The sequence below is a fragment of the Lissotriton vulgaris genome, chromosome 2_1 (genome assembly GCF_964263255.1).
Source record: "Lissotriton vulgaris chromosome 2_1, aLisVul1.2, whole genome shotgun sequence".
NCBI lineage: Eukaryota > Metazoa > Chordata > Amphibia > Caudata > Salamandridae > Lissotriton > Lissotriton vulgaris.
Genome location: NC_141687.1, coordinates 497,159,842 through 497,231,930, shown reverse-complemented (window position 1 = coordinate 497,231,930; position 72,089 = coordinate 497,159,842).

Below are 72,089 nucleotides of genomic sequence, written 5' to 3'. Positions count from 1 at the left end.
ATTGCAGGGCTAAAACCTTATCTCTGTATTAAAAGTATAGAAAAGCATACTTGTATTTTCTCTATGCTCCTGTTTTTGGCCATGTTAGTAAAGGTATCTAGAGCTTGCCAAATAAGTTGCAGCAACCTCCTTCTTTGCTATGCATGACACCCTTTGGTAAATATGAATGAGATGAGAGGTTGCTTGAAGTAGAAGTGGTGTGAGTGGCAACCAGTTATAGTTGCGATTGAGAATGAGATTTGAGGCCAATTGCTAAAAAGCAGAAATGCGGTCTTATGGTAGAAGCCTGTCAACTGTGGGGCGCTTCTGCTGCGATCAGTAGGAACATTCTAAAGTTTTCCATCTTTTGCGTTGCTACCAGCTTGACACACAGTGTATTGTGCAGCATGTACTGTTTGTGTTTTAACTTTAACCAGTCATGTGCTGATTAATTCCACAAGCGGAGCAGCAGAATGTATTAGTAATTCAGCTTTACAAGCGTAACGCGGAATTACTAAATTTCTCCAATTCCGCTGGCGAAATAAAAAAAGTTCTGCCCATCCCTAATTTTTGTCCAATTCTATCTGAACTACTGCAACTGAATTTATACGAAAGCATTTTAATTCCAATAATCCATCTATTGTAAACCATTTTTAGAATGCAACCAGCAACAGGAAAGTATAAGCAGCTTGAATTAGTATGCATGCTGAAAAGAAAAGTTGTTTTCTTTCCATTAGATGTCAACAAAAACATAACCACTCTTGGGATAAAACAGAAAATAAAGGAATCTCTACTGGTTTTAGGCAATGAAATATCTATAACAGACAAAAACTTGTGGCAACAATAAATAAGTATCAAGAACGTTCAAAAAGCTTTACATTAACTTAAAAAAACATATACTTTAAAGGTTTGGACATTGATAATTTCATCTCATCTACATACTTATCATTTGGAAAAGAAAATCCTACTGGAAAATTTGAGAAGATTAATCAGGAACAAGCTGAATACATATATGAACATTACAGTATACACCCACTACACTCAAGAGACACAATGGCTAATTCTTTAGAACTGTATAACATGAGTGAAGCTAGAGGAATGCCACTTATTGCCTGAGAAAAACACTCTAGAGGCAAGATTTTATCCTCATTTTTTTCCATACTGGGGAAGGGGGAATCTATGATTATTTACCAGCACAAATCTCTGCATTGAAGTACTGAGAAAAAAGAGTATATTCAGAGGATACATGTGTCTGTCAAGACATTCCTTACATTTTCACAAAGTGAACTTTCAGTCAATTCCTACCCTATTACACATTTGATTCAAACTTAAACTGCCTTTAATAATATACCGATTCAGAAAAGGGGGTGGTGATGAACAGAGTGTCTGAATTAAGCAGACCACTCTTACCCAGTCCAAAGATCAGGGCTTGATCCATCACCGTTATTTATCTCACTGCACCATCCCAGCTCAGAACCTGGCTATATGCAAATCAGTCTGTCCCTGGCCCAGTGCATCATGGGAACAGGGCAGACTAAACTACCAAGCCAATTCTTCACCAGAAAGGAGACAAGCTACCGGGGACCGGTTTCTGGCATTTCAGCCGTCTTCGGCCCGGCTTGCTTGAATCCTGATGGTGCAGTGAGAAAGGGAAAGGTTCTGAGCTGGGATTGTGCAGTGAGCTAAAAAACGGTGATGGATTAAGCCCTGATCTTTGGACTGGGTAGGAGTGGTCTGCTTAATTCAGACACTCTGTCCATCACCACCCCCTTTTCTGAATCGTTTTTGTCCACCATAAGCATGGAAGGGTATACTCAGATGAGAGTCCCTTGCTCACTGCACCATCAGGATTCAGGCAAGCCGGGCCGAAGACGGCTGTAATGCCAGAAACCGGTCCCCGGAAGCTTGTTTCCTTCCCAGTACAAGAATTAGCTTGGTAGTTTGGTCTGCCCTGTGCCCCTGATGCACTGGGCCAGGGACAGACTAATTTGCATGTAGCCAGGTTCTGAGCTGGGATTGTGCAGTGAGCTAAAAAACGGTGATGGATTAAGCCCTGATCTTTGGACTGGGTAGGAGTGGTCTGCTTAATTCAGACACTCTGTCCATCACCACCCCCTTTTCTGAATCGTTTTTGTCCACCATAAGCATGGAAGGGTATACTCAGATGAGAGTCCCTTGCTCACTGCACCATCAGGATTCAGGCAAGCCGGGCCGAAGACGGCTGTAATGCCAGAAACCGGTCCCCGGAAGCTTGTTTCCTTCCCAGTACAAGAATTAGCTTGGTAGTTTGGTCTGCCCTGTGCCCCTGATGCACTGGGCCAGGGACAGACTAATTTGCATGTAGCCAGGTTCTGAGCTGGGATTGTGCAGTGAGCTAAAAAACGGTGATGGATTAAGCCCTGATCTTTGGACTGGGTAGGAGTGGTCTGCTTAATTCAGACACTCTGTCCATCACCACCCCCTTTTCTGAATCGTTTTTGTCCACCATAAGCGTGGAAGGGTATACTCAGATGTGAGTCTCTTTCTCACTGCACCATCAGGATTCAGGCAAGCCGGGCCGAAGACGGCTGTAATGCCAGAAACCGGTCCTCGGAAGCTTGTTTCCTTCCCAGTACAAGAATTGGCTTGGTAGTTTGGTCTGCCCTGTTCCCCTGATGCACTGGGCCAGGGACAGACTAATTTGCATGTAGCCAGGTTCTGAGCTGGGATTGTGCAGGAACAAGCACTTTCAGCAAATGGTGAAGTCCTTTAGCCCTGTGACTTCAACAGGAGGCTGGCACTCTTCCAGCCCTTGGAGATTTCCTTGGCAAAGTTTTGAGAGTACACACTCAGTTCCTCTCTCCTGGTTCCTTGGCAAAAATAAAGAAGCGACTGCAGGATTCCCCCCAGCAAACAGCACTCTAGCAGAAGGGGTAGGCAAGTCCTTGGATCAGCAGGCTTCTTGTCTTTAGTTCAGGTTTCCTTGTCAGAATTGATCTAAATTCTTTGGTTCAGGGGTCCTTCTCTTATACCCCTTTTCTGCTTTGATCCCTTTGTCAATGCAGGGGAATTCCCCTCATCCTGGGTTTGTTTTGGGTGTAGCCAGGCCGAGGCACCTGGCCTATTCACTGTGCATGGCAGGGTCCTCAGACGCCCAGCAGGAGGTGGTGCCAGTATTGTCACTGGCAGGAGCAGAGCTATCAGTCGCCCGGCAGGGGGTGGAGCCAGCATTGTATCAGGCAGGGCAGGCTATCAGGAGCTACTCTTCCCCTACTCCCAATGCAAATGCCTCACTCACCCCACACTGACTCACCAAGAACTCTGGAGCCACCCAGCCCCTGTCACACACACACCAAACCAATAGAAACCAGTAATAGTTAGACAAGAAATTAGCCACTTTCTAAAAGTGCTATTTTCAAACCCAGAGTCCAAAAACCATCCACACAATTGGATGCGTTATTAAACCCTGAGTTCAGGGATACCAAACTCGACATTGTACCATGCTCCCCGAGCCAGCTAGGATTATAGCTTTTAATAACCATGGCAGCCCATTCTAACTTATGGAGAGCAGGTAACCTTACAATAGTGAAAAACGAATATGGCGGTAATTCACTTTTAGGGCATGCCAACTTCATCAGGCTTGTCCTATCTTATGCTTACAATGCATCCTGCCCTTGGGCCTACCATAGGGGTGACTAACATGAAGTTAAGGGAAGGTTTAGGGACTGGCAAGTAGGTGCACTTGCGCAGTCCGTGTGACAGTACCAGACTGCACGTAGGTCTAGCAATGGCAGACCTTTAAACATATTTTACCAGGCCGCTTCTGTGGGTGGCACAATACGTGCTGCAAACCCACTAGCAGCATTTGTATTTACAAGCCGTGGCTCTCCTGGTGCACTATACTAGGGACTGACAGTAAACCAATTAAGCCAAACACGGAATCCAATCAATATTAATTTAACATAGGGAGCACTTGCACTGTGGCACTGATCAGCAGTGACACAGTGCCTAAAGCAATATACCAGCAAAAACATCATAAACAGAGGAGGCAAACAGAAAAAATGGAGGAGAGACTCAGGCCCATGATGTCAGGTCTAACACTGACAAAAATATTCAAACTATTCAAAACATTACTCTAAATGTTGATTTTGATTTCCAAGACCAATTCTACAAAAAGGAAGAGGGAAAAATGTAAAGTATTCAGTTAGACATGCGGTTACTGGCAAATCACCAAATAATACTTACAATCTTAGAAGACTTCAATCATTCCAATTCATCAACAACTATAACCCTTTATTTCTATAAATGTTGGATGTTAACATGAATATACAATTTGTTGCAGGTAATTCAACATTGGATGCATTTTATGTTACTTTCTAAAGTACAAATGCTGAAAAAACTGATATTTGAAGTATGGAAAATATTTGCTGAGCAATCTTTAAGTACAAGATTATACTGATTTAGCCTCCAAATGCTATCTCACCAGGAAATCAGTAGCTATGAAGCATGTAACTTCTTGAGTTCTTCAAACTTATACGATAATACCCAGGCAATCATGTAGCTTAGCTTAGGTTTGTAATCCTTATAACGAAGAGTTCTCAAAAGCCTACCTGAAATAAAATACTTTGCACATTTTGAACCCACTAAAAATTACATTTTGCAACCCAATATGTTGGACACTTATTACCCACACAGACGTCCTTTGTTGGAAAACCTACAGCTTTACTAATGTGCTCTGTTCTGCAGAAGTTATGAGCACTGTAAAATTTCAGGTTCAAGGGACAGATGGATGTTTAATACGTCATTCGAAACCTACTCTTGTTTATCATCGAAAAACTGAGTTGTCACAAAGGAGAAAAGAAAGAATTCTACACTTCTATAGCTATGTAAACCATGGCGGAAAGCTGAAGGCATTATAGGCCCCTTTGAATCCTATTAAATACATTGCAGCGTCATGTTTGACCGCCCCTCAGGTCCCATTCCCAGTGGTATCATTGGTATTCAGTTGTCCTAGACCAAGAGGAAATCTCCCTTTCTCGTCGTTCCATTTGTTGTCTTTACAAGGTGAACCCACCTGTTCCCTAAAGATAGGAGAAAAATAGGCCAGCATCAAACTGTTCCCCCAGCGTTGTAATCAACCACGGCAAAGTCACCCAATACAGTATCCCCCTGGCCTTGATTCGGGATGGGTTGGATCATATCTGGACCTCCTAAGCCCTGCAAAATACCCCAGGACAGCCTACTGTAAGGCAACAGACACTAATAGCCCTTCCCTAGAGTTTGTGTATCCCTTCCCCAAATTGGGACATCATCTTAAGAACAATTCCCTCTTGGATTTTCGTGCACTTATACCTGATGCCAAGGTTGTCCAACTGTTTTATAGCCAAACACAACACCTCCTCTTCCACATACCCGGTTGGTTTAAAAACCAACCAAGGCTCCCCAATGTTCTTGTACACTGGGGTGCATGAAATGCTGCACGCCAAAGGCAACTAGGTTTTCCACAAAGATCTAAGTTCCGTGAGCCAACATGTGAACCCCATCCCTGTGGAACAGAGATTCTCCCTGAATGTAACTTTCAGGAATTTTCTTTAGGAGAACCAATTCAACAATCCCTTCATCCTCCTTTAAACACCTCGCTGACTCATTATGATTTTGGAGGAGTGACTGAACCTTCATACCCTCCTGGTGATGATGAGAGACCATGCAGTGACTGCTCTCAAGCATCTCTTGGCCAGTCAAAAGATTTCGACCAACAAGTTCTCAAGTAGAGTCCTCCTCCCTAAGGTCACTAATGAGGAAAATGATGAGCGGCAGCAGTGAAAAGCTCCTGGATATAGATTCACTCACCAGTTTCTGCAGACCATCCAAATGGAGACTGTCATCATCAGCCCAATGGAAACAAAGCGATGCCTCTGCTGTGCACAAACGGAAATGACCGGTGAAAACATCCCCTAAGCCAAATGCACAAAGTAATGACCAATGATGGCAAATGGAAAATGCTAACACTGACAAGAGAAAAGAAATGACATTACTTTGATGTGACACAAGTTTTCTGTTCCTACATCATATTGAGCCACACATAGCACTAGCAGCAATCCGATTTCCACCTGCCAAATCTCATAACAACCTCCAGGTTGAGCCCTGCTCCCATCTCAGATGTCGCTATTCTAAAGTAATGTCAGGTGAAGTTGGTCTGGATCCCTGTTGCCTGGTGGCCCTGCACATGATCTGAGTAATCTGGAATTGAGCCAGCAGCAGACCCCAGGTGTGAATGAACCTGGTGGTGGCGGTCTTCTGAGGGCACATCTGAAGGTAATTGAGCACTGTTGTCACCAGCAACCTGCAAGCCCCTCTACTGTCTTCAAAATGATCTGCTCACCCCTTTTCAATTAATCTGCCTTAGAGCAAGGTATGGTCACAGTCAGATCTTTCCACACCCAGGAACTGTGTTTGAGCTGGATCCCACCCTGAGTATCCTGGTTGGACCTTGCCACATTTTCGGATATCCTGAAGACACCGTACAATGCAAGGCAGAAGGCAGTGGTGAACAGCGCCACCTTGAAGGGGGAAATGCAAACCCCAGCAGGACCTTGATGATCCTTCCAAGGTTGACAATATATATGTATGGACACCTATGGTCACTTCTTAAACTATCCTGTTTTTCCCAACCCCTAAGGGCTTGCTTAATTTAAAAGAAGAAAACAAATGTGGAATCACACTGCTTCACCTCCTGGCGGGTTCGCCTCTAAGCATTATGGTGGATGCAGTTCATCAAGCATGTGTACTTGTACAAAAGTTCTTTCGAGTGTTTCACCAGGTTGGTGCAGATCAATGCTGGCCATCTCAAAACACGTATTTCTGGATTATTATCTGTCATCAGTAGAGATTAGGCATTACAATATTTGGGAATGCTGAGCAGGCTACCAAAGTCTTCTTGGGTCACAGCCTGCTCAGCAACCCAAAATATATGAAAGTGATCACAAATAAGTCTTAGTCAGTTGTTTTCTGCCTTAGTGGCTTTGAGTGCGATTGAGGAAAGGCGGACATTTTTTTTTTCAACTTGCAACGGAGGTTTGTGATTTAGCGTAAAAGAGTGAGGGCGTTCCTGCAATGATGCATTTTCCTTCTGAATTTGCTTGGTTAGGAGTTCTGGTTCTGTTGCTGCTCAGGGGTGCATGGAGCGCTACAGTGCCCTTCACAGCCTGCACGTACCTTACCTTGTCTCCAGTGTGTCGAAGCTGAGGCTCCTGCCTGCCCTCAGTAAAGCGCACCCAGGACGTGCATTAGCATTACAGCTGCAATGCTGCTGCTGACATTCACCCGTATGCCTTCTCACAGCCGCACTTCCACTTCCAGGGACAACCTGTATTACGCATGTGCTGAGGTCAAGTCAGGCAAAATAGAGTGCGAATGTACTCAACCAATCCTAGGAGAAAACAAGTATTTACAAATACAGTAGGACTCGTATTCATGTGAGACCTATTGCATTGTAAATAAAAGTGCGGGTGTCCAAAAAGGCATGAACGGGAGTGTGGGGGAGTTCTGGTGGGCAAAGAAGTCATGAACTGTGGAGGGAACAGGGGAGGCAGGGGAACAAAGGAGTTTTTAAAGTAAAGGGGCTGATAGCTATGGAAGGAGAAAAATGACATCAGGGGGCGGGACTAATTTGCCAAAAACCAATCACAATGCAGCATTTAAGATGTTGGCCAATTAAAAAGATAGGTAAAGCTAGGTGGAAAGTGGGCGGAGCTTCCCTGCTCTACTGTATACAGCATCTCTTGCAGAGACAGCGCATGTGCTGCCTAAGCAAGACCTAATGAGCCAAAACAAAGGAGGTGCGCAAAAAACCCAGGTATCCCGAGCAAGGATGGTATGAATAGGACTCTGTATGCTATGCCCTTTGAGACAAAAAAAAAGAGAAAGCTAGCTAAGGTAGTCAGCAAACCTATAGCTAATAAGTGTTGTGGGAGCACCACCTGCTAGCCTGACTCATGCGAAAAAAGAAACACCATACTCTTAAACAATAGCATGAGTAAACAAGAGCTGGTCATCCCCGCAGTTTAATGAGCTGTCTTAGGAATGCGCAGGTATGCCCAATACCAGAATAAAGCAGGGAAACACCGGAAAATCCCAAATTGACCTAAGCTGGGTTTGGATCTGCCCTCAAGGCAATGATTACACTACTAAAGGTACTGAGCTATCCAATTGCCTGTGCGCCAGGAATGTCACCAGCAAACTGACTTCCTGCACCGCCTCCCAGAAAACAAAAACAAAGAGGCATGCCAATATGTCCTACTACGCCACCTCACGTCCGGTTCCCAATTTCATCCCAGGAGACTCCGACAACGGTAGTCAGCAGTCTGTCCATGTCCCAAAAGGACACTTCCCAAGGTCCATGCCAACCACCATTGCAGACCCAGGAAGGAGGGACCCTTTTGTCCTGAAGGCCATACAAATAAATAAGAGGCCAGGAGCCGGAGGACACATTGACATCCAGAAAAAAACAGGGTGACCTGGCTGCCATCAATAGGGCGGATTGTGTCAGAATCTACCACGGGCATCTAGGGAGCAAGGTGACCACAGATAGAATTTCCTTGGTATTTAACACCCCTGTCCACCGGCCAGATGCCAAGATAACTGAGCCAGTCCACGGGCAACCAATGGCATTTACGGTTGAATCCGCAAAAAATTAAGCTGTGGCCGCAGGTGTGTGTCGGCCAAATCAATCAGCACTTCTCCCAAAGCCCTTAAGCGTGGGGATCGTTTTGTCAGTGTCTATATCTTTAAAGATACTCAAATGAGGGATATTTCTTGTTAATGGTGTGTAAGGCATGCATATCTCACAGCACATAAAAAACTCACTGATAAACTAATGGACTACAAAAGAGGTCTTGGTCGATAAGGCAACACATTTAGGGATTTGTAGTTCTGAGCCTCAAGAAAGTCCTTTGACCTCTTTTGGCAATCGATTATGGCTGAACTCTTAAGGTGATCTCTTTTGGGGATCTCTTATGGCAATCCTTGGATGTAGGAGCATATTGAATACTCTAAGGACATAAGTTTATGTTTTTTAACATGGCTGAGGGTACCCCAGATAAATAATCTTCAAGAAAGAGGAGACAGGCAGCCAATTTTAACATAGATACCGCACTAACATATCATAAAAGCTCTGCTACTGAAATTGTGCTGAGCCCACCCAGACACACTAGATGTCTTGGGTGAGGACCCAAGAATGAGACATGGCACTAGTGTTACTGGTGGAGTCAGTCGTTAGATTTCAAGTTAATATGTCTGTAGTTACATGGGTTGACTGAACAGTGTTAATTAAATGCCTCAGAAACCATCATAGCACTTGAGCATGTAGCTGTGACACAGTGGCAGATGAGAAATAGATCAAGATTGAAATCTACCATTTTGGACAAAAAGCACCTCTACATATTCCAGAAACACCTCTCCCTCTATCAAAGAAAATAGGCTAGTTTCTCATTGTATTAAAAGGACCAGATGATGGTTTCAGTAAATTGTCGCATCCTTGCTCTACATAGCCTTGAAAGAGCCTGGTTACTTTATTATTTCATTGATTCCAGCTTAGGCATCTTCTGTGTAGAGAGGCTGCTTGGACACCTTGGGGTAACCATGATATCTTATTTTTTCCTTGTGCCAAACAGAGTGTACTACCTATGTCAAATGCAAACATATGTGGCAGGGGTAGTTGTCCTGATGAAGACAATATGTTTGACTCATAAACGTATCACATTTTTGAGTAAGATTACATCTTTAGTACTTTTTGATATTCACAAACTGCACTTTTATAGTATCCTACACTTTTGCTATCAGTCCACCACTACACCTGGCCAAACTCTGATACTGCTACATCCTCCATAAAAAATAATGGACGTAGTGACTTAAAATAAAACCCGAGAGGAAATAATGGGAATTAACTTATTTAAAATCGTTAAAATATAAATAAATATAAATTAATGTTAGAAATATTTAAAAAAATAGGTTCCTGTTCATTTTATGGCTGCAACACTGTTTCTGCTGTGATCGCCCTGGGACTACAGCTTCCAGACCTCTACTGGGCCGCGCACGGCCGCAACGTCACGCTGCAGCGCCAGGGGCGCTTGAAACTGCCTGCACACTCCCGCAGAATGGGTTCCTTTTCTGGCTATAACACTGTTTCTGCTGTGATCGTCCTGGGACTACAGCTTCCAGACCTCTTCTCGGTCGTGCACGGCTGCAACGTCACTCTGCAGTGCCACCGGGTGCTTGAAAAATGCCCGCACACTCCTGCAACGCAGGACGTTCGTGCGGAAGAAGCCCGAACCAAGTGCGGGCCTGTCTGAGCCCGTCCGAGACAGGTAGAGGCAGTACTGGGCCACCCCTCTTATTTGTACAAGGCAAATTGGACATCTGCTGCCACATAAGGTTATTACGAAAGGTATTGTATATCATGTAATTAGGTTTGATTGCCTAGAAGTTTGTGCTATATATTGTCTCAGGCAAAGGCTATGACGAGCAAACTTAAGATCATAGGAGCCCAAGCAGGGGGTGGGCTCGTGGGCACTTTGGATGCGTTTTTGACAAGGGCAGAGTCAGTATTGACACATGAAATTCAGCTTACTGAAAAATGACTCACCTTGGACACATATTCAGGACAAAAAAGGTCATTGCTAGGAAGCATAATTATGGCCAAATCTCCCATGGACTTACAGTAAACTCCGAACCACTTAAGCTCTGATAAGTCATAAGTTTAGGTGGGAAGATAGCTGATCATTCAGTCTCCATATCGGGGGGACCAGAGTTGGCGATTGTGGGCCATTTAAGTAACCTAGACCTACCCCAAAAACCGGTAAGGAGTCAAGTCCAGGATTTGGTAGGTAATTTAACTTCGGAGACCATAGATCTCCCTGCTCCCCCGGGCCCGCCACTAACCCATACTATAACTACGACTTGTACAGTCCAAGGCGACCCTGTTACCAGATCCAAAAGAGCTGTAAGGGAAAGTACGGTATGCTCCTCTAAATCTTTGGTGGAAGTTAATGGTGAGCCACCAGAGAAAAGCCCATGGGGAAGTGCAGCTCAGAGGCATAAGCAAAAATCCGAACTTATGCATCAAAAGACAGGGCTATATGAGAATCAGTTCCCAGAAGCCAATGGTGGTATAGACCATCCTCCAAATATTGACCACCAAATTATGGCGAATTTTAGGAGTGACCCTGAATATTGGAAATGCTTAGAGACTTTAATAACTGTCCTGCTAGCACCTTTGTAATGCAAATTAGGGGGGATTGAGGAAAAACTGTTGCACCTCCAAAAGCTTAGTAATGTTTCAGTCAGTCAGGAGGCATGTGGGTGTCAATGTGCTGTGAGGGGGCAGCCGAGGCACTCATGGCCCCAGCAATACCGGTAGTGAATGGGTCTGTGGTTGGTAACAACAGGGAATTGGGCCACACAGCAGGTAAAGCTAGCATGAGTATTGGGGCCTCAGCAGGATTTTGATCATTACCTGTGGCATCTGGTCCCGTGGGGAATATCACAAACCTGGGCCCAGGAGGGTAGGGGACAGGCAGGATGGTCAATTCCTTCAATCCATCTGATCAGATACTGTCCCAGTTTGCAGGACCCCCAAGACTACTATCCATTGCCCGGGTCAACACCATTACTGGAGAAAGTAATAATCACAGGAGTTGCGCCAATGTGTTAAATTCCCTTAATGTAAAGTGCTCTGGAGATATATTATACTTATCCTCAGCTGCATGTCCTTATGCTCTGGTGCTGGCTGGTGTGCCTCCGCTTAGGCCAGATCAAACTGAATCATGGACCCAACTGCGTAATAAAATGGTAGATTGGTTATCCAAACACAAAGGGTTTAGGGTACCTATAATCAATAACATCATTATGGTTCTCAGAATTGGGTGGGTGGGACAATCTCCAAAGAATATTGATGGGGACTGTGTAGTCATCAATATTCGTAACCCATCTGTTGTTAAATCGATATTGACGGCCCAGGATTCCAGTTTTAAGAATCCTACCTCTATCTGGGCTTGCCACTGGGTTATTTTTTTAAGCCTTCTGTAAGGTTTTCCCCGTGGGTTGTTTCCTCTATTTCTCTGTGTAATAGGTTTCAGGCCTTCTCTAGTATGGATGCCCAAGACTGACTACCTCTCCCTGACATAGCATCTGTCATCTTAGATGGTTTTCCTCATATACTGTATGAGGAAATCCCTGTTCCCATGGTCAGGTCATTGAATTCCACTATTCCATGAGCTCTGAACCAACAATGCAGGTTATCCAAGCTAACTCAGTAAAATCTAGCTCTATCCCGATTATTACTGATGATTATATAATGAAAGTATTATCAGGGAATATAGCCGGTTTAAGGCCAAAAAAGAGTGATGTTTTGTGGGAATCTTTTCTCGCTATACACCACATCATAGCCCTACAAGAAACATGGGAGCCTAATGATCACTTCTACTTGGATGGGTTTATATCTTTTTTTAAATTTGCTACACCATCCAGCATTGGTAGCGCAAGGGGGAGCTATTATTAATGATCAGTCTTAAGCTTTCTTATAATGTAATGTTGATTGATTCTTGTTCTCCTCACATGCTAGCAGTAGAATTGCCAGAGCAGAACTTACCAACCCTCTAACTGGTTAATTTTTACAATTCTTTTACTAGAACTCAAGAGACAGAGCATCTCAGGGCTCGCATGGCCTTTTTGGAAAATTATGGAGATAGTTCAGAAACCTACTATGATATATTAGTTTTGGGAGATTTTAATATTCATACTTGACCCATTAACTGTTCTGCCATACTGGAGGAGGAATAAGGCCTTCAGGGGCTAAATCATTTTGAACATACCTCGTCAGGCATTTTTTTTACAAAGTCTTTTATCAGCCCATAACTTGACCTGTCTTGAACAATCGGACAGGATAGTCGCCATACCTATGTATGTGGGTCATGGATGTCATAGCATAATAAACCATATTCTGGTATCATTTCCATTGTTTCTGGTAATAGGTAGATTAAGTGTTACAAAAAACTGTGTTAGTGATCATAACCCACTGATATTGGACCTTAACCTTAATGCTTAATGATCATGAATCAAGTCACTAATGCTAGCATTCTCCCTAAAGATCAAGCACGGAGAGTAAGGTGGGAAAGGATAACCCCTGAAAGTTTAATTGATAGTCTGTTCATTAATGGGCCCAGGAGTTTAGGATCTTTTCAGACCAGGACTCCCTACCAAGATCCACTCTTAATGCTTTTGACCTAATTGTAAAGCAAGTTGTCTCTAATCTATCCATAGCCAGTAGACCAAGGTGCCCAAAATTTAAGAAATGTTTTGGCGAAACATGTATGACTACTCATAAGAACTCATGCAGGGACTTAATCAAAAACCTAGGGAGGCAACACGGGTCAAAAATGTAAGGAAGGCATACAAACTTGTAGTAGATAGTAGGAAAAGGCAATTAAGGGAGATGGCTTGGGAGGAGTTTAGCCAAGCCAGTGTGCTGGCCAATAGTTCTAGATTATGGTTTGTTGTAAACAGCCCCTTGTTTGATAATACATCAAATTCTAGTAAAGACTCTCTAGCTCCTGCTGAGAGGTGGGTGCAACACTTTGGAATATGTACAGTGATACAAATCCAGGGGTTGTCATAGAGTAATCTGCTCTTGGTCTAGTAGGCTCCCCTCTTGTTTTTACAACGGACATAGTTTATAAAGCGATTATTTTAACTTTCGAGGGGGAAAGCACCAGGTCCTGATGGACTACCGGCTGAACTTTATATGGCAGATCCTAAGGTTTGGGCTAATATTTTAACTCATGTTTTAAACGCAGCTTGTGTGTCTGGTTTTCCCCTGTCATGGGCAAAGGGGGTTATTATTCCAATCTTTAAAAAGGGGGCAAAGGATGTGCCGGCTTGTTATAGGCCCATTTTGCTTCTTGACTCTGCGGCCAAGATTATGGGGAAACATCCCTCGACGCAGACATATCACGGCCCCACCTGAGAGACCTGCACTGGCTCCCTGTCAACAAAAGTATCACCTTCCAGCTCCTCACCCATGCACACAAAGCACTCCACAACACCGGAGCAGCCAACCTGAACACCAGACTCAACTTCTACACCCCCGCCCACCAGCTCCACTCCGCCAATCTCGCCCTCGCCGCCATCCCACGCATACAACAAACCACCTCCAGCTGCAGATCCTTCTCCTTCCTCGTCACTAAGACCTGGAACACCCTCCCTACCCACCTGCAGCAGACCCAAGACCTGCTCACCTCTTCAGAAGGCTCCTCAAGACCTGGCTCTTCGAGCAGTAACAGCACCCCCCCCCCCCACAGCGCCTTGAGGCCCTCACGGGTAAGTATTGCACTTTACAAGTTCACTGATTGATTGATTGATTGATTATAGCGCCTAACAGAGTGGCTTGATCAAGAAAGCATAGCCTCTGATCTTCAATACGGTTTTAGGCAGGGGAAGGGCACTCTGGATCAACGCCTTAATCTCCATCTGGTGTTAGTGAAGTACACAGTTGCCAAGTGCGGGGATCTCCACCTGGCCTTTTTGGATCTAACCTTGGCCTTTGACCTAATAATTGGACAAAGCTGTGGTTGATCCTTCGATATATAGGGTTAGATGCTGACCTGATTTCCTTTCTGGCTTCCATCCACGAAAACACAACAGCTGCTGTACGATTTAACGAAGAAGGAAGCCTGACTGATTGTTCGGCAGTAAAAAGAGGGGTTTGGCAGGGGTGTATACTGGCCACTGCGCTATTCACACTTTAAATTATTAAACTAGGGGATTCTTTGGTTTGCTGTGGTAAAGATATACCTAGAGCCGGCACCAAAATGATTCCCGCGCTTCTGTATGCTGACGACGCAGTATTGGTGGCCAGAACTGCAAGGGGGCTGCAACTGCTTTTAAATTGCTTTATAGATTTTATGGAGTCGCTGGACCTAGTTACTAATCTTAAAAAATCGCTTGCCATGACCATAGGCTCTAGGAGGGCAGGTAAGGTTAAATTCTATTGCAAGGGAGTTGAGCTTGTAAAAGTAACCGCTTTTCCCTATTTAGGGATTCTTTTTGATGATCAATGCTCATGGTGCTCGCAGTGTTCACATAGACAGAACATGTTAGTAAGAGCATCAGGGGCTACTCTAGACTTTGCAAAAATAATAGGATCAAAACCGCTCCCTGCACTTATGAAGATTTATAATGCCAAGTGTGTCCTTATGGTGACCTATGGCAGTGACATTTGGGGTTACACAGATGTTAAATAAATTCAAGGCACCGAGAATTATTTTATGGGCAAACTGCTCTCGGTCCCCGCATCCACCCCAATTTTTAATATACATGAGGAATTGGGAGCAGGTTTTACTTGTGATCAGATTGCGGTTGCGCCTCTCCTACATTGGCTGAGATTTTGGGCCCAACCGTCCCCAACTCTAAATCAACTGATCATCCACGACTGTCTTACCTTAGAAAAGGTTTTAGAGATTCCCTGGGTGAAATACATTAGGGATCAGATAGCAATTCTTGGCTGCCCGACTTAATTTTGAGCCCTACAGCCCTTAGTAAATCGGCTATTAAGGCTGTTAAGCAGCAGTTCCTGGACAGAAGAAAATGTTTAAGGGAGGAGAATGAACTGAAAAAACCTAAGGTGAGAAGATTTGTCACATTGAGCTTGGGTTTGCAGATGCAACCTTATCTATCCTATATAAACAAACCTTATTTCGATTGAATATGGTTCCCTGGCTACAGGCCGTACTTAAAGGGTACTTTAAAGAGGACACATTAAATCCCTGCCTCTGTGACAACTTCTCGGATCAAGATACCCTTCAAGTAATGTTTTTCTGCGCTTATTACATTCTAATTTGCGGTAAGTTTATTCTCTCTTTGCTTAGAGGTTGCAACTTTGTAGAGGTCAGGCCGACGTTGGTCCATTTACAAACGCTAGTGTTACCTATGGTCTGCTTTGTGGTAGCCAGTTTCCCAATGGGGGCGATTAGACTTAGGAACAGACTGCCCTCGAGTCAGCCTGCAGATACTGCTTCTAATCATGTGATGTAATTTTTAAAAGATCATATCCTTATTTCTTGTATGTTGCAGTCTTGTTTACTATGAATGTTCTCTATTTTTTATCTGTAAACATGAACAAGTGTAGGTAGGGCAATTTTTATCTTTTACTCTCAGGTTAAATCATGTTATGGTTGGCTGAACTCTTATTTATGCGTACCTTTTTCCTGTCATGGTTTTCATGATGTGAGTTCTAATTTTGTATGATCTGCCACATTACACGATGGTGTGTATTTTATATTGTTGCCTTCCGTAAAGGGGACCGAATATTATGAATTTTGTGTTTAGCAGGATTTTATGGCGACTATTAACTGTTTCATGGTTTTATTGATTATTTATTTATTTTATATCTTTGTTCCATGTTGTTAAAACAGTGGGACTTTTACCTGTTTATAGATTGTATATCTATGCATTATAATGTTTTGCAGAATGTCCTGCTCTTGTTTTTTCTTCTTTCTTGTTGTACTTTTATGGCTTTAATTAGCCGAATAAAGTTAATTGTGACCTGACCTTTTGTAAAAAATAGTGCACATTAAATATTTAACTATAAAATATTTAATAACCTATCACTCAGGATGTGGAAGAACATTCTCGTATCTATCCTATACATTATTAAATAAGTGCATATTCAATATCTTGCTGTGCAGTAAGCACAAGATTCTGCTGTGCTTTTACTTCAGGAGGATCAGATGTTGCGGAAATTTGTTCCTGTTCGGCTTGCTGGGTGAATTTTTCCTGCCAGGACAATATCCAATTCAGACTCAGGTCTCAGCCATGACTGCAGTCACTGAAGCATGGAAAGACATTGAGGTCAATTTGACAAAGGTAAGTTTGCATTCGTAGCTCTACTGATGTGCACATCTACTCCTACATCTAGGTGTTAATGCCCATTTTTTTGGAATGCACAATTTCTGAGTGGAGATTTGCACCTGTGTGTAGATTTACGACTACCCAGAATCTCAATTCAAGGGGTGGAGACTGAATTTTGGAGTATAAATGTACTATAAGGAACTTTTCATCTGTTTTTGGAGATCTCCACCACCTCAGCAGGGATCTGAAAATAGGAATATATAAAGAACTATTTTTAAGGTATTAAAAACAATTTATTGAATGAAAAAGGAAATTTAAAATGGAAATGTAAAATAATTTTTAACAAAAAAATTTAACTAGGGATTGCAGAAAGACTACCTGCAAAAATGTACTCTCTATTTAATAGTAAAATAATGTAAAGCTACTTTATTTAAATATTTTTTATGAGCACTACTTTAAAAGTAAAGTCCCCCACCCTCACTTTTTTTTCCATTTGTAACAACTATGGCTGAAAGTTATGTTTATAATTTTTTTTGATCGTTTTTAGACTTGTTAAAGTAGTTAAAATGCAATTTAATCTATCTAAATGTAAACATATTACATTTCTCAAAAATTAGGTTTAGCATGGAATATAGTTAAATCTTTTTAACAGATGTATCACTGCCCTTTTATGGCAGTGTACATTTCCCACTCTTTATTTTCCCTGCCACTTGCTATCTGCAGCAGATAATAGTCCATACATATTGGTTTCTTTGGGTTCTGGTAATGGTGACAAAAGATGAATTTGTATCCCTTACTCAGGCATTATTAAATACACAGGCAAGGTATTCTGTTGGAACACTAGCCTTGTGACTTAGCAGATCCAGTGGCATAGATTCTGCCCTCCCTGTCCTTCTGAGTGTGTGACAGACAACAGGTGAGTACTGTTTTCCCAGGTATCACCAAAAAGGGAAATGGAAATTAGATGGGGGCACAAGAGAGCCGAATCACTATGGGGTTGTAAGCACCTCACAGTCCATCAACCCTCTTCTGACTTCAGCATCAGTGGTTATTGAGTATTTTCCATTTGTTTAATATGTTCTCTGGACTTGTCTTCAAATATTAGCTTTTTCTAAAATTCAGCTTGAACCTGTGATGTTCTGTTGTCTATGAGAAATACACATAGCACATTAAGATATAATTTACAATGTAGAATTTTCAGCTTTTACTTATCCATTCAACACTGTAAAGAATTTACCAGGATTTAGCTGGATACAATATACTGGATTTTTTTTTTACATTAAAAGAGAAATGAGGTATTTAGGATCAAGATAACCCGAGACATCCCTGAGTTACCCAAGGAAAATTTTGAAAAAACCAAGAGGAAAGTGTGTAACTTGATCGTGAATTTGTCACATCTCCCTTTAACCATATTTGGCCGAGTCAACTTGGTGAAAATGACTATTCTCCCAAAGTTTGCTTTTTTATTTGATTAAATCCCTCTAGAAGAAGGAGTTGTTTGGTAAGCTGCAAGGCAACATCAGTAGCTGTATCTGGTCCTCCAAAAGTCGCTGTATAGCTTGGAAGAAGCAGAAAAATGAAAACAGAGAAAGGGGATCTAGTGTTACCAGACTTACAATTTTATTCCTGGGTGTTCTTGTTGAAAAATGGGAAAATGCTGCTAGACAGAGCTGTGTGCTCAGAAATAGGCAGATTACTCGCCGAGATAATAATTTTAATTAAGAAATGTTTTGGATAAGAATCTAGGTTTTATATATAATTTGTGATGGTTCACTGATTCAATAGTTTCCTTAGTGTTTTTCCTTCCAAATGTTATTTCTGCCCTGACTTAGGAACACATCTTATTTTCAGGGGTACCACTTTTTTCTACAATTTTGTGAAGGACACCTGATAACATGGAGGATGTGCAGAAAAGGATAGCTAATAGGGTGTTGAGATTCACATTTTCCAAATCCAGAGTTGGTATCAATCCCCCAGTACAACGCTAGGGGGACCAAATTAATTTGAAGAGAGGCTGATGTCAGGCACACTCATGAAGAAAGAAATATCAGTCTGATATTGGATGATAATCGACATGACAGATGGGGAGTTTACGTTGTCGTTAGAGCTCTGGGCAAGCTGCTTGCCGGAGTCTTCGCTGGAGAACTTATGGCAAGTATCAATGACTATGCTTTATAAAGTATTAAAACCTGCCTATTTAAGAAGGAACCATCTGTTTTCAATCCATATGGCATATTGGACCCCATAAAGATTATCAAAATTTGGGAATGGAGGAGAAGTGGCATGCCCGAAATGCAGGCAATTAAAAGAGGATGATGTACACATGTTTATCCAATGCCCTAAGATTCACTCATTCTGGGAGGATGTAAGTAAAACTTTATCTGATATCCTGAAGATACAAATTCAGTTAAGCATATCTCTGTTTTTTTGTGGATGTTTGGATGTACAGTTAAAAGATAATAGAGGGTACTCAAAGCTGATATGTTATGCAATATTGTTGGCACACAGGGAATCCTGTAGAAAGTGGGCCGACCCAATCCCCCCCGTGTAAGGACTGGATATTATCGGTAAAGAATATTGCTAGATTGTATATGTCGGATCATAGGAAGAAAATATACAATTTGTGGCTACCACTTACACAGTGGTTAGACACAGGAAGTGGTAGGACAGGTGAGTGGTTCAATGATTAAGCCTGCTCTACCTCTGCTGGAACATACCCTATTGGGAGGAGTTTGCTTGGAGGAAATTGTGTTCAGAAGAAAGTCTTTATCAATCCTAGGGCAGTAATGATTGAATCTTCTTTCTTTTCCAGCAAAAGGGCAGGAAAACCCAGGAACGTACTATGAAATGGTGTTTCTGATGCGAATGAGGACATAAAATAAATAAATAAAATATATATATATACTGGTATCTTGTTACCTACTGTTGACCTCCCAGGGGACAAGTCATCGCTACAGAAATGTTTCTAGAAAAGCCTGGTAATATTTTTGGTATTAGTCCTGGACATCACGTTTTTATTCTCTCACATCAAAAGTACACTTGGTGGTTAAACAAGCATTCAGTTACTACTCACTGATAAATAAGTGCACATGCTTTAGTGAATCACTGAGGTTTTACCAACTTTGTCTTTGCTATTTTCTCTTTCCAGAATCTTGCCATGACCTAAGGAAAAATGCACTCAGTAAGAGAAATGGCACATAAAGAAGGATTATTCAATGGAAACAATCATCTAAATCAGGATCTCATTAGGCAAGCAATGAAAAAACTGGAAAATTACACCAAAAGTGAACTCTCTCAGCCAATCGTCCCCCGAACCGCATTGGCCTAGTACAGTTCCACGGATTGGACGTGGCTAAATAGCCTCCTGATTTATGATGGCTGCAGGGATTTCAAAGTCTTCGGCATAGGCTACAAGGCCTACAATTGCAGAATCTATGTTTTTGCCTCTGGTGGGCTAATCGGAACACCTATATTTTGCCCAGCAAATTGCCATGCATGGCTCTGTTCCCACCCGCACCTTCAAGGTTCTATGTGTTTTTCTTTAACACTCACATTGTAATGGATCACTGATCTGGCAGGGGTCTTTTGGGGTTTTCGCTAACTATATATGCACGCACCCACACCAGCCTTTGAGCCTCCCCAAATCTCAGTAGTTGGAAGTCCGGTCCTGGTAGATCATGATTTGTAGACTTTCCTGATTTCAGATTCTATATGCTGTGTTTTTTAGTGGGGGGAGGATCAGGGTATTATTTCCAATGTTTACTTTTTTTTAAACCAGTGTTCATCAATATTTATTCTTTTATGTTCTAAACATAATTGAAGGATTGGTGGTGTACAGTGTTTATAAAGAAATGTGGTTTAATTTCTATCCTTCCCTCATTCATTCCTACTGTCAATTATTCCACCATTCTTCACTCATCTTAATACCCTTAATTGTACTCTTTCATTGAATTTTCTCTTCAAGTAACTTTTCATTATCACCCTCACTTCCCTGCCTGCCTAATTCCCTAGTAATCAAATCCTTTTTTACAGCAGTCGATTCACACTCTCTACCATGGGTGTGCAGGAATTGAAATATGTTTGTGTTGTACATAAAGGAAGTCCAGAAGTCAGGAATATATTCAAGTTGCTTTATTCAAGATAGTTACAGGTCCAGATGTTAAGATAGTAACAAAGGACCCCACCCAACATTCTATGATGTCGCAAGGTATTCTCACAGTGACATCATGTGAGCAACAGGGAGACAAAGATCACATACAACAGTTTGCAACCCCAGTAATATTTTATTGTAGTAAATAAAGGCTGATGGTGGTCATTTAACACACCTTCCAGCTGGTCTATACTTTAGACACATTTTAAAGATTTGCTGATTGAATAATTTCAATTTAAGGCATGGAGCTTGAGCTAGTGGGATTCTGCGTGGTCAACTATTAGGAGCCGATATTACTCTGCCATGTTCTTTGCCTCTAGATATCAAGAAAGAACAGGGTCAATACTGTATTTTACTCTCTTGTCTGGAGGGATTTCTGCGCTGCTGATCTTGAATGAAAAGATTATTAAGGAATTATTATACGCATACTGTTAGCTAGCGACTTTGATTCAGGAAAACTGCCCTACTGTATGAAGAAACAGCTGTTGTTAAGATGCTTCATCACCTACAGATTGCCTAAGGTTACTGGTATGTGCAGTTTACAACAATAAAGAAGCTCATGTTATATTGTTGGGCCATGTCTGCACGGTTTTATTTACTTGAGACCCTTTCAGCATTGATTTTACCTAGCATGTGAATAGTTTGTTTTTTTAAAACATTGCAAGGACTGTGTTCCTGCCAGGAATTTGTGAAAGCTGCAGAAGGAACTATGGGGCATATTAATAAGATGTGCTTTAAAATATGCACATTGCACATTTCCATATCGCTGGCTATCGCTGGATTATTCTCGTCGTGATAGTGCGTAATTATCAACGCGCATCACGTAGGTGAAATGAAATCCGGGTATAGTCGGCGATATGGAACATTAGCGCATGAAAACAAGCGTTGTTTTCACGTGCTAATGTGTGCCTTGATAATATGGGTGGTAGATACAGCCTTATGATCCACACCCCCATGTTATCTATGCCTAACACCTGACCAAAGCAGGCGTTGGGAGACCTGCGATAAACTCGTTTATCGCAGGTCTCCTTCTCCCAACGCCTGCCTTGATAATAGGATGTTAACACCTCCAACCACGTAATACATGTGGTTGGACGTGGGAACGCCCACCCTGCATCCCATTAGCGTTATCTATTGCCCCCAGCGCGGGGCGATAGATAATGTCAAGAATACGTCTCTAACTCAGGTTAGAGACGTATTGGTAATAGTGCGATGTGAAAAAGAATGCGTTAGCAACTTTAAAAAGTTGCTAACGCATTTCTCGCGTGCTTGGTAATATGCCCCTTTATCTTTGTATTCAGTACAGTGTGCGCTGTTATAGTGAATTTTTCATGTTGGGGTAAAGAACATGCACAGATGATTTTCTTCAAATGTGCTCATGCCGTTTCGTTCAGGTGATGTTGCCAACTGTCACTCGGCATATAAATTCCAAGTTTCTTTTTGACATGGAAGCAAGTAGCAAGTAGGAATGAAGGTTGACCTTGGTGACTCAAGGGCTATATTAACAGCAGTGTGCGGCCTCAGATTTGGTCTATGCACCCGTTTTACTGAAACCGCATCATCTGCAGTATGTGATAGGAATTAACCAGCTGTACTGTTTAAAGCTTGTGCACTTAAAACAGTGCAATTTCACTAAAACCATCACATACATTTTGAGTGGTGCATTGGCATTGAACATGTCCATGATATGGCTCCTTTTCGTTCTGTATGAAAGAATGCAGCTCCTATAAGCATGCATTTTACATCGTCATACTGTAAATCCAAGAGGAATGTCGGTTGTGGTATTTTAGTGCATGAAATTGATTATAGAGGCCTCAATATGCACAGTGCTCTTTGTTGCCACAATCGTGATACCTGAGCTTTTTGATAGCAATGCTCTGTCCAGCTCTCTGTGAAGGAGGATGGAAGTATGAAGGTGCTCCTTACCCTGGCCCGAGTCACTTCAGATAATTCAGCTGCAGGTCTACTGCCCACTAGACGTCAACATGCAGTGAAGAGTTAGCTGAAGCCATATATTGTGAGCCTTGCTCCCAAAATAGGAGTGGAAGTAGATTCTAGAAGTTCTTCCAGGTGTTAACAGAGAATATTAAGTGGTCTAGCATGTCCCAAGTGGGTAATCTATCAGAAAGAAGTGCTTAGAGGTAGGGGTTGAATTTCTACTGTTTGACACCTGAGGTCGTCAAAGCCATACAAGTTCAGCAAAATCCAGTGTTTTACCATTTCTACTGAAAACTGCACACCCTAATGATGAGACACTGTCTGTCATCAGGGATGAAACACATATCATGCTTGAATTACTTTGATTCTGGATTCTAATTCTTCTTTTAAAATGCACTCTCGCACATTAAATCTCCTCCTGCTCCTTGATTTTCTGATGACCTTTGGTCTGCTGAAATATTATAAATCTCTTGCTTGGAGAAAGAACTATAACTCGCCATTCAAATTGGCCTATACCCCTAAAAAATCAAGAGCTAATTAGAAAGGCAAGATTTGATTTCATTCTCTTTGTATTGATAATACTAAGAACTATTAACTTGCTATTTTCTCCATTTTCAAGGAACTTTGAAAATCTGCGAGTCCTACGAACACTTTTTCTCATTCTCAGGAGCTCAATTCTGTTTTTCCATGATAAAATTGAGACCATCTACAAAATGTTTATTCCTTCACTGGGCACTCAGATCTGCCTCTTCTTCCTTGCCTCCATGCCCAGCCCACCTCTCACTCTTTTCTCAACCAGCTCCTGCAACTTTCTCTGGACACAACTGCTAGGTCCCTTACGGCCATGAAGTCAAGATCCCTGCCCCATCCACATATTGACCATAGACGCCGAACCCCATTGGTTCAGTGCATCTTGAACATGTACACCTCCCTAGCATCAGACATTACCCCTGAAGAGTGGATATATGCTCATATTATTCCTGTTTAAAAAATATATTGGTCAACATAGCTATATTAGGTAACCAGTGTTCCATCTCTCTCCTCCCCAATTAGGCATGGGCGGATTTTGCGGATCCACGATCCGCGGATTTTGCGGATTTGCGGATCCGCGGATTTGGGGCGGGGGCGGGGCTTCCATGCGAGTGCACATGCCTCTTGTGAGGCCGCTATCCAGCATCACAGCTTATTTTCCACGGTAGAGTTGGGAAGAAGGCACACCTGTCCAGCCTCGACGACGCTCACGATTGTTTTTGGGCTAATGAATGAGTCACTGAATTTGAGCATCAACTAGTTCGAGCGACCATGTGTGTGTTACTATGCAATCGCCCCGACGGGCGCAGGGGTCCCTTGAGTGAGCTGTCCATCATAGTGGGTGAATGGCGGGCAGACGGTGCAAACCGCGAGTGTGTGGGCGGGGCCAAACGGGCAGGGCTACCATGTGCGGTCAACATGCTTCTTGTGTGTATAAAAGGTCAGAGAAAGATCAGTTCAGCAGATGAAGAGAAAGAAACCCCTGGTCACAAGAACAACACGGGTATTGTGCTCGTGAAAGTCAAGGATGCAAAGGCCTCTATCCAGCATCACAGCTGATTTTCCACGGTAGAGTTGGGAAGAAGGCACACCTGTCCAGCCTCGACGACGCTCACGATTGTTTTTGGGCTAATGAATGAGTCACTGAATTTGAGCATCAACTAGTTCGCGTGACCATGTGTGTGTTACTATGCAATCGCCCCGACGGGCGCAGGGGTCCCTTGAGTGAGCTGTCCATCATAGTGGGTGAATGGCGGGCAGACGGTGCAAACCGCGAGTGTGTGGGCGGGGCCAAACGGGCAGGGCTACCATGCGCGTTCAACATGCTTCTTGTGTGTATAAAAGGTCAGAGAAAGATCAGTTCAGCAGATGAAGAGAAAGAAACCCCTGGTCACAAGAACAGCACGGGTATTGTGCTTGTGAAAGTCAAGGATGCAAAAGCCTCTATCCAGCATCACAGCTGATTTTCCACGGTTGATTTGTGAAGAAGGCACACCTGCCTCGACGACGCTACAGGAAGGGCATGTTATAACTATTTTAGGATGGCGCCGCCAAGCTGCCAGCGCCATCCTAAAATACTTACTAAATTAGCTTCAACAGGAAGCTCTAATAGATAAAATCGAGCACCTGCTCGATTTTATCTATTAGAGCTTCCTGTTGAAGCTAACTTAGTAACTATTTTAGGATGGCGCTGGCAGCTTGCCGGCGCCATCCTAAAATAGTTACAACAGGTTCAACTTTTGCCCCCGGAATAATCCGCCGCTCGCGGATTTGCGAATTCTCGGTAAATTTGCGGGAGTTCGCGGATCGCGAATTTACCGAAAATTCGCAAAATCCGGGAGCGGAACGGATTTTCCGCTCATACTTACTCCCCATTCCCATTAAAATTCATGAAAATAAATCAGTCACCAAACCTAATTATTCTTCAAAAGCAATGACCTGTTAGATATTGCTCAATTCAGTTTTTGACAATCTCACAGTGCTGAAGCTGGCCTCTGATGACAATAAAGTGGTTATATTTCAGGGTGGATTGCTGCAGGATTATCCACATCCACTCTTCAGCCTTTGACAAGGTTCCACACAGCTTCCTTATTGTCTGTGTCTCTGTTATGGATATTACAATTATGCCCGGCCTAGCCATGTGTAGGACAAACAGAATAGTATTAACCATTCCACTAATACTGTATTAAAAACTGTTGCTGTCAGGCTATTACATTTAGGTCTGAGCTATGGTGAACTCATAATAGATGACCCAGGCAACATATATGAAACGTATGGCAATACATCCGGGGGGCAGGTGAAAATGCTATAATTTGTTGCTTATTTTCATCAGCATGTGCTATAGGCTACAGGGACTAACAAGGCATCTGTAGTTGCTTTTTAATAGGGACCAAAGAAAGACCTCAAAGACAGCATGTCCCAAGAGATCAATCAGCCTAAATCCCCCATGAGTCTAATTGTTTTGATGCTACAGTTTGATGTACAACATTTTAATTATCAAACTGAGAAAGAATGGATACCAAAGAAAGTGACCTTTTCTGAGGAGTATGCCCCTAACTCAATGCTAAAGAACCCCTGCATATAATAAAGATAGAAAAGTCTTTAAGATATAAAACGATGATATTGTGTCTGTAATTGAATTCTGCTGATGGAAAACAAATCAGTTAGTTCTTGAGTGAGAGACCTAAACTAAGCTCTGATTATACATATGGCCGAGATACCCGCCACCCCCTCGCAACACAATCCCCAAGGATGGGAAACCGGAAACAGTTCTGAACTTTTGGAAGACGGGAGGGAGTGACCCTCCTGGCCGTATTTATTAAAATATGAAACAAAAATTAAAACATGAAAATAACAGTTTCATATTATGTACAATTTCATTTCCACATTTGCGATGTTTGGCTAACCTTAACATATGCTCTAATACAAAGGTTCTCCTAGCCGAACTAACATCCTACAAAATATTAACTCAGTAATTTGAAATTGTACATCCTAAAGTTTAAGGGCCAACGGCAAGGTCGTAACCGGTGTCAAGATCCCTAAACCAGAAATGACCCCCTCACTTGTGAGGGGCGACCGCACAGAGGCGTACCTCAAGTGCCACTACCAATTTCCCTTGACTTGACGGGGGCCCCATTAAACTCGACGCCACTTAAAGGTCGTTCGAGGACTCGTGTGAGGTATCTAGAAGGTAGCGTAGACCCCCCTCCCAAACCCCACACAACTTACCACATCTGCCGTCGCAGATGACCTGGCCCCGGGAAATTCTCCAGGAGGGGGCTGTAACCCCTCCTACCCAGGAAGGGGCCTTGACCGCCTTTCCTTTCCTTCCGGCGGCCCATCCTTAGAAGGAACCACCTCCCCGTTGAGGGGCCAATGGCCACCTCCCTCGAGCGCTCCCATCCGTAATGGGTGACGCCCACTCATAGGGATCTACCAATTAGTGCTCACCGATCATGACCTTACCGCCCGACAATAAATACGACAAACTATCTAAAACTAAATTACTAAAGAATTATATATTATAAGCATAATTATTGATCAACTCTAGTGCAAATACTTTATTTGAAAATATCCAATACATGACCATCTTCATTGCAGATTCAAAATATCACGACAGTCATCACAACCTGAAAGAAAATAGAGTCACCACATCAAAAACTTTATTCACAACAAGTAGCTGTCCTCAGGGGCTGGTGGGTGGGTCAAAATTGGCTCTTCGTTCCGCCTCGAGCTCACGTGCAGCGAGGAGGTGCAGCTTCAGAGCACAGGAACAAGAGGATGCTTTCTTGGCTTGTTGCTCCTTTTATCCGTCTTCAGGGCGGGCGTACACCCGCCCCTGCCTGCCCCAAAGGGCGTGGCCGGCCGCGTCAGTGTCTAGGCCAGCCCACTCCAGGGCGGGAAAAAGGCGCGCCCCGGCTACGCCGCTTCGGGCATACCAGCCGAGGCTCGCCTCCCGCCCAAGATGGCTTCCCGGGGGGATCGTGGTACTCCACCATACGTTCGGGGGGACCGAATGGTCGCCCCTTTCCATATGGCCGAGATACCCGCCACCCCCTCGCAACACAATCCCCAAGGATGGGAAACCGGAAACAGTTCTGAACTTTTGGAAGACGGGAGGGAGTGACCCTCCCGGCCGTATTTATTAAAATATGAAACAAAAATTAAAACATGAAAATAACAGTTTCATATTATGTACAATTTCATTTCCACATTTGCGATGTTTGGCTAACCTTAACATATGCTCTAATACAAAGGTTCTCCTAGCCGAACTAACATCCTACAAAATATTAACTTGTAATTTGAAATTGTACATCCTAACGTTTAAGGGCCAACGGCAAGGTCGTAACCGGTGTCAAGATCCCTAAACCAGAAATGACCCCCTCACTTGTGAGGGGCGACCGCACAGAGGCGTACCTCAAGTGCCACTACCAATTTCCCTTGACTTGACGGGGGCCCCATTAAACTCGACGCCACTTAAAGGTCGTTCGAGGACTCGTGTGAGGTATCTAGAAGGTAGCGTAGACCCCCCTCCCAAACCCCACACAACTTACCACATCTGCCGTCGCAGATGACCTGGCCCCGGGAAATTCTCCAGGAGGGGGCTGTAACCCCTCCTACCCAGGAAGGGGCCTTGACCGCCTTTCCTTTCCTTCCGGCGGCCCATCCTTAGAAGGAACCGCCTCCCCGTTGAGGGGCCAATGGCCACCTCCCTCAAGCGCTCCCATCCGTAATGGGTGACGCCCACTCATAGGGATCTACCAATTAGTGCTCACCGATCATGACCTTACCGCCACAGGCCGGATAGTTGACCGGCTATCCGGACCCCCCACAACACTCCTACCTAAAGGTCATGTCTTAAGGTCTGTAGCCAAGCTATACAGTCCCCTATGAGTAACTCGTTCCCCACCCGGGACAAATGAACACCATCCCCCAGATACATACTGTCACCAGTAATACAACCATGCGAAATAGAATGCAGTGTATTGGAACGGAACAATCTACTCACTTTGTTATTAATTTTCCTTACTGAATGGTTCAGAGCAGAAACAGAAATAGCCCCCCGCCAAACTTTCCGTGGGATCAAATGGGACCATGCAATCGTGCACCCTGGAACTCTCCTTGCCAACCAACTTACAGTGGAAAGCATTGCCTCAAGAAGAAGTCGTCTACCAGTGGTGACCAAATCATTGCCCCCAAGATGTACCATGACTATAGACGGCGGTGACCTCGTCCGCCCTAGCAAACCCTCAAAAAATGATTGAAACTGGTCAATACAGAGTCCGCCCCTTCCGTAGAAGGACACCCTGTACCCGTATTCCCCAGCCACGTGAATCATGTCACCTGCTTTGAATACGTCCGCGGCACGCCTCACGTATGAGTGGCCCACGACCCACACCTCCTTTTTCACAGCCGGTGAAGTCTGACCGCTGGCCCGGTGTTGGGTCGACTGCATAGTTCGCCCCGCCTCGTAGGCTCGCGCAACTGAAACCAAACAAAACAAGAAGCGTGAGTACATCATTACAGCTTCACAACATGTGCAACCGCACATACCTTTTATAACAATTGGAGGACCAACGCCCCACACGTTTAACTTGTTCAACATCCAGACCCCTGGCTGTAGCCTCTGTAGCAGCCCCTATCCGAAAGGAATGGGTCCCAAACTCGCCCGGGTTCAAGCCCGCAGCAGTAATCGACATCGCAAGCACCCGCTGAAACTGAAACCTCGTCAGTGGGGTGGCGTCAGCGTGTCTCAACAAGGTCCCCCCCCATGATGCCACCCTTTGTGTTAAATATGTCTCTACACAACTCACCGGGCACATGGAGGACCCGGGAATCCTTTGTATGATTATGCAATCACCCATCGCACCCTGATCGGTCTTGGACCTGAAAAACGAGACAGTCATTGTCTCCCCTCTGATCTGAACGTGCTCTCGGCACAGTCCCCCCATCACATCCTGCTTGTTCCTCGCCACTAGTTCGCTCACCCGCATGGCCCCATGGAATGCCAGCATAAAAGCGGCTCGGAATAACACTGTTTCAAACTGGGATGAACATGTTGCAGGGAGTCTGGATAATAACAGGGCCAACCTATCCAAACCTATCGGGCGCCTTTCATCTACTTTGCGACCCTCAAGGCGTTGCCACCCACGTAGCGCTTTTTGCACCACGAAAGACGCTGTCGGGTCCTGGATCCCATGAGCCCTAGCCACAAAGGAAATGGCGGCCCGATGCCTCTGGGCCGTAGCCACTGATTTGCCTGCCTGATGTAAGGACAGCAAAAAGTTTACTACAGACTCTTCCTGGCCCCAAAGCTCCCCCCCAGCAGCCCCCAAAAAGGCCCAATAGGATCGGAACGCCCCTTCATATGCCTTTTTCGTCCTGGGTGCTAAACTCTCTCCCACGAGGTTACGAAGTTCGGGGCACCGAGAGACCAGAGAGCTTCGGGAAAGGGTGCCACCACCGGGTCCGCTGTGGGCAGAAAACCCCAGAAGGCCTGCATATGAAAACGAGAAAGCGCATCAGCCGCCTTGTTCATTACCCCCGGGACATGTCTTGCCCTAAATAGTACATTCAATTGCATACATAGTAATACGATTTCCTTGAGCAATCTCAGAATCCATTTGCATCGTGCTGCCTGGCTATTGATACACTCAACCACGGTCATGTTATCAGACCAGAATACCACAGAGTGATCCCTGAATCCCTCAGGCCAAGTTCTCAGGGCCACCAGAATGGGAAAAAGTTCTAGGAAAGCAATGTTACTTGTCAGTCCATTATCATGCCACCACGACGGCCATTTTTGTGCCGACCACTGCGTGCCGAATATGGCACCAAAACCAATGCTCCCAGCCGAATCTGTCCACAGCCCCAGCTCCTCAGAGGACACGGCTGGTTTGTTCCAGACAATGCGACCATTGAAATCCGCCAGAAATGCCAACCAAATGCGCATGTCCTGGCGAACCTCTGCCGAGAGCCTTGTGTGATGATGACCCTCCCTCAGGCCGACCATGGCTTGAGCGATCGAGCGAGAAAAGGGGCGGGCCATCGGTATAACTCTTAGGGCAAAATTCAATTGTCCCACCAATTGCTGTAACTGATGTAGCTTAACCTTAGACTCACTTATACACATTTGCAGGGATGCCCTGAATCTTAACACTTTGTCTCCTGGTAAACGAAAACAACCTTCTTTGGAATCGAGCTCGATCCCCAGAAACTCGAGGCAAGTCGAGGGACCCACCGTCTTACCTGGTGCCAGTGGCACGCCAAACTGATTCATCAAGACACAAAATGCAGACAAAGCCTGCCCACATTCCGGATCCCCGGCTGCCCCCAGAAACAAAAAGTCATCGAGATAATGCATAACATGGTGAAACCCCGTCTTCTTTGTGAAGACCCATTGCAGGAAGCAACTGAACATTTCGAAATAGGCACAAGATATAGAGCACCCCATCGGCATACACTTATCCATGTAATAATGACCCTGAAACATGAAACCAAGAAGACGCTGATCGTCTGGATGTACCGGGAGCAACCGGAACGCTGACTCGATATCAGATTTTGCCATCAGCGCCCCGGGCCCCAGGCGATTCAATATGGCTACGGCCTCATCGAAGGATGCGTACCGCACCGAACACACTTCCGGGTCTATCGCGTCGTTTACGGAAAGACCACGTGGGGCTGATAAATTATGTATCAGCCGAAACTCACCCGGGTCCTTCTTGGGGACCACCCCTAAAGGGGAACAAACAAAGTTAGCCACTGGTGGTACATTAAATGGACCGGCGACTCGACCTCGAGCCACCTCTTTCCCGATCTTTTCTTGTACCACGGTCGTATGCTGCAGGACCGATATCTGGTTTTTACATTTTGCTATACCCTGAAAATCCCCCACTGGGATGCGGAAACCATATGAAAACCCGTTCCGCAACACCCGAGCGGAAGCGTGATCCGGGTATTCGTTGAGCCAGGGAATCATTGCCATGGTATCAATTGGAGTAGGTAAAGGCGCCCCTCGGACTATGTCAGACCTGTTTGGCGCCTCCTCTACCCCCGTTATCACCAGTTTTGGCTCTGCACATGGACTCAGGATGGGATGATTGCCCACACCCACTACACTCGTGCCTAAATTTGCATGACCCCTGGGGCCTAGTACATTTTCCCCTGTTAAAGTTCCAACATACCCCCCTTTTACCTGTGTTGCCGATTGGCCTTGAGTGATTTTCGTTACTCGTACCTGATCGAAAGGGCGTCCCCGCATATTGGCGGGAGGATTCAACAACATTACTCCCTACTAATGGCACTTTCAACATACCAGAGTCCTCCATTTTGGACCAGGACACAGAATCATAACAATCCCAAGTTAAGTTTCTATCATGCTCTTTCGCTTTTCTGAAAATATTATCGTAACAGAACCAATGATTGCCCTCGTGTGATACAGAATACCCCATGATCCGTGACTGATAAATCGGCAATTCAGGCAGTAATTCGGGCCTCCGTTCACCCAAGATGGATGTAAAAACCCCCCATGCTTTGCCCCAATTGCCAATGTTTTCATTTACCTTGAAGGCGGCCATCTTTGCGCGCCAAACACTCGGATGCATGAGCTCCTTCTGGCTCTTAACATGCTCCATCTCATAATGATCGGTAAGCAACGAGAAGATGTTTATATACTCCTCTGCCCATATCTTCTCTTTAATAGCTAGAGGGACATGTTGACCCAACTTTTCCCTTCGAGAGGGTGCCGACTCATCCCTCGCAACCGGCAAAGGCCGCTTACCTGAACTGGAAGCTGTATCTGCGACTGCCGCAGCCGGCAATGGCGCCTTCGTCGCTTCCCTTGTTTCCCGCAGCTGCTTCATCAACACCCGCGCGTCGTCAGCCGTGGCGCCCTTGCTACCTTTACCCAACCACGCTGCTAATTGTGCTGCCAGCTCGGGCGGCATATCTTCTCCGGACACGGGGGTGACCACTACGGGAATCGGATTCCCTTCCTCCGGCACAGGAATGGGTGCCTCACGTGGGTTACAGGGAACTGGGACGTCTCCCCCCGCTGCTCCCCTTCTGGGCCTCTTGCCTTTTCCACCTGGAGCTGTTCCTGCCAAAGGCCGTTTCGGCCCCCCTTCCTCGTCTTTATCCGCCATTCGCTTCTTTAGGTCGGTCACCTCCTTCATGAGAACATGCAGCATCTGCTCGGTAGTCATTCTCTTTCCCGCCTTTTTAGGCATTCTCCAACAGAGTATCTGCAAAACAAACAAGAAAGATTACAACGCTCAAAATTGGCTCTTCGTTCCGCCTCGAGCTCACGTGCAGCGAGGAGGTGCAGCTTCAGAGCACAGGAACAAGAGGATGCTTTCTTGGCTTGTTGCTCCTTTTATCCGTCTTCAGGGCGGGCGTACACCCGCCCCTGCCTGCCCCAAAGGGCGTGGCCGGCCGCGTCAGTGTCTAGGCCAGCCCACTCCAGGGCGGGAAAAAGGCGCGCCCCGGCTACGCCGCTTCGGGCATACCAGCCGAGGCTCGCCTCCCGCCCAAGATGGCTTCCCGGGGGGATCGTGGTACTCCACCATACGTTCGGGGGGACCGAATGGTCGCCCCTTTCCATCTAAGTCTTTCACAAAGAAAGCCCACTTCTATCTGAAAGTTAATTTCAGATGGATATGGATCCAAACGGGCACATTACTGACTTTGTTACAGTAGACTCCAGAGTCTGTGTTAGTTTATGGGTAGTCATTTTCAGGGGAGAGTTCAATTGGTCATTACATCAAAGAATATGGTAGAAGCCATCAAGAGGAGTGATGATACCTCACTTATGTCTGGAAATCATTTGCAAATATGTGTCAATCCAACTGATCACCCATCCAGAACATTTAGATGCCATTTTCTTGAATATGTTTTAGGTTCCCTCATTTCCTACTCTGTTAGGTACAAAAGAATTACATATATTCAATCCTTTCATCAAATGCCAAGAACGGCTATTTTTTTTTTACTTCCTTATTTGGTGAGCGGTCTGTTTGTCCACATACAGAAAGGTGTGGAACTGACAAATGTTGTACTAAAGAGGTAGTAATAGCTCTAAGAGAAATCTGCCACGAGTTTAGCACTTTATTCAGCACAAACTTTGCTGACACTCTTACCAGCTAGCAGAACATGCCTGTGCTTTCAGCTTGGGGCAAAGTGACTACAACCCATACATCTATCCCTTAAGAGTAAAAGAAAATGAGGTCCTGAAAAAATGTCTTAAGGAATATCTATCCAAATGATTTACTGTCAGTTCCTCTTCCACTGTTGTCAACTGTGGCACTGTAGATGTGAGCATATCTACATATTCCTGTTGGAATTGCAGTGGATACATGGATGTCATGCTGGAATGTGGGGGTAAAGAAGTTCTGGGGGGCGGTTGGAGATGCAGTGCCCGAGTTGTAACAGCATCTGATTGCAACTACCTAATTGTTATTACTGACTTCTGAAATAAAGAAGATTCCTGTCAACAAAGGCTCAGTTTCTCCCTGCCATGCTAGTGACGAGCTGAAGGAGAGGGCATTCACAATTCTGGACACTACTTCAAAGTGCTGATCATCACCAGACTGCACTTCTTGCTCTTTTGATGGTTCGAGGATCAATAAATATCCTTCAGGGAACTTTGCTTGTGGTTCTATACTGCTGTGAGTATTTTGTAATTGACAACCTCTGCCTGGTTCCAACACTAGTATAGTATTACTTCTAATTCTTTAGAAAACTGAGAGAACCCGACAGCCATTTTGGATGGTTGTTCAGGAAGAAGACAACAAGAGCAATTTCCTTAAAAAAGCACACAGTTCTGCATCCTTGGTGGCCATTTTGGATGATTGGGTAGGAGCTGTGTATATCGTGTATTTGACAGCCATTTTGAAAGTTGTTTTCAAGTTCATCCACATATCCATGATCATATACAATTGTGATTTTATATAATCACAATTGTATACTTCATACTATGACAGGCTCGGAGAATGACGTTTACAACGTGGTTGTTACACTGCGGTACGTTTACATCGCTGTAGTTACAATGGCTTGCACTGGATAGCGATATACACTAAGGAATATTATGATTTACTATTACAACACCTTTCCTACTGTTACGTAGGCTGGAGTTGGAATAGTAAATCATACTATTCCTAAGTCCAGCGCCCTCCAGGCACGTCGTTGTAACGACTTGTGTTGTAATAACTGCAATGTAATGTACCGCGGTTCTAACGACCGTCACATACTCAACAGGCCCACCAGCAGTATTAATTATTTACAATTGCAATAGATTGTCTGCTTACAGAATCAGGCACACCAGCAGGAGTAGATAAGATTCACACTTTATTTTTGCTGTACATTAGGATTTTCCTTTATATTGATGTGCCAGTTCTCGTTTTTTGCATGTCCAGAGATCCTTCAATTTGACTGAAACATTTTAAAATTAATTTTTAATTGTATTCCAGCCTAACGTCTGCTATTGCTCCGCATTCAGCATTTCTTCAACGTTATGGTGAACTTGCATTGTCATGGGAAGATTGGTTTGAAGTATTTCCAGCTTATGTGGGGGTTCTTTAGGGGGAAGAATAAGACCAACTTGGAGTTTGGCCTTTTTAGAACATTGCTTGGAGGCTTAAGTAATTAGAAAATCTTCCTAAACGGGAATTTATCATCTCAGCTACATTGGATTGATTTGATTAAGCTGTCCAACAGCTTAGCTTAAGGTTTGAAAAAGTGTAAATGTAGTAATGGAACACTATAACGTTTATTCACAAAGTGAGAATGAACCCATTGGAGAGTATTTTGCAGATTTGAGGTCTTTGGCTTCACAATGTGACTTAGAAAGTTTTGAGGTATCAGATTCTTATAGTGTTAAGAAAAGGTGGTGCAGGAACATCTTTGGGCTTGTTCTGATCTTTCATTGAAGAAAGTTGTAATTATTGCCAGGGGTATTGAGAATTCAGAATACATTGTACAGGAGATAAGAAGTAAGAACACTGATGTCAATTCTGATAGTTATAAATCTCCTGGGGATTGAAAAATCATAGAAGTTAAGGAAAGAAAGGCAGAAGTAAGCAGGAAGTTTGACATGAAGGTGTTTTAAGCATTTGGGGAGTTTCAAAGGGTGTACATCTATTGACAACGCACAAACAAAATGTAAAAAGAAAGGAAATTTTGCATATATGTAAATCTTCTTCCCAGAAAAAACAATTATTTCTTGGTTGATGAATTGGATAGTTCTGATGATGGGCCTAATCCAAAACTACTTTTCTATGTGAATGATTGTAGAATTTCAAAAGAACTGCCATCTACTAACAGTAAATTGGATGGTATTAGCATCAGCATGCAGGTGATTTTTTTGCATGGTACTCCCTAATGGCACATGAATTGTTCTAATTTTTATGGCCAGGTAGAGAGTTATTATCCACAGAGGTGAATTCAGGTAGATATAGTGGTCCTTTCATTAAGATGTGTTTTTTTTTTGGTCCTGTCTCGAGTTTAAAGGAAGGTCATCTAAGGACAACTTGACTTTGAAGGAAGGTCATCTAAGGATTAAATATTTGTTGCTGACAAAGGGGAATCCATTCTGGGGTGGTCTCATCGGGAGGATCTTGGGATTAAACGAAATCCAGTGCTCTTCCACCAGTCTATTCAGGTATACCAATGATAAGAAAAGTGCTATGTTAGAGTTTAATGCCAAGACCTTTCCTGAAGTTTTCACTGGAGAACTTGGGGAGTATAAAGAATTTAAGGATAAGATAATCCTTACAGAGAATGGCATTCCAGAAAGACATGAAGTGATGAATGTTTCAATTAATTATAGAAATAAATTGAAGAGCTTACTCGAAGATGTGTTTGATAAGAACATTATTGAACCTATTGAATCTTTGCCATAGGTTTGTCCTACTTTGATTTTTATAAAATCATCAGGAGAGTTGAGGTTGTCTAAAGACCTAAGAAGTGAAAATCAAACCATATGGATTGACCATCCCTTGTCAACTAATGGAAAAGTATCTATGTTAGCGGAAGCTACGGTTTTCACAACTTTAGACCTAAGTAGTGCGTATCCCCAGATGGTGTTACATGAGGACACTAAATTCATTATTGTTTTCACTACACCAGAGTATCTTTTCTAGTATAAGTGCATGCCTTTTGGCTTGGCCAGTGCGCCTGCTGCTTTTCAATGGATCGTGAAGGTCACCCTGGATGGGATAGATGGTACAGTTGCTTTCCAAGATGTCATATAAGTTTACAGAAAAGACAAACTGGAGCATGACAATAACTTAAGGGAAGTTTTGAAAGATTTGCATAGTAAGGTACTGGCTTTGAGAATGGATAAGCATACTTTTGTTAGCAACAGAGTAAAGTATTTAGGACATTTAATTTCAGCTGAAGGAATAACACCAAAGGATGATCATGTGAAAGCCATTTTTGATGTGCCATCTCCTAAAACCAAGTAACAATTGTTTTCTTTTCTGGGTTTGACTGAGTTTTAGGCTAAATTTGTACAAAGATATGCTTCTAAAGTTAAACATCTACGGAGGATTCTGAGGAAGAATATGAAGTTAAAATGGGATTTTCTTGAGGATACTGCTTTCAGATCTCTCAAGGAAGAAATAAATGCATCAACCTTGCTTGAGACCTTTCTATATAAGGAAAGAGTATGCAATTTCTGTATATCCGACTGCTCTTGAGATTGCAGGTGTTTTAATGCAGAGGTATGAGAAGGAAGACTGTTGCATATGCTTCCAGGCCATTGAGGAAAGCTCAGCGGAATTATTTTGATATTGAAAAATAAATATTGTCATGCACATGGACTTTCGAACATTATAGAACTTATGATTCAGGCACAAATGTTATCATAAGGACAGATCACAAACACTTTGTGACTATTCTGTAGCCTGGAGGGGGGAATTTAACTACGAAGTTCAGTAGACTAGCAAGTAAATACCAAGCTTTTTGTAAAAGAGTGGAGTATGTTACTGGTCAGAGAAATGTACATAAAGATTAAATGTTAAAGACACCTAGGGGAAACCCTGATGACTAATTAAGCAATTTGCTGATCGTGAAGCTGAGGTTGCATTCACTTTTGAGGACATCAGTGGTATTATGAAATCTATTTCAGAGGAAATATGGAACGAAAGATGAAGATAGATGAGGAATTGAACAAATTAATTGTATATTGTTCTACTGGTTAGCTCAGGGAAAGAAATGTAAAGGGTGAGTTAGGTGCGTTTATTAAAATTAAGGATGAGTTAAGTATTTCTAATGGAATTGTTTGAAGAGACAGCAAAAATGTTCCACCTATTTGTTTGAGAGGAGGAATAAGTCAGTTGTGCCATGTGGGTCATCTTGGAATGTGCTCTTCTAAGAGATGTATAAGTTAAACATACAGGTGGTCATCTATGGATGCTGTTGTTGACAATTGGGTTAGACTTTGTAGTGCTTGTGCAATTAGTGACAAAGGGATTAAGTCTGCTGAGTCTTGTCCAGTGTCTGTCCCTGAGGGACCTTGGAGACAAGTTGAAATTGACATTATTAGTCCTTTTAATATTCTGCCCCGGAAGAAACCTTTGAGAATAGTTTACTTGACTATTTTTCAACATGAGCAGAGGTTAGAATGGTGGAAAAGGTGGAAACTAACAATATTATACATTATTCAGATGATGTTTTTTCTCGGGAACGAAGACATGAAAGTTCGGTGTCAGATAATGGTACACATTTTTCTAGTGAGTACTTTGAGGATTTTGTTGAAGAATTTGATGTTGTACACAAAAGAATTTCCATATGTCATCCCAAAGCTAATGGCCAAGTCGACAGATTCAATGGAGTAGTTAAGGTTTCTTTGCAAATGTCTTCTAATTCTTGTCTTAATTGGAGGAGGTGATTACAGTCTATGTTATTGGCTTATCACACCATGGTGCATTTTGTGACTGATAGTACACCTTTCCTACTACTACGTAATTGTATATTAGGATTAAAATTGTGTCACTGGTAGTTAAGGAAACAGAGAGGGAAAGCAATTATTCCAAACCAGGAACATATTATGAATCACATGCAAATGTTGAAGTGGATTTTGAGCTGGAAGATGGATTCCAATGAGGGATGGCTATTTAAACTGGGTATTTGTGTGGGAGGAAAATTGGTTAGAATTAGGAAACCGAACAGTGAAAGCAAGGGGTGTTCACAATGGTCTTCTACTTTGAAGGTTATTCAGGTTTTCAAAAGAGCTGTAAGAGTGGAAGATGGGAAGGTGTATTCCTTGATATTGGCATGCTCTAAACATTTTCTCATTCTATAACTTTGAATGATTATAGTTGTCTGACTGATTCTGGTTCAACAGTACTTCAGGATGGTATGAAAGGTGTTCATATTGGAAATTAGAAGATTCCTTCTGTTAGGAGAAGGGGTGTTGTGCGTGCGGGAAAAATACTGTTCTAAGTAATTGTATAAAACTGTATTATGGGCAAGTTAATGCATGTGTTGTATTGTTTTAATTGTGTGATATCTAGAAGAGCGCATTTATTGTTCATTTGTGTGTACCTTTTTAGTTTGTTGATTTATTATTATTTTTCTATCAAGAAGAGAGATTTGTGGCATTTTAGATGTATAATGTGAACATGTGGTCAGCTTGCAACAATGCTAGCTGAGACTTAGTTGCGCACTACTTATATAATTATGACAATGTTATTTCACATTTCAAAACACATGATTTGTACTGTTAATCTTGCTAAGTCGAAATGAAATGAAATGTAAGAAAACTAAACATCACTTTGTTAAACAAGTACATATACAATGTATCATCGTGGAAATCATTAAAAAAACAACGTATTTTTGAAATTGTAGAAAAAACCCAATGCATTTCGGGACTTGTTGGTAGTCCCTTCGTCAGGGGGAACGTTGAAATCTAAAGATAATATACAAGCACATCAATAAAGACATCAATTAGTATCCATTTAACATTAGCAAGCAAGATATATCATGTCGGGTTCAAGGTTCCTGAATTCAAAAAAACAAACAAGACAGCAAAGCTCCACCTCAGTGCCCAACAATACATAAGTCTAGATAACTCACTTCAATGTTGGAGGGCCAGTCTCTCTGTCGTAAAAGAAATCCAATCGATTTTCAAACAAAGACTCTCTGGAAAAATTCAAAAAGCATTTTATATGTAAGGATATATATTATTGTTGGGTTTGGAGTGGAATCTTCAGATGATATTCTGAAATATGGGTTTGGAGAGATTTTGGGAAGCTGTTGGAGAGGCAGTGACTGAGCTGTAGTCGCATCTGTTTGCTAACATATAATTGTTATCACTGACCTGTGAAATATAGAGGATTGCTGTCAATGAAGGCTTGGATTCTCCTTGTCATGTTCACCACACCTTTTGCATTCCAGAACCACAGGGAGAGTAAATATCATGTAATGATACAGAAATATTAATGTCATTATGTTTTAAAACTAATATCAGTTGCTGTTACTATTCTTAGTCTTCAATCAGATTAAGACAGCACAGGTTCCTCATATTAAGGCCCATATTTATCAGTACATCACGCAAAGAAGCAAGCCACCTTGCTGCGCTGTGTGAAATGTAGAGGGCAGGAAGCCACCATCTGTAACATTATATGGCGAACTCCTGCTCTCTGCCTGTGCTGGCACACAAACAGCTGCCTAGCGTGAAGGCAGGCATTCTTGCACAATGGTGCAAGCATGCCTGTGTTGTAGGTAGATTCTTTTTGTGCAGGAAGGTGTACCTTCCTACACAAAAACAATTCTTAGGGGCATTTTCCTCTGTCTAAGTCATCTGTAGAATGCAGCACCCTTAGAAAGACGCAATAATGAGGAGAAATACAGATAATTCTCCTTAGTGCATCTCTAGTGGGAGGGCATGCAATTCTGGCCCACTCCCAGTCCACCAGTATTGATAAATCTGGGAATGCTTTATAATCCATAGGTGGATGCATTGGAACGGAACACCCACTTTCCACCCGTGGAATGCCTTCCTGGGGCAGAGTAATGAATGGCAGCGACGTGCGTTACTATGCATTACTCAAGATTTACCAAGCCACGCAGGGCCACGCACAGTGGCCTGAGTGGCTTGGTGAAAATCATTACTACCTTACATGGTGGAGGAGCAATGCTAAACCCTTGATAAATATGTCCTTTGGTCTAAGATGGAGACACAATTAATTATGTTCAAACGCAGGAAATGAATGAGGATACACATTCAATAAACCTTATAGCCTATGTCCCCCTAAGCTGTGCGCCTGTGCTCCTGCACTCCTGCGCATACTGTGAGTTTTTCCCGCGCAGAGGCTCATTCAAAGCGCGCATTACAAAGAGCATTCAGTAATGGGAGAAGAGCTATTTACGAGGTGTGAAGAGAGATAGAGCTGAAACAAACTGCCTGCCAGGGAAGCTAAAGGCATTCAGTCTCCTACTGTGAATCACCTTTGAAACGGGACCCATTCTCTTCCCATGCAGCCACTGGGACTGGACTTTCAATTTTAGGAGGTATTTCACTGGACTGGGCCAAAGGATGGCTGTTTTATCTCCAGAACTCAGTTTTCCACAAGGCATTGCTTAAAAGTAATGCGTACTATTCAGCTTGCCTTTGAAACTCAGTTAAATCAAGCGCATACCTGAGTACAAGGTCGAGCAGACAGTGCTTGGGTGTAATCGAAATTTAGTTCTAGGAAGTCTTTCACAGTAAGCCTCGGAGCTGTCCATACTGTATGCTCGGTAGAGTGCCCTACAAAATGATTGCTGCCCCATCCACTCCATATTTAAAATTTGACTTGTGCATTCTTGTTTATGCTTCACATGTTTGACTTAAATGTACATTCCCTAGGAGAATTAACCCTTTCAGGGTGTTGTGTTTCTATATTTTTAATGTAGCATATTACTCTTGCATTGTGCTTATTTTGAACTAAGTTGCTTCTATGTGTTTTTATTGGGCCACAAATGAGCACTCCAGGGCGGAAGCGAAAGACAGTGCGAGTTTCTCACAGGGCCTGTCAGTGGGACTTAAAAGTGTTCAAAATACATGGTCATCCAATCCTTGGCCTCCTTGTGGAGCGCACAGAGCAATACTCATGTATTCTAGTCACAATTAACCCTGGGCAAAGCACTACGCTGCGCTCGCCTAGTTTGCAAAGTTTGTGCTACTTCGCACTACTTGAATTGCACGTGGCACAGTGCAAACACGCGTAGAGTAGCGTAGTACAGCTGTGTTTTTTTGTTTGCTCGCGGTCCTCAACGTCAAGTTGGCGACTGCGAGCAAGCAAAACGACATCCCGACAAGACTTTTTCCACGTTTGGGATTATCAACATCAAATTGCAGATCGCAAGCATGGAAAATACACCTCCCGGAGAGATTCTCAATACGGGGAGGCGAAGTTTCTCATTGCGAGTGGTCGCGTCTGCACGTGACCACTCGCGATGAGAAACTTCCAGTGAGCGTTGTGATAGCTGCCACTCAAGTAGAAATCTACTAGAGCGACAGAAATCAACTGCTTGCACTGTGCAAGATGCAGTTTGCACTGCTTGCACAGTGCGAACAAGCATCCGGCACTGTGCATTTTGCACTACGCAGTTCGCGTAGCTCGCGTAGTGTGAAGTGCACTTCGCGTAGCTACGCATAATGCTAGTTCGCGAACTATGACCAGGGTTAGTCACAATTGTGATTCTGTGCAAATGTTTTTCTAAAGGAGGTTCACAGTTGTCAAAATATTGAGAAGGTGAAAGAGAAGAAAATACAGTGCTTACACATGAGTGAATGTGTTGTGTGTTTGGGGGTGAATTGAAAGAGATGCAAGAAAGTGCATTCAAGAGATAGTGAAAAGAGGGTGCTGAATAGGCCAAAGATGAGATGTTAGATATGCAGATTTTGCAATAAAATGGGCTTAAATGTCTAACAGAGTGAACACAACGGGTGTGACTGAGACACGGAAGATCACTACCCCTTTCACAGTCGCAGTAAAATGTAAATAACAGACTCACAATTTCCAAACTGACATTTTTTCAATAGTAATTATTTACAATAAATGATTGATGCTATTAATTTACCGGAAACAGCTAACAACCATTGACAAAGCCAATAGTCCTGGCTGGTTTTAGGTGTATGTCAGTTGTTGAGATATGTATGAATAGAAGCAATAACAGAATGCATATATGGGAACCAAAATACTGGTCGAATAGCATACTATGAAAACCACAAAAATGTAGATTAGGTGTTTAAGTCACTCCCTTAATTATGCAGGCCACACTCTTTTTGAAAGTCTCACTTTTTAGATCCCGCTTAATTCACTGCTTCCAGTACTCCACCAGTATTATTCGCCAGGGATGTATGTTTCCCCCTCCTTGCCATGCTCTTCACACATGCTGTCTGCTGAACCCTTCTCTGCTTGTTTTATTCTGTTACTTTCTTCCTGTGCTCCCCTTCCCTCCCTCTTCTCAGTGCTCTATACCATTCTGTTCCAGTGCTTTCTGTTGTTGCTCTTCCCTAGTGCTCCCGGGTGCCCTTTCCTCTTTCTGGTCGCATTCAGTAGACTGGGCTGCTTTCTGATCTACATGCCATGGATAGAGACTTGCCTTTTAATTTCAAGCGGATGGAAAGATAACCTGTCTCTTGGTGCATGCTTCTGCGCAGAGAAGTAGGGAAACCAGTTGGAAAGTAACACCAACATGCAACTCTTGCCAATGCAGCTAACTCCACACTCAGTTTCAGGGGTACTCAGTTCTCAAATATTGGCAGATAAATAGACCCAGGCACAAGGGGAATAGAATTTTCTCAAACTGAAACAGCAATGTAGTAGTGCTAGCTCCAACAGCTGTAACTTTCACACATAAGCATATTTGGTAAACATACTATGAGACTAAGTGTTGTCTCTCACAGGGTTGTAGCCAATGAGTTCGAGTCCAGTTTTTTTTAAATCTCATATTTATTGCAGCCTTCAGCCTGCCTATAAATTCTCCCATTGCTGTCAAAACTTGAGTGCAGAGGAGTATCTTCAAAACGTAATTGACAAAGAACATATAATCTGTCCATGTGGGGAGGGAGGCTGGGATTATAATCCATTTCTACCGACTCCACAGTTTTCACCCTGTCCACTAGACCCCAAACAATGTGGGGTAGTTCTAATGGCATGGTGAAGTCAAGTCAAGTTAAAATTTGTATAGCGGACTACTCACCCAGTGGGTCTCAAGGCGCTTGAGGGGGGTGGGGGGTGCTCGCTACTTGTCAAAAAGCCAGGTTTTGAGTTGTTTTCTGAAGGAGAGGTGGTTCTGTGTAAGGCGGAGGTGGGTGGGGAGAGAATTCCAGGTTTTGGCCGCTAAGAAGGAGAAAGATCTTCCACCCATGATAGCTCTTCGTATGCATGGAATCGCGGCGAGGGCTTGATTGGACGATCGTAGTTGGCGGGTGGGGGTGTAAAAGGTCAGGCGCGTGTTGAGGTATTTAGGTCCTAGGTCGTAGAGAGCTTTGTGTGCATGGGTGAGGAGACGGAACGTTATTCTCTTGTTTACGGGGAGCTAGTGGAGGTCTCTCAGGTGACTGGATATGTGATTGTGGGGGGGTATGTTTAGGATGAGTCGGGCGGAGGCGTTCTGAATGCGTTGGAGTTTTTTCTGTAATTTGACTGTGGTTCCGGCGTAGAGGGTGTTTCCATAGTCCAGTCGGTTTGTGACAAGTGCTTGGGTGACTGTCTTTCTTGTTTCGGTGGGGATCCAATGGAAGATCTTTTCGAGAATACGTAGTATGTTAAAGCATGATGATGAGATGGCGTTGACTTGTCTGGTCATCGAGAGGGAGGAGTCTAGGATGAATCCCAAGTTGCGAGCATGATCCGTTGGTTTGGGTGCGCTGCCCAGTGCCGGTGGCCACCATGAGTCGTCCCATGCAGAGGGGGATGATCCTAGGATGAGGTCCTCCGTCTTGTCAGAATTCAGTTTTAATCAGCTGTTCTTCATCCATTCGGCTACGTCTTTCATCCCTTTGTGTAGGTTGGTTTTGGCGGTGTTTGGGTCTTTGGTGAGGGAAAGGATCAGCTGTGTGTCATCAGCATAGGAGATGATGTTGAGGTTGTGTTGGCATGCGATGGATGCGAGGGGGTTCATGTAGACGTTGAAGAGGGTGGGGCTGAGGGATGATCCTTGTGGTACGCCGCAGATGATTTCTGTGGCCTCTGACCTGAAAGGGGGAGGCGGACTCTCTGGGTTCTTCCGGCGAGGAACGAGATGATCCAATCCAATGCTTTTCCTTGTATCCCGGTGTTGCTGAGGCGTTGTACTAGGGTGCTATGACAGACCGTGTCAAACGCTACGGAGAGGTCCAGGAGGATGAGGGCAGCTGTTCCCCGTTGTCGAGTAGTGTTCTGATGTCGTCTGTGGCTGCGATGAGGGCGGTCTCGGTGCTGTGTTTGGTTCGGAAGCCGGACTGTGAGGGGTCGAGGGAGCCGTTGGACTCGAGGAAGGCGGCGAGCTGACTGTTGACGGTCTTCTCTATGACTTTGGCAGGGAAAGGGAGGAGCGAGATGGGGCGGTAGTTCTTAGGTTCAGTAGGGTCTGCTGTAGGTTTCTTTAGTAGGGCACTGAGTTCGGCATGTTTCCAGATTTCCGGGAAGGTGGCGGTGTTGAGGGAGCAGTTGATGATATCCCGGATATTGGGTGCTATGATGGAGTAAGCCTTGTTGAAGATGTGGTGGGGGCATGGGTCGGTTGGTGATCCGGAGTGAATGGAGTTCATCAGGCGGATGGTGTCTTCGGTGCTGATCGGGTTCCAGGCGCAAAGGGTGCTGGCGGGGGGCTTCAGTTCAGTAGTAAGGGGGTGGACTGGTCGCCGAAGCTGTTATGTATGTCAGCGATTTTGCTGTGGAAGAATGAGGCCAGAGAGTCGCAGAGGTCTTGAGAGGGAGTGATGTCGTTGGAGACGGCGCTGGGATTGGTAAACTCCTTGACGATGCTGAACAGTTCCATGCTGTTGTGGGCGTTGCTGTCGATTCGATCCTTAAATGCTGATTTCTTGGAGGATCGGATCAGCTGGTGGTGTTTGCGGATGGCGTCCTTGAGGGCGGTCATGTTGTCTGTGGTTGGGTTTTTTCGCCAGGTTTTCTCGAGGGTGCAGCAGTTCTTTTTGGATTTCTTGAGGTCGTCATTGAACCAGGAGGCTTTTTTGTTACCTTTGTTGTTGTGATGGTTTTTCAGGGGTGCTAATTCGTCAGCGCAGTGGGTGATCCATTGTGCGAGATTGATGTCAGCTTTATTTGGGTCCGATGATATGGCGGGGGGGTTTTGGTTTAGCGATGTGGTGAGCTGGTTGGTGGTGATTTTGTTCCAGTTTCTGCGGGGGACTTGTTGTGGGTGGTGGTGAGTCGTGGTCTTTCTAAAGTTGAAGTGGACGCAGCTGTGGTCTGTCCAGTGGAGTCCTGTGGCGTGGTTGAAGGAAACATGCTTGCTGGGGAAGAAGATTGCGTCGAGCGTGTTTCCGGCGTGGTGGGTGGGGGTGTTTACCAGTTGTTTGAGTCCGAGATTAGCGAGGTTGTCCAGGAGGGTGGTGGTGTTGCTGTCGTTGGTCTTCTCCAGGTGGAAGTTGAGGTCCCCTAGGAGAATGTAGTCCTCGGAGGGGAGGGCGTGTGGGCTGATAAAGTCGGTGATGTCGTTGCTGAATTGTGTGCGGGGTCCTGGTGGTCTGTAGATGAGAGTACCTCTAGGTGTGGTCTTGGGATCGGTGTGTATCTGGAAGTGAAGATGTTCGGCGGCTGTAGGGGTGTAGCTGGTGGAGATGCGGATGGTGTTCTTGTGGACGATGGCGATGCCTCCTCCTGGTTGGTTGATACGGTCCTTTCGGATGATCTTGTATCCGTCCGGGATGGCTAGGGTGATGTCAGGCGCTGATGAGGCCATCATCCAGGTTTCTGTAAGAAAGGCAACGTCCGGTGATGTGGTGTCGAGTAGGTTCCATAGTTCAATGGCGTGTTTGTGGACCAAGCGCGTGTTGAGCAGAATGCACTTTAGGTGGTTGTTGTTAGGGTTCTGTTTGGTGGTAGTGGTTGCAGTGTGGGACGTGATGCAGCAGAACTTGCAGGATTGGCAGGTGAAGGGTCCATGGGTGCGTCCTGGGGCGGCTTGGTGGCAGTCGGGGAGTCGGCCGGTGTTAAGTGCAGAGAGGGTTGCGGCGTTGTACGTTAGGCGGGTGGAGTTGATTTTGCGGGGGCCAGGGGGTTTGGCGCTGGGCGCGGTCCAGGCGCGGACGGGCATAGACGGGCTTACCTTTGGCGCGCCTTCGGCGCGCATAGGTCGCGACCGCTGCGCGTGACCGCTGTGTGTAAGTTGCTCTGCCATAAATGCAGAGTGGAGGGGGGCGGGGTGAGGGAGGAGCAGCTGGGAGGCGGGAGCGGGGTGGCGAGTGGGGATGGTAGCGGTGAAGCTGGGGGGAGCAGGGGTGGGGCCGGAGCATTGGCAGGAAGTGTGGCCGAGGAGGGATGAAACCAAATGGAGGCACGCCAAACACACGGTCACGGAGGAAGATATGGGGCAGTAAACGCAGACACAATACTACAGGAGCACGATAAAGATGCAATAGTATGTTATAGGGGTACGACTTAAAATACAGCTGAAGGTACAATATACTTATCGGAGTCGGAGGTAGGCAGGCAGCTGCGAAGGGGCACGAGTTCACTCGGCGATGGGGCACGATTATGAGCACAGATTCAGCAGCAGCGATGGGGCACGACTTCCTAACGCAGATGCAGGAGGAAGGAGCGACCGGCTCTGACCGAGTAAGAATGGGTCACAGCTCCTTGCTTGGAGGATCTCTGCTTTTGGTCTCTGTGGGAGGGAGGAGCAGCTGGGAGGCGAGAGCGGGGTGGGGAGTGGGGATGGTAGCGGTGAAGCTTGGGGGAGCGGGGGTGGGGCCGGAGCAGCGGCAGGAAGCGTGGCCGAGGAGGGATGAAAACAAATGGAGGCACGCTAAACACAGGGTCATGGAGGGTGGTATGGGTCAGTAAATGCAGGCACAATACTACAGGAGCACAATAAAGATGCAATAGTATGTTATAGGGGTACGATTTAAAATACAGCTGAAGGCACAATATACTTATCGGAGTCGGAGGTAGGCAGGCAGCTGCGAAGGGGCACGAGTTCACTCGGCGATGGGGCACGATTATGAGCACAGATTCAGCAGCAGCGATGGGGCACGACTTCCTAACGCAGATGCAGGAGGAAGGAGCGACCGGCTCTGACCGAGTCAGAATGGGTCACAGCTCCTTGCTTGGAGGATCTCTGCTTTTGGTCTCTGTGGGAGGGAGGAGCAGCTGGTAGGCGGGAGCGGGTGGCGAGTGGGGATGGTAGCGGTGAAGCTGGGGGGAGCGGGGGTGGGGCCGGAGCAGCGGCAGGAAGCGTGGCCGAGGAGGGATGAAAACAAATGGAGGCACGCTAAACACAGGGTCACGGAGGATGATATGGGGCAGTAAACGCAGGAACAATACTACAGGAGCACGAAAAAGATGCAATAGTATGTTATAGGGGTACGATTTAAAGTACAGCTGAAGGCACAATATACTTATCGGAGTCGGAGGTAGGCAGGCAGCTGCGAAGGGGCATGAGTTCACTCGGCGATGGGGCACGATTATGAGCACAGATTCAGCAGCAGCGATGGGGCACGACTTCCTAACTCAGATGCAGGAGGAAGGAGCGACCGGCTCTGCCCAACTATGTTGGGTGCCATGCACACATTTCTATTATAATCTTTATTCTTAACATGTTTAGGTAATGGTAAAGCTGGGATTTAGATGTTGAGTATCTCATTTCCACAGCTAAAATTGATCCACTATACGACATCTAGCTGTGTTGCCAGCCCAAACCAGTGAAATACCCACCTTGCTAACGGGGACCCTGTCATTGTTATTTTTTATAGCATTCACTACATAAATCAGACCCTATTTCGAAGCACTCTTAAAGTTTGCAGAAAAAAGAGTCTAATAACATAAATAAATCATCACAACTGGGTATTTTTCTTCTGGCTCTGGGGCCACACATGGCAATGGGGCAGATTCGGTGGTGGATACTCCAGGGATCAAGAAAGGGAGGGTGAAAAGCTCTGGCATCACCCAGGAAGGAATGATAAAAGCTTTAGCATTTGAACCAATTTATTTTAGCAACACATACAGGATAAATGAAAGGCTTATACGACAATGGGAATCAAATCAGAAGCACTATTTGTAGCATGTAATATCTCACATAATTTTGCATATTGAATTGCAACATACCATTTGCGCACAGTATCCTTGGTGCAGTGCACGGAGACCCTTCATTGCTGCACAGAAAGATAAAAAATTAGGGGGAAGATTGCTTATAGCCTTTTTTTAATATTAAGCAGTGAAATTCTGGCAATACAATGGCCAAGCGACATCACAATATTCAGGTAAATATAGCTACAATAACATCTTAGGGCACATCATGATGGACTTTCATGGTGCACCACAGAGGCGGGTACCGGTTTTATGTGCCTGTAGGGGTGTAAAGCAAATGTGCATTAGCCGATATATCTTTGCATTAGTGCTATATTTTTAGATAGTACACCTCAATAACAGTGGACAAGGTTTCTGTTTATGAGCTGTGTTGTCTGAAAATAAAGCGCTAACTTAAAGAGATAGCAGGTTTACTGAATTCACTTTGTTAGGTGTAGGTACGAGCTGACCTCTATCTCAACTGTTGCTTTCTTTTTGCTACTTTTTAACCTTTACGATTGAAGTATTCTGTTGATATGTTTTTAGAGTCGTTGATTGTATTTTATTTTATTTTTAATTTTATTTTTGTTTTTTGAATTTTTTATTGTGAACAGTTTATAAGGGGAGTTGAATTGTATGAGATTCTTTTGGTCTGGAATAGACCAAAATAAAGAACTGAAATGAAATAGAATTCACTTTAAGCCCTGCAGGAACATGAAACAGGCACTCATCTCCAGGCTGTGCCAGAATGCACATCATAATACGGATATATGATTCATACCTCATAATATGTCTGATGATATCCTGGTGTTCTTAAATGTTGGGGAACAATATATAGAACACAGGAGAGATGTACTATTTTGACTACAGCAGCACACCTTGTATACCAAAGCAGAGAAATGCTTGTTTAAGGTCAAAAAGTATCAAGATTCTTAGGACAAGGAATCACCTTTCACTGCAGTAAGCATACATCTTGTGCAGAATGGATGAACCCTATCACACTGAAAGAAATAGCATTTATCAGATTGGACTTCTTTTACAAATATTTCATGAAGACATTGGCTGAGAATGTCAGCCCTGTAACCCCTTTAACCTAAAAAATAATTCCCCTTAGTCTGAGGCCCTATGCGAGAAAATGTTATGTCAGCTTGAAGGCTTGCACAACAGCCTTCATTCCACAGCATCCAATTGAACAGGAATAGTTTACTGTTGAAATAGTTGTGACCTCTTTTCAACTAGAGTGGTGTTGTCCATCACATTACTTTATGGATCCCTCAAAATCCATTCATCCCTCGAAATACATAAAATGTGTCAGTTCCAGAAATACAAGACATGTGCTACTGATTAAGTTATGCCATCCCATACCACTGCATATGACAACTTGGCGAACCCAATGCCCTTCCACAGCAGCAAGATAACGGCACCGCTGGCTCTCCTTTAACTGGTTGTACAGCCCTCCACATATAAATTGGCAACAACATTTGTAACACAGTATTTGCCTTCAGAGTTACCTTATGGAATTTGTTGGAAATCTGAATCTGTTTGCTGTGTAGCCACCACCACTTTGTGCCCCATTTGAGACCTCTACATGCTGGTTTTCTGACTCTGAGAGTGGCTTGGGCTCTGCTGGCCAGGCCCAGTGCCAGTGCTACACAATTAAAACACACACATGCATTACGGTACACTATGTGCTACAGTACACCTATGATTGGCATGATCTACCCCATACTTCCCTAGTGCACAATAGGGGAGGGGGATTACAACTATTTTAAAGTCCCTAGTACATAATAAGTCATGGCAATTCAGAGGACACCAGCCTTTGTTGCACTTTCATGTGTGCACTGTTGAGCCTGACATAATTTTAAAAGCAGCCCTGCGATGCAGCACTGCTTTTAAAGGTAATTGTGCCCAAACTTGACTTTGGTGGTAGGGACAATTAAAAAGTGATAAACTACAATATGTTGGTATTTTAAGTACTCCAGGGTCTCTCCAAGGTGTCCAAGTATGGGGAGTCAAGTCATTATAAGGAGGGGCCTTATAAAAGATTGCACATTTCACTTTCCCCAATGCAGTAAAGTGCTTCCCAAATCGATTTCTTTGCTATGAGCACTGCAGAGTGAGGATCTTCACTATTTCTGCTATATTCAGGAACCCTAAAGTCTCCCCTAGGTGTCCCTGGGGTGGGGAGGGGGTCATATATCTGTGAGCAGGGTCCTTACAAATTATATTTATATATCCTGGTGTTGGAGAAATGGCCTATTTAGTTTTCCTCATTGTAGATCCCCCACCAAATAGGTAACCATTGTAATAGTTTATGAACGCATAACTAGTGCTAGGAATGAAAGAAAATATAATTCAAGGACTTAAGAGTATGGTATTGATAAATCCAACAATATGTTATCGTTGAATTTATCCTGACGTATACAGAAAAGAAGTTATAAGACTTTCTTGCCTGTAAGACAAAATTCAGTCTTCCTGTCCTCTTCCTTGATTGGTCAGAGTTAGGAGGAATAGCCAGGTTGCTTTGATGAAGTGATAAGTGGCTCATCCAAAGAGAGGCTATCTCTTTGAGTGAGGTCTACTACACATGAATGCCAGAGCAGGGGGAGGGGTCATAAAGCATAGAACTTCAAAGGGGAATAGGACAGGCAGAGAAGGCCAGGTCATCTACCACTCTGCCCCTCTGCCCCAGCCAGAATGCAGGCTTAAAGCAGGTATTTGCAGATGGTGGGGGGGGGGGTGCAGAGCTATTGAAATAAGCCATACTGGAGGTTGGTTTAATTAGTTCTTGCTCCTCATGTGGGATTTCAGCCATACTGAATTTTGGAGGAATAGTGCTTTCTGGGAGAAGATTATGTCACCCTTTGGAGGAAGTGGTCATGCTCTGAGACATTCCCCAGAACCTCATTTGACAGGAGTGTTCTCCTGCTCGATTCCAGAGAACACTGCATACTTATGTGAGAGGTACAGGGCCTATCAGATCTGCTGCTTGAAGCTATGAAAAGAAGAAGGCTTGCCAAGATGGAAACTTTGTTATAACTGACTGCACTAGTTGCATTTTTTGAGCTACAGCCCTTTGGATGTACCTTGCTTCAAGAGGAATACAGAGTTGACTCCCTGCTAGCTACAGGTTAACAGAGATCACTTGCACCATCACCACCAAGAATCCCCAGTCTTAAGTGCATTTAGTGTATGTGTAAGGGTTTTGTTCAAATGGACTGTCGGAATTTAAGCTCCAAACTTTAAAGGACCATCTTTAGACCCCCAAGAGAAACTTTAGGAAGAAGTTCTAGAAGTTTGAAGAAGTGTGGAGCAACTTTGGAAAAATGCCCCATAAGGGGACTGACTCAACCGAGAGAGCCAAGCTGCCCACCTTCAACCGCGAGCCGGCCTGGCCTGTCGATACCCACTGAAAAGCTCCAGAGGTCTGACTGCTAGGGTTTGACTGGGAGCTCACAGGAAAGCAAGCCGGTGAACCCTCACCGCACCCCGAGTGGTGAAGAGCATTAAGGGACCCTGGCAGAAAAGGCTCCAAAAATGTTTCTGCGTCCAAAGGTAAAATCTCCACTGAGGACTACAGCGAGATCGGCCTGTAACTTTGACTTTGTCCAGGTCACGTGCGACAAGATGTCCCAAAATGGAGCTAAAGGTTTCTAAGTGCTATTTAGTACTACATCTTTAAACATTCACAGCTCTGGTTTGCTACAATGGAGTTTTGTTGTTTTGGTATCATTTTAAAGATAACATTATTCGTTATAGTTATAAATTGGTATAGGAATTTTATTGTGTCTTCATTCTTACTTATTTACAGAATTGATGTTTTTAAATGCTTTACATACCTGTTGCCCAAGGTTTGTCTGCCTGCTCTCAGCCAAGCAACCAAGGTTGAGCATGGGAATAATTTATTGTGTCCTGTACTCAACACTGGATTGTGTTAGTGGCCTTATTGCCAATGGTAGATGCACAATTACCTATACCAATAACCCACTTTCCAATAGATGTCCAGTCCCCTGATTGAAAATAGGCCTTTGTTCCTCACACCTTGTTTTCCTAGGTGTGGGAACAACAGAACTTTTTTTCTGGGTAGTAATTTCATTCGGAAGGCAGATGAGGTTTTGACTGAAGCAGCTGCCAAGCCTCATTTCCATTTTTTTCTGACATTTGCACAGATCTGACACAGATATACCGTACAGGAAAAGTACATTTGCATATCAATATACCAGTCTGCCACTCGGAATGAAGGAAGTAGTGCCACTGAGAAAGGTTTACAATTTGCTGCTCGCTTTTGGAACAAACTATTGGAACATCTTGCAACCAACAGCAATATTTCTTCAAGCTGTCAACCTCAGACTGATGGGCAAAGTGAGCAAAAAATCAATCCATAGATCAATATCTTTGGTGTTTCCTTATAAACAGCCAACATGACTCTGTCAATTGCACTGCAGTGGCAGAGACTGCATAGCAACTATGTGGAATTCACTCCTGTATGCTAACCCCCACAGCTTCAACCTTCTCTTTTCTGTCGCTGCATTCCATCATTTACCTTAGGCCACATCAGCCTCCTGCAGGTCTCTATACAACAGTCCACGCTTTTTTAAATGTAGGTTTGACCTGCCATTTCTCTTCGTCACTTCACAAATTACGTTTAGACTTTGGAATTTCAGAATGAGAGATGAAAGCATGGAGTGGACATGGGTCCAGCCTTCGGTGGAAAAATCCTGGAGAGCCAGGAAGAAAACCGGTTATAATGCGGAAGAAGCCGCCTTCCAGGCATTCAGAACACAATCATGAACACTGAGTGAAGCAAAGAGAAGGAAGACTGATGCCCTCAGCATGTTTTATACACTATGGCAAGAATGAACGTGTAGACAAAGTTAATTTACACAGGAAAGAAACCTCCACCTTTAAAAAGACAGGAAGAAAACACAATAGGATTCTCAGAGACAGATTCCTTTCATCCCAGTAAAATCCGCAATCGAAATCTACAAAGGAGACACAGGCTGATGGCTGGATGGCAGGTGAGAGCGTGACAAGGAAAAACAAAAGTTGTTGTAGTAGAATAAATCAAGACGCTGAAGGCACCACACATGGCATTGCTAGCAACAGGCCATTAGGACATCATATAATGTACAGGTGAGCAGCTGGTGACAGTTGGAGTAATCAAACCACAGGGTCCAGGGCCTGTACCGTGCACTCGCCCTTCCATGGTGATGGTCATGGTGAGTATTTCAGTAAGTGGATGACAAGACTGGGACGTCTTTTGTAAAAAGCATGATTTAATAGTTAAATGTGGATACCTTTTTAAGACATTGGCTCTGGATTTTGGATTTCCCTTTATTTGGGAATGTATCATTGGGGCTTACTCTTCAGTCAAAATTGAGTTAAGGATTTAGGGCCTTATATATGAGAAGGGATGCATCGCTACGTGAAAACAGCGATGTGTCACTTCTCAGTACGCCCTCCTTGGGACATGATGGATGCATCATATTTACTGTATGACGCATCATGTCACAAGGAATGACAGATACGTCAGAATAACTGACGTATCGGTCGGCGCAAAACTGACGCACTGCTGAAGTTGGGCCGGAAGCGTGATGTAACTCTAGCAATGTTCTTTTCACATGGGGCAAGCCCCATGTGGAAGGGCCTGTGTCAGTCTTACGTCTGCCATGAGGTAGGCGTAAGATAGTGACACATTAGCATCCTAGAAGTGGTGCATTGAAATCTTATTGATTTCTATGTGCCACTTCTGTGAGGCTTGGATGCGGGGGAACGCCCACCCTTCATACATTATACCTGACACAGGTATAATGTGGCGCAGGGGTTTAGAAAGTGACACATCGGCCTAAATGCGTCACTTTGCAAACCCTATGGGCTATATAAGGTATGCCAATCGTCATCGTGGTCCCACAGCATTGTAGCATATTAATGACAAGGTGTTGCTCTTTTCCCAGTGTTTTCTGTATTGGCTTCTAACCTAAGTTTTTGCCTAATTTCAGATGCTTTTTAGTAAGATTGTCATGTGCATTCAGTGGAGTTGTGATTACACTCATTTGAACATGTTGGAAACCCATTCAGTTGTTTTGTGTTAAGGGTGAAGCCAGAAGTTTCTTCTTACACCGTAGACCAGGGTTCAATTCCCCACCTCGGCGGGGTCTTGGGCCTAAAAATCCACGGACCTGATAATTCTCGCCTCAGTGCCTATTGTAATCATGGATTCCCACTCTGCAACTCTGGGCAATAGCTTGCTTAATCTCCACAACGGCCCCCACAACGCTAAGGATGACTGGCCTTCACCCTGGGGGTGCCCAGGAGTGGACGCCTTACAGGGAAATCCAGGACGGGTTCCACAGCGGTATTCGTACAAGCGCCTTGAGACCCTTGCGGGTGAGTAGTGCGCTATACAAGTATCAATTTACATTTACAATTTAGTGTTCATGTAGTGTATTTAGTGGCTTGGCCTGACATTGATGTATCAGAATGATCAGGATACTCCATGACATTTGTGCATGTTCCACATTTGGTTTCTGATTTCCACAGTTGGTTCTTTGGCTATCCTGTGGCACCAGCTCTTCCTGCAGAGTGGGCTTCCATCAGGGTATTATGAGAAAAAATTGGGTCCATCACACATGAGGGCAGTGAGCATAAATAGTTTCAGGTGTCTTTGCTCACTCAATATTATTTTAATATCTTCATAAGCTCCGTTTCCACAATAGATGCAGTATCATTACTGATAAGACATTATGAATGTCACTATAAATTATATCACAGAACTGCTGTGTTTAAAGTATGCTACGAAAAATTCTTAACAAAAAATGTATGAATTGAAAATATGCTTGCAATGATCCAAGTTTTCTATTTCCTTCAACATGAGGTGGCGAGAGTTTCCCAATTTAATGTGTACACAAGGACTGTACTTCATCTCCATTCTTCTCTCTTTCAGCCAGGAAAATACAGTATAAATTAATCAGTTTTTGTAAGGTTTCTCATTGGTTTGTGTTTCTTCAACCAACTTGTTGTGGATCATACCAATGGTAGGTTAGAACTGCCATCACCTTCCAGATCACTGGTGACGAGCTGCCTGATATATCGCTCCTCGCGATAGTTGCAAGAAGTTGGGCGGATTGTTCTGTAATTTCTGGGGGTATGCATTAGGCCCACCCCGGCTCCGTGCATAGGTTATGGATTAGCCTATGCTCTGTGGGCGGGGCAAAATAAATAGCCGTACCAGTGAGGCAGGATATTATTCCCCGGATACGTGAACATGCCTCAACCAGCTATGCGTGGGTGCATATTTCTTTCCAGTTATTACCATGGGGCCTAATTAGTATGTGCAACCACTTACAGTGGATATATGAGATGCCGGGACGAGCAGAATAATATGTCCCGACACAGCATTGACAATGGGGGCAGCCAAGCCCACGTGGTATAACGAGGCAGCCGCGCATGTCTTGCAAAGTGTGTGGTGCTCATGATGCAACACAGCCATGCCTCTGGATCACCTGGGAGAAAATGAACGCTACAGCTGGCACGATGATCGCGAGTGGCCAGAAGGAGCTGCATGCATAGCTGCCAGGCTATTCGTTGATCGTACACCTGGTGGAAGGGCTTTGTTGCGCAAAATGCTCCCGCTCGGCAGAGCATGACGTCATCCTTGGAGCACAGACAACTGTAAGTGGCACAAACCCATGGCATGTGTGGCAGGACAATTTTCAAGAAACTAGTTGTACATGCCCACATCACTGCTCCATCACCTGACCCAGGGTAGAGGGAAGATGATGTTGGCACAAACACCATGGCCTACATTCCATGCAATAGAGCCATTTGTGGAAGAAGGGCCACCGTCTGCTCAACCCCCGAGGTGGAAGGAGTGGGTGGAGCGAGTGCTCCTCTTCTTCGAGGCCACAAATGTGAACAATGCGCAAAAGCATGAAATGATACTGCATCTGGGAGGGAGAGATGTCTACAAGATATCCAAGATGGTGGTGGATGGAGCACAAAAGACTCACCTCACACTTTTTGCGGCTCTAAATGCTCACTTCGAGCCTGTGGCTAATCAGGATTATGAATGATTTGTATTCAGGCAATTAAGACAGCAACCCGAAGAGTCCCTGGATGCGTTCCATGCACGCCTAAAAGAGTTAGCAAGCACCTGTGAAGATGAGACAGAGGAGATTAGGGGCCAGATTATTCAGGGATGCACATCAGCAAATTTAAGGGAGTGATTTCTAGAAGAGTCGGGGAAGGCGTTGGTAGATATACTTACCCTGGGGAGGGTGAAGAAAGCAAGAGCAGCACATATGGAGACCATGCTTCAAAACCCCATGAAGACTGAGACAGTCAATGTAGTTGCCCCACAGGCCACGGTTCCATCAAGTTGGGCCAGAAGCCCAAGGACACGAAAATGTGGCTATCGGGGGGACCCTCCCATAGACCGTCGGAGTGCCCAGCAAGGGGGAAGAAGTGTACAGCATGCGGAAAAAGGAACCACTTCATGAAAGTGTGCTGATCCTGCAAAGGACGGCCCATGAGTCTAATGTCAACTTGATCCCGGAGGCTCAGGAAGCAAACAGCGATATGGACGATGACAACCAGGAAGAATGCACAGTCCACTCGGTGTTCACAGTAGGGTCAGAGTCCCAAATGCAGAGTTGACTACTATAGTGTCGGGTTTTTGTGGGAGGACACTCCTCAACCGCAATAATCAACACCAGAGCCACCATAAACATCAAGTCCCATGGCACCTATAAGAAGATGATATCCCCTCCACCACTGGTCCCAGCCAAAATAAAAGTCTTTGCATATGGTCAGACCAAGCCCCTAGCCATCAGAGGCAAGTTCAAGACCACCGTCACCTATGATCAACAGGAGGTGGAAGCCCTGGTGAATGTGATGGAGAAAGGCATGGGATGCTGCTCGAATGCAAGTTGGCAAAAGCCCTAGGAATAGTCTCCTTTGCTTTTGAGATACATCGAGAAGGAATTAGTCAAATACTGGAGGAGTTCCCAAAAGTGTTCACTGGCATCGGATTACTGCGAGAAAAGCAAATACATCTACACATCGATACCCAGTATAACCAGTAGCTCTTTGACACAGCCAGTTGCTTTTCATCTGAGACCACTGTTAGAAAAAGAACTAAACAAATTGTAAGAGGCAGGAATTATTGAGAAGGTGAAAGGTCCGACCCTGTGGGCATCACCCATTGTGGTTGCGAGAAATCCCAAGAGGCCGGGGTAAGTAAGAATCTGTGTAGATATGCTACCCCCCACGCACCGATAAAAAGGGAACAACACTTAACTCTGACCATTGATTACCTGATAGGGGAGTTAAATGGAGCCAGCTGGTACTCAAAATTTGATCTTCGAGCTGAATACCATCAACTGGTCTTAGACGAACAGTCCCTATACATCGGAACATTTTCCACGCATGTCGGATTACGTCGATATCGGAGGCTGTGTTTTGTAATATCCAGGGCAGCTGAAGTGTTCCAGAACACCATCAAGGAACTTCTCACTGACCTCTCAGGGGTAATGAATGTCAGTGATTACATTCTAGTTCACATGAAGTTGATACCAAAGCATAATACACGGCTGAGACAAGTCCTCCAAAGGATACAAGACTCTGGGCTCATGTTGCATAGGGACAAATCTGAATTCCTCTGGCCGAAATTACAGTTCTTCAGGTTCATCTTTTCAGCAGAAGGAGTAGCTCCTGATCCTGAAAAACGAGAGGGACATTAAAGACACCCCAGCTCCCACCAATGTGACAGAAATGCGCAGCTTCTTGGGGATGGTCAACTATTGTAGTAGATTTATCAAAGACCGTTCCTCGCTCACAACACCTTTGAAAGAACTTATCAAAGCTGCAAATCCCTGGTCGTGGGGCCCGGAACAGGATGCTGTGTTCCAGGCCACTAAAGGCGCACTTTTTAGCTCCACCACGCTGAGATACTTTAATCCACAACAGCATACTCAAGTTGCTGTGGATGCAGGCCCAAAGGGACTAGGAGCCGTCCTGTTACTAAAACCCCACGAAGAGGATGAGTGGGCTCCGGTGGCATTTGCCAGCAGATCTTCTACTGCTGCGAAACAAAGGTATTCCCAAATAGAGAAAGAAGTGAATGCAGTGCATTGGGGCTGCCGCCATTTCCATTTGTAGGAAACAAATGTGGGATCACACTGCTTCACCTCCCAGCAGGTTCACCCCTAGGCATCATGGAAAATGCAGTTCGCCAAGTGTGTGTACTTGCAAAGTCTCTCGAGTATTTCACCAGGTAGGTGCAGATTAGTGCTGGCCATCTCTAGACATGTGTTTCTGGATTATTATATGTCATCAGTAGAGATTAGGCAATTCTAATGTATGGGGTTGCTGAGCAGGCTGCCAAAGTATTCTCAGGTCACAGTACCTCTCCAGGGACGCAGGTGCCTCTCCACGAGCTGGTCAGCTCAAATGGCTCGAGGGAGCCTTTTAACCCCTTCGCTGCTCATGACGAGCTCAGCTCGTCATGCAGTACACTGGTCGTGTGCTTATGACGAGCTGAGCTCGTCATGAAACAATGGGGATGGAGGATCTGCAGGACAGGAGGGGAATTGCCTTAGCAGCCATGTGGTTAAACAGTAAACAAATGTGGGATCACACTGCTTCACCTCCCAGCAGGTTCGCCCCTAGGCATCATGGTAAATGCAGCTCGCCTAGTGTGTGTACTTGCAGTCTCTCGAGTGTTTCACCAGGTAGGTGCAGATTAGTGCTGGCCATCTCTAAACACATGTTTCTGGATTATTATCCATCATCAGTAGAGATTAGGCAATTCAAATGTATGGGGTTGCTGAGCAGGCTGCCAAAGTATTCTCAGGTCACAGTACCTCTCCATGAGCGCAGGTGCCTCTCCACGAGCTTGTCAGCTCAAATGGTTTGAGGGAGCCTTTTAAACAGGAAACAAATGTGGGATCACACTGCTTTACCTCCCAGCAGGTTCGCCCCTAGGCATCATGGAAAATGCAGTTCACCAAGTGTGTGTATTTGCAAAGTCTCTCCAGTGTTTCACCAGGTAGGTGCAGATTAGTGCTGGCCATCTCTAGACATGTCTTTCTGGATTATTATCCGTCATCAGTAGAGATTAGGCAATTCAATTGTATGGGTTTCCTGAGCAGGCTGCCAAAGTATTCTCAGGTCACAGTACCTCTCCATGAGCGCAGGTGCCTCTCCACGAGCTTGTCAGCTCAAATGGCTCGAGGGAGTATTTGTATGTATACGTAAAGCCATTCCTTTGCACCACTGACCACAAGTGCCTACTTCCGCTGTTTACTGGAACGGCCTCGAAGCCTCCACCTCACATTGAAAAATGGATGCTTCCATTGCAGGAGTAAAGCTACAAAATTGAGTACCACCCTGGAAGAAGTAATCCAGCAGACTACCTGTCCCATCATCCCCGAGCTGGGACACTCAGTGAAATGGAGGAGGCCGAGGAGTCTTGGGAATATGTCAGGTATGTGGTGGACAGATCTCACCCACTACCCATATCTTTGGGGGAATTATGCCATGCAAACAGCAAAGATGAATGCCTGCAGAAGACACTCTAGGCAGTAAAGACTAACCAGTGGCACCTCCTCAAAAGCCAAGGGGCAATTCTCTCTCCTGAAGCCCGGCGGGTGATTGAGAGTTCATACCAAGTGAGAAAAGAAATGAGCGGCAAACCAAATGGATGCCTACTCAGAGGTCATTGTTTAGACATTTCGTCATCCCTTGTGGACCAAGTGATCTGTTTGGCCCATGCCAGGCATCAAGGCATGGTTAAAACCAAAAGTTGTCTCAGAACCAAAATCTGGTTTCCCCTCATGGACGAGAAGGTAGAGGAGGCAGTAAGATCATGTCCCTGGTTTCAGGCAACAGGGGAACCAAATCATCATGCACAGATTGTGACTGAACTGCAACCTGACAGTCCATGCATAAGCACCAGCATGGATTTTGGGAGTCTCCCAGTCCGAAAACACTCTTTGATGGTGATCGATGACTATTCCAAATACCCTGAAGTAGAAGTGTTGTCTTTCCTAAGTACTGCGGATGTAATACCAAAGCTGGAAATGGTGATGCTAACCATGAACTCATCAAGGTGCTAAGGACGGACAATGGCCCTATCTTTCTGGGGCAAGAGTTTGCATCGTATCTAGCGTCCCTAAGCATTGTTCACAAAAAGATCACACCAAAATGGTCACAAGCGAATGGAGAAGCTGAACGCTTTATGAGAACTCTCAAGAAACTCATAAGTATAGCCTTGGCAATTAGTGATTCTCTGGAACAGTCTATCTACTAATTTCTCAGGGATTACTGACAAACTCCTCATGCTACCACTGGCTGCGTCCCTGGACATCTATCCATGGGAAGAGTGGTGAGTGACTCCATCCCACTTCTGAAAATGTCGACGACCATGCTGTGGACAGCAGGAGGAAGCAGTTGAACGATCAAGTCTGCCGGCAGCATCGAGCGCATAGGTCACTACTTAAAATAGGAGACCTGGTCTAGGTCTAAGACAGACATCCTGGAAGTAAGTTCAGGTTACCTTTTGAAAGAGATATCTGGTGCATTACCCACATTCGAGGCACCCAGGTAACAGCACGAAAGGGCCTAAAAATTGTCACAAGGAATGTGGCAGCATTCAAAAAGTTCCATCTCTATCCTGGCAACACCCTGAACAGCCCTGATGTGGAAGCCATGGGCAAAACCAGGAGGAATGGTCTGAAGGGGAACTTGAAACAGAGGGAGCTGAACATTTGGAAATCTCTCCTCAAAGCCAGGGGTGAACCAAGGCGCTTCAGAGTTGGCAGTGAGCCCTGGTGAGGACTATAACGACAGCTGGGAGAGCTGGACCCAGTACAGACTGAGAGGAAATCTGGAGCTGTCCAGCGGACTGCAATATCATTGCTGGATAAGTACATGCAAGAACTGTGGTCCGAGATGCAAGTTGGTGATTGGTTGCTTGTAGCTGGCGTGATTTCTGTGACCCTGTTTAAGAGCAAAGTTTTTTAAGATGTTTCTCTGTGTTTATTTTGGGGAGGATTGTTATATCGCTCCGCGCGATAGTTGCGAGGAGTTGGGCGCATTGTTCTGCAATTGCCAGGGGTGCGCATTAAGCCCAACCCGGCGGCATGCATAGGTTATGGTATAGCATACGCTCTGTGGGTGGGGCAAAATAAATAGCCATGCCTGTGTGTCGGGAGATTATTTCCTGGCTACGCAAGCATATCTCAACCAGCTAACACGTGGGTGCATATTTCTCTCTAGTTATTACCAAGGGCCTAACAATTGATGTGCAACCGGTTGGAGCGGATATCTGAGAAGATGGGGTGAGCAGAATAATATGTACCAGCACAACACTGCCTTGCAGTGGATAGATATTCCTTTTCAAAATCCACAATGACAACCAACTGATCAAGTGGTTTTCTCTGAGTCGATGAATGCTGTGCCTAACTTTGCGGTAAGGGGTGGATGATTTAATTCTTTGTCTTGTATTTGGCATGGAGGAGAGTGTACCCGCTGGTGGCTTGTGCAGTCTAATTCAGAAGAAGTTGCACGTACTTGAGTCGTGTGCTGCAGTACGTGCTCTAAAGCAACATGTTTGAAATTCTTTATTTTAACACTAATTTTCTAGCGGACAGCGCCCACAGCCAATGCCAGGCACACACTTGCTATATGATGTTTGATGTGTAGCATGTAGCCGACAACTTGAATTGGGCCATTTATGTACACTGCATGCATCGCATATGGAACCTAATACAATAAGGAATACCACCACACTGCAAGACCTTCTTGCATCTCCGTTCTTCGTGGTGATATTTAGTCAAAGATCTTGAGGTATTTGTTTAACATTTACTTATATTGTATTACAAAAACTAACCTTTTCATTGATTTGAGACAAAATCAGGTCAGTAAGGCCATTGTACCTACAATCTGAATCTTAGCAACTCTTGCTATATTTTTAGATTCACTCATATAATTGCACAATGACATTCCACAATAGTTACCTGCTGAATATGGGTGCAGTTGGTATGTCTCTGCCCCTTGCCTTCCTGTCCGAAAGGAGTGAATCATTGTTACCCTGGAAGAAATTAAACAAACATGTGTTTCCTATTTACTAGCAATTGGAGGCAAGAAAGGAAGCAAGTGTTTCTTTTTCACAGCTTCGGAGTGGGAGTCCATAACATATATGACAATTTAGAAACCTTACCTATAGGAAATGGTGCCGAAGATCCTAGACATGTCTTTCACATGTCGGTATTGATGTTAGAAAAACATTTTGCTGCCAACATAAATGTAGGCCTGGAATGGCATATGATTTTTGCAAGAATCCAAGGAAAGACTACAGGTTTTGTGAACAATGTGGCGTGCTGGGCTTCATAACAGACTCACTGATTAGGGACCATAGTACATTGTATGAATAGTTTGAGAGTTTAGGAAAAAACTTTTAGCGAAAAATCTTGATCTCAGAGAGACAACTGCCATTGTTGAGAATATGGAGAGTATTAACACTCGGGTGCGAGAGATGCATAATAGTGGTATGGTTGTTGTTGACAATTCTGTTGCTGAGGTTACTAATGAGAAGGGTGAGTGTATGCATGATCAGACACTTCAGAAAGTTAAGGTGGGAAGATATTTGTCTAATAATAATAGATAATTTAGAGATTGGACATTGAAATGTTATTAGAGTGGTAATCCAGGCAACTCCTTCAACAGTAAACGGTGTTGTGTCAGGAATTCCACCTGCAGGAAGGGTGGAAAGAAGGGTCACTTTGCTGGTATTTATAATTGTGACAAATTTGGCAGTGTTGAAGCTGTTTATGAGGACATGAACAAGATTGTTCTAAATCTGAACCTGTTGTGAGTTAGATGGATGTTGGTTTAATTAATGTGCCTGTTGAATGCTACATTCAATTGGATCAAAAGAGTATCAAGGTTTTGGGCTTACCCTACACAGTGGTATGGGGCAAGAATTGGAAATAATAATTTTGTAATGAACATATCTCTTTGCTCCCTCCTGATATAAGTTATGTAAGTTACGCAGGAGCCAGGAGTGATGTTCTGGGGATATACTACCATGAGATTTGAATTCAGTGACATGTTGACTGTGGGTCAGTGTTCTTCAATCTGTGAGGCGCGCCCCCCTGGGGGGGCGTGACACCATCCAAAGGGGGGCACGCACTCCACTCTGACTTTCGTTCCCGTGCAAGTCTTCTTGTGAAAGGGGGAGGGAGGGGAGATTGATGGGGCATGATGGTGCCCGTTCTTTTGTGTTGTTAACTCTCCCAGGAGGGGGTTAATTCACAGAGCTGACAGCTTCAGCTGCAGTGGGAGGCAAGAAGTCTCCTCTGCTAAAACCGAAAGCAAACAAACAGACACGCTTTCGGTTTTAGCAGAGGAGACTCCTTGCCTCCCACTGCAGCTGAAGCATTTCAGCTGTAGGAATTAACCCCCTCCTGGGAGAGTTAGCTCTTCCCAGAATGGAGACAAAGTTTCCAGAGAAGTTTAAGGCATGGGCCCCAGCCTTTCAAAGGGAGTCGTAGGGGGGTGTTGAAAGAGTCAGCTCTATTCTACAGAGTCTTGCACTCATGACCTTGAATACATTTTTAAACACAATCTTGTAAATAGCAATTTTCAATCATTTATTTTTAATGTGTAAAAGTCTATTACAGACATTTTGGAGACAAAATGTGTTTATGCGTCATGCGACATCCATATAAAAAGTTTATTTTAGATCAATACATGACCTCACATATGAGAAATAGAAGGGTGTGACAGATTATTTGCAGTAATATTAGTAAACTGCTGGTGTGTTACATACTGAAAACACACATCACCATCCCTGAATATCAGATGAACACACATTTAGTAATTGTCCAAAGAAGGCATGAAAGAGCTGAGACTGGACCATAAAATCAAAGCTGGTCCGAACAGGGGCTCCAAAAATACATTTGGTCCGCAGGCCCCAGAATCCTTAAAACGTCCCTGAAAGTTTCTTTTAAAATTATACAGGCAGGCACACAAAATGTCAATCAGCCATGTGTTGTTTAACCCCTTGCATGCTCTTGACTGAACCATTCCGTCACGAGGCACAGTGGGGCTGTGCTGGTGACGGAATGGTTCTGTCATGGCCCAGCCGCCGCGCCTGCACGGCGCTGATTCCGTGCCTGCGCGGCGCTGATTACGCGCCTGCGTTGAGCGTTCCATTGAGCGGGTGGGGTCGTGACGGAACCATTACGTCACAATCACAGCACCACCACGGCTCGTGACGGAGTGGTTCATCACGAGCATGGCGGCGCCATGCGGGCACCCCTCCCCCCTAGCGCCACAGCAGAATTACCGCCATGGCCAAGGGGTTAAATAGCTTGCAAGTTGCTCTTTGTTGATTCATTTGTTATGTGACTTTTCTATCTTTGTTCCCTTTTATTATCAGTCATGGATCATTCATGCAGCTCTAGAAAACAAAAGTTCTTTCTATTTATATTTGCTGTTCAAGGTATGCACAGACAAGTGCTGAAAATACAGCTTGAGGTGACTGCTTATTTTTATAGCATCTGTGACATCAAAATAATGAGCTGGCAACCCTAATCATGAGACTGGAAGTTTGTTGAGGATTGAGCACATTTTTTATTTGCTCCACCCTGATCCTTGGTTACTGCCATAATAGCAATAGTTTAACACATTTAATACCCTACACTGCCGTCAATAACATGCTGAGTTACTTTAAGTGTCTGGGAATGCACCCTGCATTCAGACCACTCACTCCTCATTCTCGCCCTTCACTTTCACTCTCACCCAGCATTCACACTGATGCTGAGGCACTCACACCATTCACCCACTTACCCTCCACTCACAATGATCGCTCTGCACTCACAGTGATCACAATGTGCTCACACTGATCACCATGCACTCACACCAATCACCCACTCACCTTGCACTCACACTGATCACCATGTTTTCACGCCATTCATCCACTTACCCTCCACTCACAGTGATCACTCTGCACTCACAATGCACTTGCGCTGTTCACCCTGTACCTCACCCTGCAGTCAAACAAGCACACTGCTCAACCTGCACTTGTGACACTTCACTCACCTGTCCCCCTCACTGTTCAATCTGCAATCTCACTCGAATAAGCCCACCACTAACCATACATTAATTCGTCCCACTCTGCACTAACATGCGCACCTAAATTCATATGGTCGCCTCACTCACTCCTGTACACAAGTATGGGCCCTATTAAGGTTTTCGTCCTAAAGTACAAACGGAGACATCTAAATGCACTACAATTCAGCCTTCCAGGGGCCCCTTGATAGAGACTGTTCTGTTTTTGCCCTGATGAACTGGAATAATTCCTATACAGAATACCGTTTTGTTTAATTTCTTTTTAATGTAATTGATGTGAGGGAGTCTATTAGTATTTGTAGAGAAATGTGTTTGTTTCATTGAACAACCATAAAAAGTTAGATCCAAGGGGGTCCTCACATATGAGAAATTGGACAATATCACAGATTTTATTCACTGTACAATTTGTGGGCGGCTGCTTTGTTACAACAATGAAAACACATCACTATCTCTGGATATTAGCTGTAAACGCTTTTAGAATCTTGACTACAGTGCCTGTGAACTGTTAGTAGCCTGGCTAAGTAGAATATGGCAGAGCTGCAAATAAATCATTTAAACTCAAACCTGTACTGAACAGGGGCCCCAAAATAGTTTTGGCCCAGGGCACCCAAAATCCTTAACATGCCCCTGCCATCACAAAGTCTGTCAGACAACATTACTTTGAAGTAAACTAGACAACATCATTAATTTATTATTAGTTCTATTTTTTTAAACATAACCCTGATGTTTCCCAAACCCCCACTACTTCAGGCAAGCAACTTATTGTACCACTAAGAAATTCTCAATGAGGTGTTTGTTCAGCGCCTTCTCTGCGGACTTTCAACTGTCTTCGGATCCATAACTGGTTGGTGGGCAATTATCCCATTATAATGCTGCCTAACATGTTTATTAATGATTTCTAGAGAAGATTTGTTTCTCGTGTACCAGCTCTGAGCTAGGGAGTGCCCTAAACATCTGACAACACTGTCTCCCTTACAGTCCCTGTCTTGGCTGAAAATGTCTGCAGAATATTCCGCTTTGGGAGAAACTGCTATCAAAACTCTCTTGCCTTTCAGCTCATCCTATTTATGTGAGATTGGGTCCTCAGCACTTGCGGTATTAAAGACTAAGTACCGTTCAAGACTGGATGTGGAGCACAACCTGAGGATGGCAGAAGCAAAAATCCATCCACAGATTGACCATCTCTGAAAAACGCGCACACCTGTCACATTTATGTTGGTGTGTTATTATCATTCCATGTCATGTGTAAAACAAAGCATCCTAGTAAAAACAATTTGAACACATTTTATTTTGGAAAGTGGTGTTTTGAGCTGTGTAATACGCCTGTCATTTTACCACACCCACTCACAAACCTGCAGTTTACTAAACGCTCTTATTATATTGAATGTTATTTGCTGAATATGCCCGGAATATGCACGTGGCGGTCGAGTCCAGAAATTTCTGTCGGGGGGAGGGGTGAGCCAACATCTAAAAAAAATCAGCTGGAGGGGCTCAAGCTACAAACGTTTGAATACCTCTGCTGTAGGTTTATGTAGCCAGCTGGAGTGACAGATTGTTGGGGTGGTGTCAGCAGCAGGACATAGGAATTACAATGAACCCTAATGCACCACAAAACATCTTATCTGTGGCTACAGACCACAAAAATAGTGATATTTATGAGGAGTTTCCTGAGATTTTCAGCAACAAACTTGGTATTTTAAAGAACTTTGAACATAAGAATTGTTTTGAAGAATAGTGTGATTCTGTATGTTGACAAGGTCTGAAAGGTTCCTAATCTCATTTAAGAGCTTCTCAAAAATACATTCACAAACTGTCAGGGGAGGGGATAATTGAAGAAATGCAATCTTCAGAATGGCTTGGGTCTCTTGTTTTGGCTCTAAAGAATAGAAGCAAGGAAAAAAAGTATGTGTGGTGACTGCAAGGATCTGAATAGGGTGGAATTTTTCAGAAGCATTTTTTGTGTTTGGTGGTACGAGTGTGTTCAGTATCATGGAACTCTCTTCTGCTTACTATTGAGTCAAATTGTATGATGAATCCAGACACCCTACATTCTTTGTTACACCACTGAGGACCTACCACTTTATTAGAATGCCTTTTGTGTTGGAATCAGCAGTGGCATGATTCCAAAGAATAATGAAGAAGGTGCTAGATGGTGTTCTTAATGTTCTTTTCTTCATAGATGACGTGTTTTTTTTAGGAAAGCTATGGAGGGATACCAAAGCACTTTGAAGTTAGTACTGGGTAGATTAGCCAAGGCTGGTCTCAAACTTAAGAAGGAGAAGTGTATATTCTGTGTTGCTGCAGTCTCATAACTGGGTCACTCCATATACACGGAAGCTATCAAGCCGACATTAGAGTTGGTTGAATCCATTGTGAAAGTGCAGTCATCCCAAGACAAAGAACAAATAGATCTTTTCTCTGGTTAACATAATTGTTTCAACATTTATTTCTAAAGTTTCAAGTGTGGCACAAACGATGACTGCAATTCTTAAAAATGGAGTCAGATAGGATTAGATGGGTGTATGTAAAGCAGCTTTTGAATCAATTAAGGGCAGTATTAATTATATGCCATGCTTGGTCATTTTGATGTATTTAGGATATAGATATTAACTACAGATCTGAGCCGCAAAGATCTTTGTGCTGTCCTCACAGGTGGTGTATGGCAGGTAAAGAGTGCTAGGCTTCACCTTGTGCTTCTCAAAGGAGCTGAGAAACTTTACTTGGTCATCAAAAGGTAGGCATTTGCATGTGCCTTTAAGCATTTTAAGTTTTATCTGTGGGGTTTGCCTTTTGTTGTCAGGACTCTCCATTGACCCCTAATTCAAATAATAGTAAAATCATTTTGCGCAAGGCTGATCTTGCTTGCCCATTGAAAGGAAGTAGATGTGTCCAACTTATGTCCAGTCAGTTGGATACACAACAATGCCATCGGTGATGATGAGTGGAGATTAGTGAGGAAAAGATAGCGTTGTAGCAAAGGACTTTAAAAATATATTATGGAAATATGGACTGAAGGAGTTGAATTGGACAGCAGAGGAACCTTTCAGAAGTGCTAGGGTGGTTCCTCCCACAGGGTTGAATGAGAAAGTGATTAATTTGGCAAACAATGCTCATCTTAGAAGGAATTTTCCCAAGGCCAGACTGAGAGAATTGTATTGGTGGCCGGGGTTAGATTGAAAAGTGGAGGCCCTCATCAAAGAAAGTAATAATTATGACCCCAGTATTTCCTGTTTAGAACCCTGATGAGCTGTGGAAGAAATTGGGGCTGGATTTTGGGAGCCCTTTTCTGCTGTTACCTTCTGGTGAACATTATGTGATATTATCTATAGCCTACATGTCTAGGTAGGTGGTAACAAGTGTATGAGTTCAATTGACACAGGGGTAGTAAACCTTAAAGAGATAATTTCCTTGGAGGGGCGCCCAATCAAAATGTTCACTATCAAAGTTCCTGAAGAGCCTCACTATTCTGTATCTGACTACAGCAGTGTATTTGTCACACGCTAATGGTGCTGACTTCAAAGAACATTTGACTGATATCCTTCATGAGTTATGCTACGCACACTGCAGTAATCCCAATTGTGTAACCTCCAAAAGCCTGTTCTTATGCATGAGCTGTAGAATTGGGAACACAAAGTCAATTCCTCTTCGGATGGATGTAAGCATTCTAGAGGAGATGGTGTTCAGGAAATGAGGTTTCTTTATTGCGTATTTTCTTTTTAAGGAGGTAGGATGTGTTGTGCTTTATATCAATTTAAGGTTGGAACTGCCATCTACCTTTCAGAAGCATGAATGTTTCATTCAGGAATGCTGGGGTTGTGATAGTTCCATCAGGGATAGTTGGAGGCTGAAGTTGCACTGAGTCAACTGGTGATTTGCAGTGCTAAAAAAAATGTTGGCTACACTCACCGGAGATGGTGTCTTCAGTTATACAGAAGTGAAGTTACAAAATGGCTCAAGAAGTTAGGTCACATCTCTGACTTAACCACTTTATTATATGTAGTACATCGATCTTTTAATTGAAAACCAGTGCAAGCCATGTCTGGCTGGGAAAATGTGATCATTCCAATTGCGATTAGGTAAGGTCCACACCACTGCATTTTGTAGAGGTTACTGTTTTAACAATAGACTTTTGTTCACTTTGTGAAAGGAACTATTGGTGACGTCAATGGATTGCTAGTTTAGATTACTTACTTTTCTTAAGAAGCTGATGGTGCCACTGCTTTATTGCCTTAGTGTTCTATAAAGAGGTTGTAATCCCTTCAGATTCATAGTTTTTTTTCTTTTCACTTTGTTTCTAGAGCCGATATTGAGGGCCAAATATCCTTCTGCCAAATGTTGAGAGGTGTACTGACTGGCGTAATTTCAGATTTACTGAGATTGACCTTCAGATGATTTATACACCTTCATTCATCAATCTCTGTAAGGTATCCAAACAAAGTCTCTGCTCTCTTCTGTAGAAAGAGCAGTGTTCTTGAAAATAAACTGAGAGGCATCTGGATAGTTGGAAAACAGCATGTTACCAGTCCTGAGTAATTTCTTCAAAGAGAGAAGAAAGGTTAAAAAAAAGCAGTGATAATTCTTCTTATTTGCGTGAAACTGGAGCTCATATCTTCCATGAGAAACTCCTCCGACTCTCTAATTCAGAGGAGAATCTCTTATACTTCATTTCGACAGCCTGTTGAGCAATTGTAAGAAGGTAGGATCCTTCCAGCATAGGTACACCTACTTTTTGCCTTGTGTGAGTGTATTTTGGACTAGGAGTGGGCACAGTGGTCGAAGTGGGATAAAAAAGTAGGGGAACTGTGAGTGGTGACTCCGAGGGCGGGGATAACCCAAGGATTGGATCAGTGGGAAGAGTCAGAGGTGTGGCCAGAATGTGCAACACATCCCAATTTTTAGTATTTGTCTGGCATTTCACTGACCAGTTACAGCTTATTATGTTACTTATTTCAATCAATGGATACACTTGATTATTTAAGGTTAATATGAGTTATTGACATTTAAATACATTCACAAAGTAGGATATATTTTCAATCACACATGTCCCAAATACGCGTAAAAGTGGAATCTCTCAGTGGGGCAGTATGTTGTTCGGGGGGATTTGGCACTATCGTCATAGCTGACACATATGGGACCGGGGAACCAGATTCATCCATCATGACCAGTCTCCCAGACCACTCTCTTGAGGGAGCACATTCCTGTGATATATCATAGAAGGTCTTGCTAGGCTATAGAACCCCTGGTGTCTTAGCTAGCACCAGCAGGTGGACCAAAGCGGTGGCAAGTGTGGGTTAACCTTGAAGGCCTGTCCACCACAATCCATACTGAAGTTCACCTCCAGTCTTGTGGGCAGACCTATGAATCAGCACACCTTAGAGCAGCAGTGACGCTGCAACGGAGGTCACAGGACCCTTGAGAAGGACTAGCTCTAGGGCAGTACGACCGGTGCGATCGCTCCGTCCTCTGACTTTGGGTGAGGGCGTTACGTTTGCAAGTGTATTATGTTTTTAAAAGCACTTGCTGCCTCCTTCCTGGCCTCCAGCAATTTTCGGCAACAATAAAAATGTTATGATAACTCCATTGATTAATGTTCCTCTTAGAGAGAGATGGAGTTCTGTCAAGTGGAAGTTTTGACTCCTGAAAAGTATGAGCAGAGGGTTAAGGTGCTTGCTGCATAGAACATGGACCATGCAGATCACAAAGGGCACAATTTTAAATAGGTCAGTGGGTTACTGCTTTTGTCAGTGAGATCCTTTTATTACTTGCAGTTTATAAGTAAAAATTCTTAACATAGAACAGTGAGTTATTAACCGTCATCTTAGAGCTGCCTGCAAACTGCAAGGTATTATTAGAGCATTATGGTTATTTCTTCAGTCTTTGAATAGCCCAATGTTGCAAAAAGGGTTCATTTGGATAGAAATCAATTCTCGTTATTAAAGAGAACCCCCAACCATGATATTACTTTCTAAATTCATAGTTTCTGTTTCTCCAGACCAATCACTATTAAATTATATTTGCCTACTAGTATGATTGTCATGTGACTCCTACACCTTGTAGTCCTTTGTCTTATCTAACATTTCCTATATAGTGTTTTACATACGTATGATTGATTTTCCCTGTGTAATGTGTTAGATGTAAGGTGGTCTGACACCCTACACTGCTATCAGTGGTGCATTAGATCAAAATAAATGCATCCGAGGACATGGTTGCGGAGGCTTGATGGGCACTGTTGAGGGAATCTGTGGCAGAGTGAG